We start from the raw sequence: 71,832 nt of genomic DNA, 5'->3' as shown, positions 1-71,832 counted from the left end.
TTAACCCCTTCCCGACCCATGACGCCACGTGGGCATCATGAAAACCCGTGCCAATCCGACCCATGACGCCTATGTGGCGTCATGGAATGATCGCGTCCCTGCAGATCGGGTGAAAGGGTTAACTCCTATTTTACCCAATCTGCAGAGACAGGGGGAGTGGTACTTCAGCCCAGGGGGGGTGGCTTCACCCCCCCCGTGGCTACGATCACTCTGATTGGCTGTTGAAAGTGAAACTGCCAATCAGAGCGATTTGTAATATTTCACCTAAAAAACTGGTGAAATATTACAATCCAGCCATGGCCGATGCTGCAATATCATCGGTCATGGCTGGAAAACCTGAAGTGACCCCCCCCACCCCACCGATCGCCCCCCCAGTCCTCCGTTATGGGGTCCGGTCCCCTCCGTCCTGTGCTCCGCTCCCCCGTCCTCCTGCCCGCTCCCGCCTGCTCCTATGTCACCCCCCCGTGCTCCGACGCCCCCCCGTGCCCCGATTTCCCCCCCCCCCTTATACTTACCGAGGCTCCCGGTGTCGGTTCGTCTTCTCCATGGGCGACGCCATCTTCCAAAATGGTGGGCGCATGCTCAGTGCGCCCGCCGAATCTGCCAGCCGGCAGATTCATTACAAGTACATTTTGATCGCTGTGGTAGGTTCTATCACAGCGATCAAAATAAAAAAAATAATAAATAAACCCCCCCCCTTTATCACCCCCATAGGTAGGGACAATAATAAAATAAAGAAAATATTTTTTTTTATTTTTCCACTAGGGTTAGGGTTAGAACTAGGGTTAGAACTAGGGGTAGGGTTAGGGTTACGGGTAGGGTTAGGGTTAGGGTTATGGCATGTGCAGATTTGGCTGCGGATCCGCAGCGGATTGGCCGCGGATCCGCAGCGGATTGGCCGAGGATCCGCAGCGGATTGGTCGCGGATCCGCAGCAGATTGGCCGCTGCGAATTTGTAGCAGTTTTCCATCAGGTTTACAGTACCATGTACACCTATGGAAAACCAAATCCGCTGTGCCCATGGTGCGGAAAATTCCGTGCAGAAATGCTGCGTTGTATTTTCCGCAGCATGTCAATTCTTTGTGCGGATTCCGCAGCGTTTTACACCTGTTCCTCAATAGGAATCCGCAGGTGAAATCCGCACAAAAAAACACTGTAAATCTGCTGTAAATCCGCAGGTACAACGCAGTGCCTTTTACCTGCAGATTTTTCAAAAATCGTGCAGAAAAATCTCACACGAATCCGCAACGTGGGCACATACCATTAGGGTTAGGGTTGGAATTAGAGTTAGGGTTGGAATTAGGGCTAGGGTTGGAAATGGGGTTAAGATTAGGCTTGTGGTTAGGTTTACGGATAGGGTTAGGGGTGTGTTGGGGTTACAGTTGTGGTTAGGGTTGGGATTAGGGTTAGGTTTGGGATTAGGGATAGGGTTAGGGTTGGAATTAGGGTTACGGGTGTGTTGGGGTTAGGGTTGTGGTTAGGGGTGTGTTGGGGTTAGGGTTGGGATTATGGTTATGGCTACAGTTGGGATTAGGATTAGGGGTGTGTTGGGGTTAGTGTTGAAGTTAGAATTGAGGGGTTTCCACTGTTTAGGCACATCAGGGGTCTCCAAACGCAACATGGCGCCACCATTGATTCCAGCCAATCTTGCATTCAAAAAGTCAAATGGTGCTCCCTCCCTTCCAAGCCCCGACGTGCGCCCAAACAGTGGTTTACCCCCACATTTGGGGTACCAGCGTACTCAGGACAAACTGGGCAACAACTGTTGGGGTCCAATTTCTCCTGTTACCCTTGCAGAAATAAAAAATTACTTGCTAAGACATAATTTTTGAGGAAAGAACAATTATTTTTTATTTTCACGGCTCTGCGTTATAAACTTCTGTGAAGCACTTGGGGGTTGAAAGTGCTCACCACACATCTAGATAAGTTCCCTCGGGGGTATAGTTTCCAAAATGGGGTCACTTGTGGGGTGTTTCTACTGTTTAGGCACATCAGGGGCTCTGCAAATGCAACGTGACGCCCGCAGACCATTCCATCAAAGTCTGCATTTCAAATGTCACTACTTCCCTTCCGAGCCCTGACGTGCGCCCAAACAGTGGTTTACCCCCACATATGGGGTATCACTGTACTCACAACAAACTGGGCAACAAACATTGGGGCCCAATTTCTCCTGTTACCCTTGTGAAAATAAAAAATTGCTTGCTAAAACATCTTTTTTGAGGAAAGAAAAATGATTTTTTATTTTCACGGCTCTGCGTTGTAAACTTCTGTGAAGCATTTGGGGGTTGAACGTGCTCACCACACATCTAGATACATCCAGGCGCGCTTGTGATGCATGACGCCCTCTACGGCACGGGACTCGGCGTGCGACGCGCGCATGCGCCGATACACCCGGCATTCATTGGCTGCCGTTTTACATGTTACCGGTCACATGATTATCTGCCGGCCACATTTAAAGATGGCGGACACGCTCAGGGGCATCACCCCTTGATAAAGCAATCAACATCGTGGGCGAAACGCGCGTCGGGGACCGTGCCTGATGATCTGTCCAGGTGTGCGCCACCTTGGTGCTCAGCAGTGGTAAGAGTAACCTTTATTATTGGTCTTTTTCACGCCAGTTGGGCTCATAGATTTGCATGCTAGTATAGCAGTAGGTCTCTTATCAATAATGGTATGCATGCTGGCCCCATAGGTGGTGCACATCAGGCGATCCCCACTCATCTTTTTTACCATCCTGGTTTTTTACTATATTCTGTCTTTTTTGCACGGATTTGCTATTATGTATATGTATATGTATTAATAAAGTATTTATTACCTATATACTCCTAGTTTTCTCCTATTTCTTATAAGTTCCTTGGGGGTCTAGTTTCCAAAATGGGGTCACTTGTGGGGGGTTTCTACTGTTTAGGCATATCAGGGGCTCTGCAAACGTAACATGATGCCCGCAGACCATTCCATCAAAGTCTGCATTCCAAAACGTCACTACTTCCCTTCCAAGCCCCGGCATGTGCCCAAACAGTGGTTTACCCCCACATATGGGGTATCAGCGTACTCAGGAGAAACTGGACAACAACTTTTGGGGTTCAATTTCTCCTGTTACCCTTGCAAAAATAAAAAATTCTGGGCTAAAAAAATATTTTGGAGGAAAGGAAACACATTTATTATTTTCACGGCTCTGCGTTATAAACTTCTGTGAAGCACTTGGGGGTTCAAAGTGCTCACCACACATCTAGATAAGTTCCTTCGGGGGTATAGTTTCCAAAATGGGGTCACTTGTGGGGTGTTTCTACTGTTTAGGCACATCAGGGGCTCTGCAAACGCAACCTGACGCCCGCAAAGCATTCCATCAAAGTCTGCATTTCAAAACGTCACTACTTCCCTTCCGAACCCCGACGTGTGCCAAAACAGTGGTTTACCCCCACATATGGGGTATCGGCGTACTCAGGAGAAACTGGACAACAACTTTTGGGGTCCAATTTCTCCTGTTACCCTTGGGAAAATAAAAAATTGTGGGCTAAAAAATCATTTTTGAGAAAAGAAAAATTATTTTTTATTTTCACGGCTCTGCGTTATAAACTTCTGCGAAGCACTTGGGGGTTCAAAGTGCTCACCACACATCTAGATTAGTTCCTTGGGAGGTCTAGTTTCCAAAATAGGGTCACTTGTGCAGGAGCTCCAATGTTTAGGCACACAGGGGCTCTCCAAACGCGACATGGTGTCCGCTAATGATTGGAGCTAATTTTCCATTCAAAAAGCCAAATGGCGTGCCTTCCCTTCCGAGCCCTGCCGTGCGCCCAAACAGTGATTTACCCCCACATATGGGGTATCATCGTACTCAGGACAAACCAAACTGGACAACAACATTTGGGGTCCAATTTCTCCTATTACCCTTGGGAAAATAAAAAATTCTGGGCTAAAAATCATTTTTGAGGAAAGAAAAATTATTTTTTATTTTCACGGCTCTGCGTTATAAACTTCTGTGAAGCACCTGGGGGTTATAAGTGCTCACTATGCATCTAGATAAGTTCCTTGGGGGGTCTAGTTTCCAAAATGGGGTCACTTGTAGGGGAGCTCCAATGTTTAGGCACACATGGGCTCTCCAAACGCGACATGGTGTCCGCTAACGATTGGAGCTAATTTTCCATTCAAAAAGTCAAATGGCACGCCTCCCCTTCCGAGCCTTGCCGTGCACCCAAACAGTGGTTTACCCCCACATATGAGGTATCAGCATACTCAGGAGAAATTGCCCAACAAATTTTAGGATCCATTTTATCCTGTTGCCTATGTGAAAATGAAAAAATTGAGGCTAAAAGAAATTTTGTGTGAAAAAAAAGTACTTTTTCATTTTTACGGATCAATTTGTGAAGCACCTGAGAGTTTAAAGTGCTCACTATGCTTCTAGATAAGTTCCTTGGGGGGTCTAGTTTCCAAAATGGGATCACTTGCGGGGGAGCTCCAATGTTTAGGCACACAGGGGCTCTCCAAACGTGACATGGTGTCTGCTAGCGATGGAGATAATTTTTCATTCAAAAAGTCAAATGGCGCTCCTTCTTTTCCGAGCCTTACCATGTGCCCAAACAGTGGTTTACCCCCACATGTGAGGTATCGGTGTACTCAGGAGAAATTGTCCAACAAATTTTAGGATCCATTTTATCCTGTTGCCCATGTGAAAATGAAAAAATTGAGGCTAAAATAATTTTTTTGTGAAAAAAAAGTACTGTTTCATTTTTACAGATCAATTTGTGAAGCACCTGGGGGTTTAAAGTGCTCACTATGCTTCTAGATAAGTTCCTTGGGAGGTCTAGTTTCCAAAATGGGGTCACTTGTGGGGGAGCTCCAATGTTTAGGCACACGGGGGCTCTCCAAACGCGACATGGTGTCCGCTAAAGATTGGAGCCAATTTTTCCTTGAAAAAGTCAAATGGCGCTCCTTCCCCTCCGAGCCCTGCCGTGCGCCCAAACAGTGGTTTACCCCCACATATGAGGTATCAGCGTACTCAGGACAAATTGGACAACAACGTTCGTGGTCCAGTTTCTCCTTTTACCCTTGGGAAAATAAAAAAAATTTCACTAAAAAATCATTTTTGTGACTAAAAAGTTAAATGTTCATTTTTTACTTCCATGTTGCTTCTGCTGCTGTGAAACACCCGAAGGGTTAATAAACTTCTTGAATGTGGTTTTCAGCACCTTGAGGGGTGCAGTTTTTAGAATCGTGTCACTTTTGGGTATTTTCAGCCATATAGAACCCTCAAACTGACTTCAAATGTGAGGTGGTCCCTAAAAAAAATGGTTTTGTAAATTTTGTTGTAAAAATGAGAAATCACTGGTCAAATTTTAACCCTTATAACTTCCTAGCAAAAAAAAAAATATTGTTTCGAAAATTGTGCTGATGTAAAGTAGACATGTGGGAAATGTTATTTATTAACTATTTTGTGTCACATAACTCTCTGGTTTAACAGAATAAAAATTAAAAATGTGAAAATTGCAAAATTTTCAAAATTTTTGCCAAATTTCCGTTTTTTTCACAAATAAACTCAGAAATTATCGACCTAAATTTACCACTAACATGAAGCCCAATATGTCCCGAAAAAACAATCTCAGAATCGCTAGGATCCGTTGAAGCGTTCCTGAGTTATTACCTCATAAAGGGACACTGGTCAGAATTGCAAAAAACGGCAAGGTCATTAAGGCCAAAATAGGCTGGGTCATGAAGGGGTTAAAATACTTTTTTCTTACTGTGTGTGTGTTTATTTAACACGTTAATTAACATAGGATTAGTAAAGGATGGGTGTCTTATTTACGCCTCTCCATTAGTAAGCCGGCTTAATGCCACCTTACAATAGTAAGGTGACATTAACCCCTTATTACCCCGCTTGCCACCACTACAGGGCAAGTGGGAAGAGTCGGGCAAAGCGCTAGAATTGGCGCATCTAATAGATGTGCCTTTTCTGGGCAGCTGCGGGCTGCTATTTTTAGGCTGGGAGGGCCAATATCAATGGCCCCTTACCAGTCTGAGAATATCAGCCCCCAGCTGTGAGCTTTAGCAAGGCTGGTTGTCAAAAATGGGGGGGACCCCACGCCGTTTTTTAAAATTATTTAAATATTTTTTTTAAAAAGCGTGAGGATCCCTCTATTCTTGATAACTAGCCTTGCTGAAGCTGACAGCTGAGGGTTGCAGCCCCCAGCTGTGAGTTTTGTCTGGCTGGTTATCAAAATTAGGGGAGAACCCATGCCGTTTAAAAAAAAAATATATATTTATTTATAGCGCAGGAGCGGCAGATAAAAACTCCCATTCGCCACTCCTGCTATCACTGTAATTAGCAGCAGTAGGTGTCAGGTGATGGGAGCATCATCTGACACCAGTGATCGGAGGTGAAGTTTACACCTCCGATCACAGCTGAGCGCTCCCCGCTTTCTTCTGACAGCGGGGAGCCGCGGCTCTCTGACCAGCGAGGATGATTACCCCACGGATCAGAAGCGGTGTTTGCACTAAACACTAATGTCGGGCGGGGGGGTCCACTGCTGGATGACAGGCTGTATGAACGCATTATGCAGCCTGTCATCTAGAGGTAGCAGAGCACAGTGTAATGATGTCACATCCGGCTCTCCTTGACTTTTCTGCAGCAAATACGCTGCAGGAAAAGTCAACCTAGCGTATTTTTCACCACCCATTCAAGTCAATGGGTGAAAAACGCTAAAAAAACGCTAAAAAAAGGTTGAAAGAAGTGACATGCCCTATGTAAAAAAAAAACGCTGCAAAGCACAAAATACTGACCAAACAAAAACCCAATGTGTGTGCATAAGATTTCTGAAATCTCATAGGCTTTGCTGGTACTGAAAAAGAAGCTGAAAATTAGCAGAAAAAAAAACGCAGCAAAAACGTCCTGTGTGAACTTACCCTAAGAAGTTACTGTGAGAACCCAGAGGAAGTGAGATCTGTGGCCATAGTGAGGAGTGTGTGGAGGGAAGAAGCAGAACAGATTTAGAAAGATATTTTGTAACTGGATCCAGTGGCAGAGTAATAGGACTGTAACATCCCAGACCCTGTGCCGTGGTGTGGACTAGAGACAGATTGACAGCTCACCTTCAGTGGACAAGGCCTGGAGCCCAGAGGAGGTAGAGTTGTGGGTTTCTGGATAACCCTGAGACAGTACAGGTGAAGTGGGGCTGAAGAGGCAATGTGTAGGCCAGACCTGGAGGTTATAGTGAATAAATACTCGACATGTCAGGTTGGGGCAAGGGTATGACTAAAGAGGTCTGTAGTCGGTGAAGCACAGAATAAAAGGAATTCAGGCCAGGCAAGTGGTATTGTTGAAATGTCAATCACCAGTGAAGTGCCGCCAGGTGTGACCAAAATGTCTGTGCCTCTGTCTAAGAAAGATGAAGATGTGAACACTAAGTGTTGTGCCTGCTATCTTTTGTGCATAAGTTACACCAGCTTCATCAGTAAAGACAATTTTATTTTTATAAAATAGACTTCTACTTTCCTTGTATTCATAATACATCAGTGGTTCTTGCACCATCTGAGGGTCTGCAACCTGAAAGTACTAACAACACACACTCAAAGGAACCCGTTTTACTCGTGCCTGGGGTTGTAGCGGTAGATCTTGACCAGTGCAACCCTTACAGGGTCACTATTATGTTGGCATTCTAGCTAGTAATATATGGAAACTTGGACTTACAGCATTCATAAGGGCACTATGTCCCTTTTCATGCTGGTTGGCATGATGTCTCATGTTTACCGCGACAGAGAGGGGCCACAAGACCGCAGCATCCGATTTCTCCTCCTGCACTGATTAGAAGCACTTCATCTTCATATTAAATGGTGTACATTTCTTTTAGTAGTGCAGGGGTTAATCTGCTCAGGTGAGAGTTCCTGGAAGCATTTGTTTAGGCTCAGCTGTTCACTGTTAGCCATTCCCATCTCCGATATAAACTAGGCCCTGGCTAGGTTGTTGTTGGTTGTTATTGGAGAAGGTGTTTGGTGGATTTATCTGTGACTGTTGCTAGGTTTTGAATGTGGGATAATTCCCTGTAAGGATTCTGGACTTTCCTGGTGCCTGTTGACCCTGATCCAAGATGGAGTCTTGGATCTCGCCCTGTCATGGAACTTCCTGTCTGTCCTGATTATTTAAGTCCGGGTCATGTGTTCTAAGGTGCCTGAGTATTTTGTGCTGCTGGCTCCTGAGCTTCTGCCGGTTGCTGGTGAACTCCCTGCTTCTTCTGCTCACTACTCGGTGGTCTGCCTTTCTCCATTCAGCTACCTCTCGCCTCTGGAACTTCTGCAACGGGCTGCGCACCAGTGGAAGTATCTTCCTTGTTTGCAAGACTTTTCCCAGTGTTGTGCCTCTTTGCACAACCACACCAGGTGAGCAAGATTCAAGTTGTGCTTGTCTCATCCAGAAATATTTACTCATCTGCTTCGCTTAGATAGCGCTCTCTCTCTTTCCCAGGACTGCATTCACACAACGCATCATCTGTGAATTATTGGACTCCTACTAACAAGTACTGGCACATGTGTGATCAAGTTTTGCTGGACTTCCTCATTTAAAATACTGTGTGCATTCGCACTATAAAATGGACTTCCTTGTTTAAATATCTGTTCGCCTCTAAGTTTGCTGTGATTTACTTTATTGTGCTGAGGACCTTGTTACTACTGCAGGAATATCTGTATTATGCTCTGTTTGCTATTTACTATATAGAGCTGAAGACCTCGTTGCAATTGCAGAAATATCTGGGTCTATTCTGTTTACATTTCTGTTTTGAGTAAAAACATTCTTTGCTGCAACTTTGTTCTCAGTCTGGCTTTATCCCATGCTATTAGATTCCGTAGTATCCATATAATTATTACATTCCCTTTCTACTCCTACTTTGGTTTAACCCCATTCTCCACTCCCCAGTGTTTACATTTGTTATATATGTGAGTATATTTCATAGAATCATAGAATGATAGACTGTATGCTTCTGTTAATACATCCCAGAATTGCATTTGCCTTTTTTGCTGCTGCATCACACTGTTGACTCATGTTCAGTCTGTGATCTATTAGTATACCAAAGTCTTTATCACATGTGCTGTTGCTAAAGGCCCCGTCACACTTAGCGATGCTGCAGCGATACAGACAACGATGCCGATCGCTGCAGAGTCGCTGTTTAGTCGTTGTGTGGTCGCTGGGGAGCTGTCACACAGACCGCTCTCCAGCGACCAACGATGCCGAGGTCCCCGGGTAACCAGGGTAAACATCGGGTTGCTAAGCGCAGGGCCGCACTTAGTAACCCGATGTTTACCCTGGTTACCAGTGTAAAATGTAAAAAAAACAAACAGTACATACTCACCTTCGCGTCCCTGGCGTCCGCTTCCTGCACTGACTGAGCGCCGGCCCTAACAGCAGAGCGGTGACGTCACCGCTGTGCTGTACTTTCACTTTACGGCCGGCAGTCAGTCAGTGCGGGAAGCAGACGGCAAGGGACCTGACGGACACCGGAATGTGAGTATGTAGTGTTTGGTTTTTTTACATTTACGATGGTAACCAGGGTAAACATCGGGTTACTAAGCACAGCCCTGCGCTTAGTAACCCGATGTTTACCCTGGTTACCAGTGAAGACATCGCTGAATCCGTGTCACACACACCGATTCAGCGATGTCAGCGGGACCTCAACGATCAAAAAAGGTCCAGGCCATTCCGACACGACCAGCGATCTCACAGCAGGGGCCTGGTCGCTGGTACGTGTCAAACATAGCGAGATCGCTACTGAGGTCGCTGTTGCGTCACAAAACTTGTGACTCAGCAGCGATCTCGCTAGCGATCTCGCTTAATGTGACGGGGGCTTTAGCCCTATTCCTCCCATTCTGTAAATGCTTTTTTCATTTTATTGCCCAGATGTACTTTTGCATTTTTCCCTGTTAAAAACCATTTGGTTAGTTGCTGCCCACTGCTCCAGTTTATTTATATCTTTTTGAATCCGCTCTCTCTTCTCTAGTATTAGCTATCGCTCCTAGCTTTGTGTCATCAGCAAATTTAATCTGTTTACCCTCAATTCCTTGATCTAAATCATTGATAAAGATGTTGAACAATACAGGGCCCAGGACAGAGCCCCGTGGTACCCCACTTGAGACATTCTTCCAACTGGATGTGCAGCCATTTACGACCACTCTTTGGGTCCGATCACTAAGCCAGTTATGAATCCACCTAACAGTTGCCTTGTCCATTCCATACTTAGTAGTTTTTTCAATAAGAAAATATATTTGGTATTTTTCTTTATCCCTGTTTGTATTACCTTGTTAGTCTGGTTGCTGTATTACAGTACACTACTACTCTCCTCTTCCCTGGGTGAAGGAAGGTTACAGGCTGAGGGCGGATTCAAGAGTTAAGGCAAGGTATGTGGCCCCAGCATCTTCACCATCAGAAGTAACCTGGGGAACAGGGTGAGCTAGGGTGCCCATAGTGTTAGGAACAGAAAAGTAGCCCCTGGTCCTGGGACACCTAACAACAGAGTTGTGACACAATTTATTTTAGTATTCTGGCTGGCACTTCACAGGGGTTTGCTTGCCCACAATTTTCTTGAGGACCCTTCCCCTCTTAGTTTTTATAAGGGCACTATTGCTGGCACTATTCGTGGAAGTAATCTGGCACAAATTTTTAACGGCGACACTCCACCTCTTACTTTTCACAAGGGCACTATAAATGGCTCTATATATGTGGACATTCTGTATATGTGTAAGGGGCGAACACTGACAGAAGAGGGTTCCTGTGCAAGAACAGTATATGGACTCTTTGCAGCCCAATAACTCATCATAATGCACCTTTAATGTGTCTGTGACAGAAGCTGCTTTCAGTTTTGAAGATGGAAGAGGACCCCTTACCTGTTGGGCTTCTGTGTGGAAGCACCGATATTATGTCCTCCCTTGTTATGTGGTTCTGCAGCTGGAACTACTCATAAGGGCATTATGGCTGCACTTTTCATGATAACACTATGGCTGGTACACTCATTCATGTGACAGCATTTTTAGGATGTATCAGTATAAAGGTAGGGAGGTCTTGCCTGGGTTCTATGTGTGTATTTAAAGGGAATCTGTCACCCCATTTTTGTGATAGGAGGTAAAAATATCCATCAATTCAGGGTCAGTTCTGCATTACAGCAGTACTTTTGATAACCCCTGACTCCCCACCTTTGATGAATAAATACCTTTTTTTATCTCTCCTGCGTAGCATGTAAATCTTCTCTGTCCGATCCGATGGGTGTGGCTTATTCTCCTTCTCTCCATACCTCCTGTCTTGCTCTACGCATTTATTTCTCCTCATTCCTGAGATCCCGTACAGTTGCCGCGCGTGCGCATTGAAATGACCTCTCACGCGTGCGCAGTATACTTCGCCCAACTGTGGGCAAAGCATAAAAATCAGTATTGCGCAGGCGCTGGCATTTTTCATTACGTTCTATGCCCCTGAAGTTTTGCCATGCAAGGGGGTATAGAACGCAATAAAAAATGCAGGCACATGCGCAATACTGATTTTTATACTTTGCCCACAGTTGGGCAAAGCATACTGCGCACGCGCAAGAGGCCATTTCAATGCGCACGCGCGGTAACTCTACGGGATCTGTGCTATTCACAGATCTCATTACGTACAGCAAGCCAAGGAGTGGGGGGAGAGAAGGAGAATAAGCCACGCCCATCAGACCGGGCTGAGGATATTTACATACAACGCAGGAGAGATAAAAAAAGGTATTTACTCATGAAAGGTGGGGAGTCAGGGGGTATCAAAAGTACTGCTGTAATGCAGAACTGACGCTGAATTGATGGATATTTTTACCTCATATCACAAAAATGGGGTGACAGATTCCCTTTAAGGGATATGGTGTTTGGTCTATATTATGTTTGGGGTAAGGTGTGTGTTCTGCATTCATTTTTGTGGTGTGCTGAAATATGCGCTCTTCCTTAGGTGCAGAGTGTCCTATATAAATGGGTGTGGTATAAGCAAAAAAAAAAATTTCTTCTTCCGTTTTGGAATATCAAAGATATGCCTTCTCAAAAGTTGGCGTTGTACATACATTGAGCCTTGTAGGCTTGGAGATTTGCTGTTTACGACCATCATGTCTGGATCCTCATATTTCAATTTTAGGTAGAAAGTGTCATTCATATGACGTAGTCACTGCATCTAGCATAATGAATATAGGCAAAGCAGATTTGATTATTAGCCTTTTACATCCACGCAGCCTATATAACAGATTATCACTCTGCTCTTATTTACATTGTAGTATTAATATTGCATACAATTATTTTTGGAAAAATATATGGATAATTGTTCTCTGGAAAAGTTCTCTCAACTCTATGTGGTCTGCAGGCCCACCCGTTCCTCTAGTTCATGTTCACTGAGGGGAGATGGATTCTTCCGAAATACTTGGCACACATCCCACTGAACGGGCAAAATCTTCTTCATGAATAAAACCTGCGCCAGATATGAAGTGACGATGATGGTGATCAGACTGACCAACATGGTAAATGTCTTAAAGGGAAATAACTGCACATAGGTATCATCAACCAGGATGCATCCCGGGTAGTGGAGCACCGGAGGAATTTTTAGTGAATTTTCTCCTCCGAGGAGTCGTAATAGAAAACCTAAGAAAAATCCGGCTGCTGAACCGTAGACGTTGGTGCTGGGGATGAAGAGGGCGCAGCAAAGCTGTGGGAACAGCAGAGCATATACAAGCTCCCCGCTCAGGAACCAAAGGTCATACACAGAGTTGGAGAGGAAGGCCAATCCCATGCCTGCAGAGCCCAGCAAGATCATCGAGAGACGCATGACCCATAAGACTTCTCGTTCAGAGGCCTGCAAATTAGAGAAAAAAATCCTTAGATTTCATTCAAATATAACAGGAATAATGTCCATCACGGTATTTAAGGTGACCATGCCCTGAGAGCCATTAAATTAGCAGCTTTTGTTGGTTTTTAGAAAGAGGGTTAGATCAATCATATTAACTATTAGGTGATGAGAACCTGTATTAGACTGAAGCAGGGTGTTGGAGAAGTGACTTAAATGGCGTGGATGAGGAAATAAAACACCATTGGTACAGGTCAACACCTGATCCATACCCAATCCCTGTCTCAGGGTAGTAGGGCTACCCCCAGGACAAAGAAAATCTTGGAATAGAGCAGCTTTGAGGGATGTTAGGTGGTGCTCTTGAACATGTCTCCTAACTGTCCCAGATCCAGTGGGACAATTCAAGGTTTGGAGAGTTGTCTCGCTGTCCTGGGAGATGTTTCACTTTATAGATCTGCTTCGCTGATTGTCAGAACAGTACAAAGTGAGTATTGCTTTTTATACCTGCCGTTGGAGTGAAGGGGCACCATACTGGGGGGTGAGCCGGTGGCACGGAGAGGCATGATACTGTGTATGGGGAGCATTATAATAAGTGGAGGGAGTCTTAGGGGCATCATGCACCCTGACTTGGCCTCAAGGTGTTCCACTTTGCTGCCCTTCAGAGTTGGGAGGTATGCTTATGAGACGCATGAGACTCAACTCCTCTGGAAGTCTGGAAGGTCTCCCATTTTTTCTGGATCGTTCCGGATGTATGTAACCTTAGCATATACACCAGTGCATGATAATTATTGGAAATTATGCCATATGTTTTTATCGATAACAGAGGAAACAATCACAATCTTGTTAAATAGTAGGACAAGTTGAAAGTTGGAGTAAACCCCTACTGGGTTCTACATAACTCTTTCAGTAGATACTATGATATCACAGCAAGATGGATAGCAATTTAGTGCCAACCTCCTCATATCATGGGCCCCATGTTAGTCACCTTCCCTGCCTCTGCTCCATATCTGACAGACGTCCTCATAGACTGGCAGATAATACAGAGTTTGTGTTCCAGTACAAGAGATCCTCATTTTAGGGCTATCTGACAATTATCTGACAACTTACTGTTTTCCGTAGCATCTTCTTGTAGATATTGTAGGCAAACATAGAGCTGGCTGACAGAAGTGAAGAGTCCGCAGAGGACATAACAGCAGCAGCGATGGCTCCCAGCCCGGCAACTGACACATAGGTTGGACATAGGTACTGGAGAACCAGTGGAAGAATCATATTTGCCTCATTTCGCTCATATGGCGTTGGCAAGCCGTAGCTAGTCTGGTTCCAATCTGAAAGAAATACAGCAAGTGGCAGATGGCGGCATCATAACATGGAATCTGCAGTTGTACAATTGTATCCTTCATATTTAAAATGGTATTTTCATCTTAAAATGTTATTCCATATCACCATGCCATCCTGATAGGAAGGGTCCGGCTTCTGAGATGTCCACCGATTACAAAAGCCAATGGAGAGCTCTCCTGCACAGAGGTGCTCCCTGAGGCGCCCAAGAAGAAGTCTTACCTAGGTGATCCCCACTGACTGAGGAATACAGATATCTGTCGGCTGGCCACTACGTCCGCCTGCTACTACAGGTCGCTCACAGTCACTATATACAGAAAATGACTCGATGAGCCCAGGGATGGAAGTGAGTTATTACTCACCCATATCCTGAGCCATGTTATGTATCTGCTGCATGAGCCTGAGAAGTACAGGAAACCTATAGAAATGGCCGACTGGAAAACATCTATCATTTCAAGTTAGCGGAGACCAGGTGGATAAAACTTTTGAGAGTGAGCTAAGCTTTTCCTCATGTATAACTTTAGAGTAATTATATCCAGCACAATTTTGAAGTCAGGAACTTTGGAACGTAAGGGTGTGTGCACACAACTTCTTTTTCAGACTGCTGAAAAAGCACTTAAAGCTGTAATCCCATCTCCAAGATCCAAACCCAATAAGTAGTAGGTGTAATAATAATATTAGCAAATACCTCCAATTAGAAATGCAGCATAGTTCTTCTGATTCGCTATGTCTCTTACCCCATATACAGGGCATTGCAATAGCTGAGGTATCCATGGTTACGAACACTTGCAATTAGCTAACCATGGATATTGCCTGCACATAAGAAACGAGATATAGTGAATGAGAAAAACTATACTACATTTTCAATTGGAGGCATTTGCTAATATTATTATTACATCTACTACATATTGGGAGATGGGTATACCCCATTAAGTGTTAAAAAGGATAAATGTATGCACAGCAATGAAAAGAGGACTTTGCTTTACATATTTTTAGTCTTTGGATCTTATTTGAACAGCTTCACTTCTCTAGAGACGAGCAGCGGTCCATTCTTTTATTTTACTCTCTTATATCGCGCCATTAATTCCACCACGCTTTATAGATATTATCATCACTTTCCCCATTGGGGCTCACAATCTGTACTCCCTAACAGTGTGTTTTTAGACTGTGGGAGGAAACCGGAGAGCCATCCTTGAAGATGTTGTCATTGGTGGGAGTTGGAACCTGGACCAAGGCGCTGCTACCCACTAAGGCTAGTTTCACACTAGCGTTTTGAGGAGCTGCGTGGGGCTGCGGACTTCCACTGTGAAGCCCTGCCCTCGGCCGCTAGCTCCGCCTACTTCTGCATGCGACCGGCATGCGGCCTGTGTACCTATCTTTAACATTAGGTACGCAGGTCGTGCGGCTGTATGCGGATGCTTCCGCATGCGTCGTTTTGACGATGCGGAGAAAAAAAAATTGCTACAAGCTCCGTTCTACGCTGGTCGCCACATCGTCAAAACGACGCATGCGGAAGCATCCGCATACAGCGGCATGACCTGCGTACCTAATGTTAAAGATAGGTACGCAGGCCGCATGCAGAAGTAGGCGGAGCTAGCGATGGAGGTGCGGCCGAGGGCGGGACTTCACAGAGGAAGTCTACAGCCCTCCGCAGCTCCTCAAAACGCTAGTGTGAAACTAGCCTTAGTCACCATGTTGGCCAGCTCAGTTGGCTTCCACTGGGAAGCCACTTACTAGTTTAAAAATACGAGTTTAAAAAGTATACCGTTGGCGTAAGACAATGCAAAAAAAGTCCGAAATGAGGCTTTAAAAGATGCTTTAGAAAAAAAAACGCAGACTTTTCCTAAAGTGTCTTCTGTTTCTGTTCTGCATTTAAGAGCCTGAGAGATTGTATCCACGTAGAAAGCTTAGTATTCACAGCATATTTTACCATGCGCCGTGCAAAGGGCGAAAACAAAAATCTGCGGCTTTTCTGCGCAAGATTGAACAAGCTCTGATTTCCATGTGCTTTTTTCCCATTTCTTAACATGGCCCTAAAACACTGAATGTTTTTCCAAAAAGGCCAATTATTAATACAGAGAAGTTTGCGATGTACCATGGCCGTGATGTATTAATACTTGGTTAGACCTTCATTATAGTACTATTAGGCCCCATTCACACATTTGATTTGTGCTAAACATGTTCTATTCTTATTTTTTTACCAATGGAGCACTTGTCCATTAGAGCACATCAGCCTTTTTACCTGTCTGCATTTTTATTGTTGCGCATCATCGTTCCACAAAAAAAGGAATATCTGTCTTAATTCAATTCCCCCTCCAAAAAAAAAAAATACAAATCCGTTCAAGTGAATTGGTCTGCAACACAAATTAAGACCTTCATTGTATCCAGCAAACTGATGACATTGGGTCAGTTTTACATATGAGGACGAAGACTGGCTTCTGAATTTGGCCAAAGTCTTTATTATTGATAACATTCATCATCTACTTACCGGTGGAGGCCGCCACAGCCCCAATGAGAATAGATGGAATACCCATGATGGCGCAGAGCACTCCTGAGAGATAGGATGTCACCATCGCTTGCTTGGAAGACGATGCAGCAAGGACTCTCTGAAAGTAAGTCTGCCATGCAATGCCTCCCAGACTCTGAAATAAAAGCACTAACAATCTAGAGATATTCTATTCTATGTTCTAGAGAACAGAGACTGACATCAAGTTGATCCATTATCCAGATTTTTTAAAGCGTTGTCCAACCAGGTCATTCTCCAGATGTTCACAGGAGAATCAACTGGATGATTAGAAGGGAGATGATTCCATGTAAGAGGACCCCTCTATGTCCTCCAGCTTTCTAGAAAATTGGTTCCAGAGTATGCATGATATCTGAAGTGAGCCACAATGGAGATAAGGACCAATATGACTATAGACTGGGTTTAAAAAGACTTGTTGTGTCCAATAAAATTGTCAATTAGCCCAGACAGTTTTAGAGCAGATCTGTGTGATCTTGTGAGACCTACAGTGATCTTCTTTAAAAGCTCACGGAGAGAGAATGCATTTTCAACCCTGGTTTACCCTTTACCCCTAAGATCCAGAGTTTCCACCCCAACCATCTCTTCCCAGCATGAGGAGGAACGCATGAAGCAAGAAACTACAAATGGAGCAAGGTGGGAGGGATATCAATGCTGATGAGCATGGGATATTGACTATGTTACCTATAATGTGTTCCGACATTGTCGATCAGCTCTCTGCCTCCGTTCCCTGCCTGACACATGACAGTACACATTATGCAATGTCATGGCTTGTCCAGTACTTGCCTACAACCTGTACCTGCACAGCTTCTTTGGGGCATGTCCAGGAGCATAAAAACTGGAAACTGGACCCATCACAAAGAAGCTGTGAGTTAACAGGCAGAGCACAAAGGACGTCAGGCATGGTCAGGGGGGCTGGTTTGTAAAACAAACAATGATCAAGCCACATTCTTCCCCTGATCTGTGACTTAATGGAATAAGCAGTTATAAGGAGGCTAGCTTGTATAAGAAATTAGTAGCCCGATTTGTGACATAGCATCTCATAAGAGAAGGGGATCACTCAGAAGCTGCGCCTCCTTCACAGTGCGTAGTTCCAAAGAGCAGATACTGTGACAACTGAAAACATTAATAAATATGTCTTCCTTTATAGCTACTGAAATTATGCCAATGAGAATACTTTTTTTAATCTCCTTTTTAAATTATAAAATTTTGGTTGCGTGGAGAGCCAACTGGAAGGAGCTCACTAGATAAAGATTTACTAGACACAGCTATTATAGAATTTCATTCGAGATGGGGAGGCCTGTTATCAAATTATTTGGGTGCTCTAGTGGTCGGACGGCCGCAGTCATAGTTATTTCCTACCTCATTGATAAGGGATAACTGGTGATTTTGGAGTGACCACTAGATCTAGATTTACTGTACACAGCTACCGTAGAACAAAGTACTATCTGTATAAAGTAATGGATTCCGTACATAGAGATATATTACTGTACATAATATATAAAAGCCTCGTGATGCGATTCCAGCCTCTACTCAGTAACAGAATAACTTACCAGAAACGCCAAATCATCCAACCATCTTGCAATGTACTTTGGTTGTATATTACCAATCCAGGGCCCTTGGTACACTTCATGCACTGCTGTGTAAGCAATGTTTTCAGATGCAGAATTTAGAAGAGTAAATGGTACACAAATCCACTACGTTTAAAATAAGACAAATGATTAGTATTCATTTAATATGTAATAAAAGTTAAAAACAATAAGGGTCAGAGCCTGTCTATTATTTATTTCACATCACTCAAAGACCATGAACACCCAAAATACAGAAACAGCCTTGAAACAGTGTTTTCATGGCGGCCATTTTGAAAAACAAACAGGAAGTTCAGCTATATTAGTTTTCACGAAGGCTAAACTGAGGATGGGAGGGTGGTAGGTGGCATAAGGGGGCTGTTAGGGGAAGTAGTTGTGATTTATGGATATAAAAATATTTGTATGATCAATTTGGACAATTTTACATTTTGGGAGGATATTGTCTTAGAAAGGTTCCCAAAATTGACATTTATGACAGGTAAAATACACTGGTTGCTGAGACCTGAACACATTTTTTAGGGGCCCTGGTCCCTGAAGAGGTGGCCATTCATATGTTAACATAGAGAGTAGAGATGATGAATAGATTCAAAGAGAATCAAATTCATGTTGGATTTTAGGAAAGTAACAGGTCTGGGTGAATTTGAACAATTTGCAAATCAATTCAGGTGATTTGCCAAAAGGATACATCAGCTATAGAAGGTTCACATGACCCCTGATGCAGCCACATGGGTTTCCAAATAATGCTTTGCAGCTATCACATCACATGGTATATAATGCAGCCAATTAGGAGCCTGTATAAAAGCCAAGGCAGAGAACACAGCAGTCATTCTAGGGTGATTTATGATAATGAATTTACATCAGAGCTCACAACTCAGCAACATAAATAAGAAGACAAAGCCCTAAACCATTGGACAAATATGCCAGCCTGTAATGTATTGCATAACACCTTCACAAGACACATGCCCACAGAAGATTTTTATATAGAATAAAAAGTATTATATTGCATAGTGGACCATATCATTGGATATTATGGGGTAATCGCAACTTGATGAACTAAGGAACCGCAGCAAAACACGATCAAAGAAACCCCAAAACACATAGATATATTATAAACATAAGAAATGCTTTATTAAGAAAAAATTGACAGGGTAGGAGACATAGGAAGAAACAAGGCTGATGTCGTTCAACACATGCTTGGAAACGCTGAAGTGCACGCTAGGCAGTGGGAATACAACCCCAGAGAAATGACAATAATTATAATCAAAGTGCATATACAATGTAGACCTCTGGGCTGGCTATTCACAGGCAACTGTACTCATATCATGAAAAACCATTAAGAAACCATAAGGAGACAATACGATATATGATTTACCTGAGAGGCACAGAGAGCAATCCCACCGCGGCGTGCACTTCGCCCCGACGCGCGTTTCGGCGTGATGGCCTTTTTCAAGGGCTGTAATGTATTGTAGAAGACTGAAATAGTCTGTAAATAATTCAGCTAGTCAATTGATAGGGTATGGCACTGAGTCACTTTTCATGGACAAGCCATGAGACGGGATAGTCAAGGAGTCCGAGGTCAAAAGCCAGGAGGGTATGTCATAAACAGAAGGGAGAGACAAAGGCGTAGTATCAGGATTGGAACCCAGCAGCTCTTGTGCACCAGGCGGCAGCTCTTGCCTCTGAGCTATTCAGCTCAATGGACAAGACAGTTCCTTGCTAAGCCAAATACTATTACCTGTGTGGTTACTGATTGACTATCCTGTTGTTCTTGATTATCTCTATCCCGAGTTCCTGATTGACTGAATCTCCTGATTGAACACCCTACTTAAACCTGGCACTGCACTTCCTTCCTTGCGAGATTATTAAGCTTCCGGCCCTTAGTCTAGCTTTTTCCCTCCTGCTGCTTGTCCTCAAGATCCTACTGCTGTTCAGTGTACCGAACTCTGGTGATATCCTAACTACATTACCTGCTTATCCTCCCAACTATACTGCTGCTTCATGGACCGACTTCTGGCTACATCCTGACTACGATTTCTGCTTATCCTCAACATTCTACTGCTGCTCCGTGTACCAACCGCTGGCTGTATCCTGACTACATTACCTGCTTATCCTCCCAACTATACTGCTGCTCCATGTAGCAACCTCTGGCTATATCCTGACGATGCTACCTGCCGGTGCTAGTGCAGCGCCCCAGAGTCCTGGTTGTTGCAGTACTGTTGCTCCGCCACTAAGGGGGGCTATGGTACGTCTGATGGCACTGAAGGAGTTCATCTGACCAGGTATCACATACACCAATACACTTCACAGTCTGGCCTCCAGGGGGAGCTAAGGGTTCTATGTATTAGGCCACTCCTCACAGTCTGGTAAAACTGGGGGTTAGGCAGGAAGTTAGGACAGAAAGCTGACTGGGTTGGAACCAGGCAACACCTTGTGGCAGAGGGTGTTGTAGGGGAAGATTCGGTAGGGTCCCTGTCAGGGGTGGGATCCTGACAGAGGCCTGGCAGCCAGAGAGAACGTTACGGGACCGTGCCTGCACGATATTGCGGCGGTACTCCAAAGAAAGGATAAGAAGCGAGGTTTATTGTGCTGAGTGAGAAACGAGATCAACGCAACAGAGAAATACCAGTAGGAGTCGTGCTGTAAGACCGAGGCAACATCCTATTGAGGCGCAAATAACCGGTGGCCGGAACACCGAGGAAGTATAGAGCTCTAGGCATTACTTCAAACCAACGGCAGGGCAGTGAGCTATAGGCTGGCTGTCTCACCTACATCACCTAGGAAGACATAGGGGGCAACCTTCGGAGAGGGGCGACTCTAGGGTCCCGGAAGAGCTCCGAGCCTACCCGTCATACGAGTGCGTCCTGCCATAAGATCTGGGGGGACGAGAAGAAGAACATCAGAATCGAGTTGTGAGGGAACACGAGAAACAGACACAACAGTTGTGGGGACTACCCCGGGGTGCTCAGCAGGGGAGGACCACAACACACAAGCGCTAGAAGGTAGGCACAGATTTCCACCTGCAAAGGGAACTCTGGAGGTGCCATCGGACCGGCCGGACCTGCGCAGCCCGGTTAACCGTACTTCGGACTGAGGATCTAGAAGCCTTCAGTAAAGAGGTAAAGAGACTGCAACCTGGTGTCCTCGTTATTTACTGCGACCGGCACTTCACCGCACCATAACATCGTCATCATACCTACACCTTTATTGTACGTCCCTCAGCAGGGTCACGGACCGGGTCTAGCCACCGTGACAACCCCAGAACAGAGACTCAGAGGCCCGGTACCGGGTACCCCTCGGCCCTGCGGCAGTGGGGGCGCTACACTGCCCCTAGTGGTTGCAATATTACTACTTCAACTCAGGTCAGTCCATAACATGTAGTTAGGTAATGGTCCAAGGTGAGAATACCAGGAGGATAGCGGATCAATGCAGAAGGCGTTAAAGAGATGGATGGTCAGAACGCGGTCCAAGGTCAGGCAACGAAATGTCAGCAAACAGAACACGAGGCACAAAGAGACAAAACACACAATAGTGGAATGTACATCTGGCAGAGGTCTGGGACTAACAGCCCAGTTCAGTAGCCTGGCAACTTGGACAATGAACACCTGAAGACAGCCAACACCTTCCAGTCTGAGATTGGACAGCCGAGCTGTCAATCAACACACCGACAGCTCAGCACGCCCCTGCACCAGACTGGATGACTGAGCTGTCAATTAAAGTATTGACAGCTTCAGCATGCCCCTGTACAAGATTGGACTGCTGAGCTATCAGTAACTGCATCTCAGATACATTGAGGGGTTGAATTGTGATATAGGGAATGAGAGATAGGAAATATGCCAGCAGTAGTGCCAGATTCAGTGTAACAAATCAGTGATATGGTGTATTTGGGATCTGAACTGCTGCCTCTCATTTCTTTTACTTATTTGTATTGCACTAGAAAGCAGCAGTAAGGCAACACAATATTTTTTACAGAAAAGAGAGATAAAATCTGTGCCAGTGAGAAACTTTCTCGTCACAAAGGTCTATGCTGAGTTTTTGCATATGTTGTGCAATTCTTTTTGTAAATGGGGGAGTATTAGTAATTTCTTTTTATAAATACTAAAGAAAATTCCCCAAAATCCAGACATGTAGCTATGACTGTCTATGTCACAAAATGTGTGCCACAAACTTTTTTTTTTTTTTTTAAACAACTGTTTTAATAGTCACATTTTACATCCGTACACGCTTCACAGATATTGTGGTCTTCTGTCATGTTTTTCTTTCTATATGAATTACAACCTAGCGTTTCTTGTTTATGTCATTTTTGGGAAGGATGAGTTGAATTTTATTAATAAAAATAGACATAAGACAATTTAAAAACAAATTTACATTTAACTGTGCATTTCTTTTTTTTACACTTCTGTCTTTACTAGTCCAATTTGACAACTGTACATGCTGCACCTATACTGCCACCTGATGCTATGTTCTTTTCGGCATGGGTTACATAATTAGGGTATGTGTCCACATTCCGGATTGACGGCGCTTTGGATGGAGCGGAAAACCCGTTCCGCCCAAAGCGCCGCCACCTTCTGTACGTGCGGTGATTCTTCATCCGGAATCGCCGCACCCTATACATAGGACCTGGTCATTTACCTAAACAGATATGCTGCGTTCTAAAAACAGGCGCCGCATGTCCGTAAACGCAGGGCCGCCGGATGCGTGTTCGCACGCATAGTGGAGACGGAATTTCATAAAATCCTCTCCACTATGCTGTAACATCTGGACGCTGCGGGTTGAACTCTGTGGCTGTACGCAGCGTTCAATCCGCAGCTAATCCGGATGTAATCCGGCCCGTGGAAACATACCCTTAGGGTTCAAAAGATTGTCAAAGGTTATTTATAGTGTTGTACAAAGTATATGGTAAAAGAAAAAGTGCAATATAAAAGAAAAGAAAATCCATATCACTAATACGAGTGAAGAAGCTGCGAACAGCGGCAGCATTAGCACCACTACTTCTACTGGCACTAGCAATCATGGCTATAAAGCTATAGAGATCACAACTGGTCTCCTGTTGTGAATTTACCTTTTGGCTCCCTCTAGTGGCTACTAGTGATTTTACTCTGGGTATGTCATTCATCCCTTGTATGCTCACCTGGGTCGTTAGGTCAGGGGTGTTGCTATATAAGCTCCCTGGACCTTCAGTTCAATGCCTGGCAACGTTGATATCAGAGCTAATCTGTAGTGCTCTGGTCTTCTGATCCTGGTTCCTGCTTGATTAAGCTAAGTCTGCTTTCTTGCTTTTTGCTATTTGTTTTTGTTTGCATTTTTGTCCAGCTTGTATATAATCTGTTTCCTGACCTTGCTGGAAGCTCTAGGGTGGCTGGTGTTCTCCCCCCGGGCCGTTAGACGGTTCGGGGGTTCTTGAATCTCCAGCGTGGATTTTGATAGGGTTTTTGTTGACCATATAAGTTATCTTACTACATTCTGCTATTAGTAAAGTGGGCCTCTCTTTGCTAAAATCTAGTTCATCTCTGTGTTTGTCATTTCCTCTTACCTCACCGTTATTATTTGTGGGGGGCTACTATCCTACTTTTGGGGTCTATTCTCTGGAGGCAAGAGAGGTCTTTGTTTTCCTCTTCTAGGGGTAGTTAGTCCTCCGGCTGGCGCGAGACATCTAGCGACCAACGTAGGCATGTTCCCCGGCTACTGCTAGTGTTGGCGTTAGGAGTAGATATATGGTCAACCCAGTTACCACTGCCCTATGAGCTGGATTTTTGTACGTCGCAGACTTACTTGTTTCTCTGAGACCCTCGCCATTGGGGTCATAACAGTTTGCCAGGCCAGAATTAAATGTTAAATGCATTGCAGAAGCGGGATTATAAGAAAGAAAGTTCTGAGTTTTTTTTTCTCTCTCTCATTTTTTTTTCTTTTCCCCTTTACCTCTGAGTGGCTTGTGTTTGCTGCAGACATGAATGTCCAGACCTTGATTACAAGTGTGGACCAGCTTGCTGCTCGTGTGCAGGGCATACAAGATTATGTTATCAGAAGTCCTATGTCAGAACCTAAGATACCGATTCCTGAACCGTTTTCCGGAGACCGATTTAAATTTAGAAATTTCAGGAATAATTGTAAATTGTTTTTGTCCCTGAAACCCTGTTCATCTGGAGACTCCGCTCAGCAAGTAAAAATTGTTATTTCTTTTTTACGGGGCGACCCTCAGGATTGGGCCTTCTCGCTGGCGCCAGGAGATCCGGCATTGGCTGACATTGATGCGTTTTTTCTGGTGCTCGGTTTGCTTTATGAGGAACCCAATCTTGAGATTCAGGCAGAAAAGGCCTTGCTGGCTATGTCTCAGGGCCAGGACGAGGCTGAAGTGTATTGCCAAAAATTTCGGAAATGGTCCGTGCTGACCCAGTGGAACGAGTGTGCATTGGCTGCTAATTTTAGAAATGGCCTTTCTGAAGCCATTAAGAATGTGATGGTGGGTTTTCCCATTCCCACAGGTCTGAATGATTCTATGGCCCTGGCTATTCAAATCGACCGGCGGTTGCGGGAGCGCAAAACCGCTAATTCCCTCATGGTGTTGTCTGAACAGACACCTGATTTAATGCAATGTGATAGAATCCTGACTAGAAATGAGCGGAAAATTCATAGACGCCAGAATGGCTTGTGTTACTACTGTGGTGATTCTACACATGTTATCTCAGCATGCTCTAAACGTCTTACTAAGGTTGTTAGTCCGGTCGCCATTGGTAATTTGCAACCTAAATTTATTCTATCTGTAACTTTGATTTGCTCACTGTCATCGTATCCTGTCATGGCGTTTGTGGACTCGGGTGCTGCTCTGAGCCTTATGGATCTGTCATTTGCCAAGCGCTGCGGATTTGTTCTTGAGCCATTGGAAAATCCTATCCCTCTTAGGGGTATTGATTCTACGCCATTGGCAAAAAATAAACCGCAGTTTTGGACACAGGTTACCATGTGCATGACTCCCGAACATCGGGAGGTGATACGTTTTCTTGTTCTGCATAAAATGCATGATTTGGTTGTTTTGGGTTTGCCATGGTTACAGACCCATAATCCAGTCTTGGACTGGAAGGCTATGTCAGTGTCAAGTTGGGGTTGCCATGGAATTCATGGAGATTCCCTGCCCTTGTCTATTGCTTCTTCTACGCCTTCGGAAGTTCCGGCGTATTTGTCTGATTATCAGGATGTCTTCAGCGAGTCTAAGTCCAGTGCACTGCCTCCTCATAGGGAATGTGACTGTGCAATAGATTTGATTCCTGGCAGTAAGTTTCCTAAGGGGAGACTGTTTAATCTGTCGGTACCTGAACATACCGCGATGCGTTCATATATCAAGGAGTCTCTTGAGAAGGGGCATATCCGTCCTTCTTCTTCCCCTCTTGGTGCGGGATTCTTTTTTGTGGCCAAAAAGGACGGATCTTTGAGGCCTTGTATTGACTATCGGCTTTTAAATAAGATCACTGTTAAATTTCAGTATCCTTTGCCGCTGTTGTCAGATTTGTTTGCCCGGATTAAAGGTGCCAAGTGGTTCACCAAGATAGACCTTCGTGGTGCGTACAACCTTGTGCGCATTAGGCAGGGCGATGAATGGAAAACCGCATTCAATACGCCCGAAGGTCATTTTGAGTACTTGGTGATGCCATTCGGTCTCTCTAATGCACCTTCAGTTTTTCAGTCCTTCATGCATGACATTTTCCGGAAGTATCTGGATAAATTTTTGATTGTTTATCTGGATGATATTCTGTTTTTTTCTGATGATTGGGACTCGCATGTGGAGCAGGTCAGGATGGTTTTTGAGATTCTGCGTGAAAATTCTTTGTTTGTAAAAGGCTCAAAGTGTCTCTTTGGTGTACAGAAGGTTCCCTTTTTGGGGTTCATTTTTTCCCCTTCTGCTGTGGAGATGGATCCAGTCAAGGTCCGAGCTATTCATGATTGGACTCAACCCTCGTCAGTTAAGAGTCTTCAGAAGTTCTTGGGTTTTGCTAACTTCTACCGTCGTTTTATCGCAAATTTCTCTAGCGTTGTTAAACCGCTGACGGATATGACCAAGAAAGGCTCTGATGTAGCTAACTGGGCTCCTGCTGCCGTGGAGGCTTTCCAGGAGTTAAAACGCCGGTTTACTTCGGCGCCTGTTTTGTGCCAGCCTGACATCTCACTTCCTTTTCAGGTTGAGGTGGATGCTTCGGAGATTGGGGCAGGGGCCGTTTTGTCACAGAGAGGCCCTGGTTGCTCTACTATGAGACCTTGTGCCTTTTTCTCTAGGAAGTTTTCGCCGGCAGAGCGAAATTATGATGTGGGCAATCGGGAGTTGTTGGCCATGAAGTGGGCATTTGAGGAGTGGCGTCATTGGCTCGAGGGTGCTAAGCATCGTGTGGTGGTCTTGACTGATCACAAAAATCTGATGTACCTCGAGTCTGCTAAACGCCTGAATCCTAGACAGGCCCGCTGGTCATTGTTTTTCTCCCGTTTTGACTTTGTGGTCTCGTATTTACCAGGGTCTAAGAATGTGAAGGCCGACGCTCTGTCTAGGAGCTTTGTGCCTGATGCTCCTGGAGTCGCTGAACCTGTGGGTATTCTTAAGGAAGGAGTTATCGTGTCTGCTATTTCTCCAGATCTGCGACGTGTGTTGCAGAGATTTCAGGCTGGTAGGCCTGACTCTTGTCCACCTGACAGATTGTTTGTGCCTGCTAGATGGACCAGCAGAGTCATTTCCGAGGTTCATTCCTCGGTGTTGGCAGGGCACCCGGGAATTTTTGGCACCAGAGATCTGGTGGCCAGGTCCTTTTGGTGGCCTTCCTTGTCAAGGGATGTGCGGTCATTTGTACAGTCCTGTGGTACTTGTGCTCGAGCTAAGCCTTGCTGCTCTCGTGCCAGCGGGTTGCTCTTGCCCTTGCCTGTCCCGAAGAGACCTTGGACACACATCTCTATGGATTTCATTTCTGATCTTCCGGTGTCTCAGGGCATGTCTGTCATCTGGGTGATATGTGATCGTTTCTCCAAGATGGTCCATTTGGTTCCTTTGCCTAAGCTGCCCTCTTCTGATCTGGTTCCTGTGTTCTTCCAGAACGTGGTTCGTTTGCACGGCATTCCTGAGAATATTGTGTCGGACAGAGGATCCCAGTTTGTTTCCAGGTTCTGGCGATCCTTTTGTGGTAGGATGGGCATTGAGTTGTCGTTTTCATCCGCTTTCCATCCCCAGACTAACGGACAAACGGAGCGAACTAATCAGACTCTGGAGGCTTATTTGAGGTGTTTTGTCTCTTCTGATCAGGATGATTGGGTGACCTTCTTGCCATTGGCTGAATTTGCCCTTAATAATCGGGCTAGTTCCGCCACCTTGGTTTCCCCATTTTTCTGCAACTCTGGTTTCCATCCTCGTTTTTCCTCGGGACATGTGGAGCCTTCTGACTGTCCTGGGGTGGATTCCGTGGTGGATAGGTTGCAGCGGATCTGGGGGCATGTGGTGGACAACTTGAAGTTGTCACAGGAGAAGGCTCAGCGTTTTGCCAACCGCCGCCGCGGTGTGGGTCCCCGACTTCGCGTTGGGGATTTGGTATGGCTGTCTTCTCGATTTGTTCCTATGAAGGTCTCCTCTCCCAAATTTAAGCCTCGCTTCATTGGTCCTTACAAGATATTGGAAATCATTAATCCTGTATCCTTTCGCCTGGATCTTCCGGTGTCGTTTGCCATCCACAAAGTATTTCATAGGTCCTTGTTGCGGCGGTACGTTGTGCCTGTGGTTCCTTCTGCTGAGCCTCCTGCTCCGGTGTTGGTTGAGGGCGAGTTGGAGTACGTGGTGGAGAAGATCTTAGATTCTCGTCTCTCCAGGCGGAGGCTTCAGTACCTGGTCAAGTGGAAGGGCTATGGTCAGGAGGATAATTCCTGGGTGGTCGCCTCTGATGTGCATGCGGCCGATTTAGTTCATGCCTTTCACGCCGCTCATCCTGATCGCCCTGGTGGTCTTGGTGAGGGTTCGGTGACCCCTCACTAAGGGGGGGGGGGTACTGTTGTGAATTTACCTTTTGGCTCCCTCTAGTGGCTACTAGTGATTTTACTCTGGGTATGTCATTCATCCCTTGTATGCTCACCTGGGTCGTTAGGTCAGGGGTGTTGCTATATAAGCTCCCTGGACCTTCAGTTCACTGCCTGGCAACGTTGATATCAAAGCTAATCTGTAGTGCTCTGGTCTTCTGATCCTGGTTCCTGCTTGATTAAGCTAAGTCTGCTTTCTTGCTTTTTGCTATTTGTTTTTGTTTGCATTTTTGTCCAGCTTGTATATAATCTGTTTCCTGACCTTGCTGGAAGCTCTAGGGTGGCTGGTGTTCTCCCCCCGGGCCGTTAGACGGTTCGGGGGTTCTTGAATCTCCAGCGTGGATTTTGATAGGGTTTTTGTTGACCATATAAGTTATCTTACTACATTCTGCTATTAGTAAAGTGGGCCTCTCTTTGCTAAAATCTAGTTCATCTCTGTGTTTGTCATTTCCTCTTACCTCACCGTTATTATTTGTGGGGGGCTACTATCCTACTTTTGGGGTCTATTCTCTGGAGGCAAGAGAGGTCTTTGTTTTCCTCTTCTAGGGGTAGTTAGTCCTCCGGCTGGCGCGAGACATCTAGCGACCAACGTAGGCATGTTCCCCGGCTACTGCTAGTGTTGGCGTTAGGAGTAGATATATGGTCAACCCAGTTACCACTGCCCTATGAGCTGGATTTTTGTACGTCGCAGACTTACTTGTTTCTCTGAGACCCTCGCCATTGGGGTCATAACAGTCTCCTTTGCCTCTGGCAAACATATTGGTGGGGAGAATATGGAATATATAGCTCATCACTCATCTCAGTCAATGCAGGATGTTACCTCTGACAGCGACCCTGACAGTTTGTGTCAGTGTTCTGCACAAAATTGTCTGACTGTTCATAACAGACCAAGAGGGATCTTTTTTGGACCTTTTTTTTAATTCAAATTTTGGGGAAAAAGTCATTGACCCTGTTGTTATCAATTTCAAAAGGTTGAATTATCTCAGAAACAATTTAGGGGTACCACGGAACAGGTACCCACTGATTTCATATGTTAATATCTAAAGTAATATACGTTTCATAAAATCTACCGTAATTCCAGGAAAATATCTGTAAATAGAATCATGTTTGTGGCAAATCTGACAGCCAGCACTCACTCCTATGTTATCTCAATAAGTAATGTACAAAAGTTTAAGGCAGGTGGGGAAAGATGCTGCACAGTAAGAATGCTTTCAAAAATAGAATGTTTTTGTCACCCCAGGGGTCCGGGTGCTACAGTGGTATGGCCTGCATCTCGGGAAGGGTGATGCCATGCCTGATAGCAAGAAGGGATCCCCTTAACAGGTAACACTAGCATATATCACTTTCCTGACTCCAGGCCAGAAGGGGGAGCTCTAAACCCGGTTACAGGGTAGCTTCCCTTTAAGTTCAGGTCTGAAGGAGGAGTTAGGGGCAGTCTGTGTGAGACAGTGTAGGGAGAGGAAGCACAGGAGGAGAGAGAAACTGGAGTGGAGCTGCGACTGGGCTCACCCCAGGTTTGAGGGCAAGAAACCAGACACCAGAGTCTGAGGTTGTGTGGGAACTGTAAGCCCCACAGCAGAAACCGGAGGGCAGGAGATTGCAGGTCTCCTGGACACCACTGACACCCAAAGGCACAGCAGCAGATTAGAGCCCGAAGTCACCACGAGGGAGGGACACCTGTAAAAAGACTCGAGCTGCCTGACATGAGGATAGTGTTCCATCTGAGGGACAGATTGAGAGAGGGACTTGAGGAAAGCTAATGCATCAAGAACCCAGAATTCAGCGCAGAAAGGAAGACTTCCAACCCCACCTGGCTAGGGGGATTCCGAACTACTTCCAGGCTGCCTGGAACTCAAAGATCACCTATAACCTGTGCCACGGACTGCACTGGCAATTAAAAGGTAAAGAGACTGCAAACCCTGTGTCCTCCAATTATTTCCTGCACCCCAACATCTACAATCTCTCATAGACTGTCCAGGTAGCCCTGGGGCCTCTGCTCCACCTGTGGGGAGCAAAACCACCTAAGCTGCATCACCATCGGCCCCAGCCGCGTTGGCCATCACTGGCCGAGTACCACAGGTGGCATCACGAACATTTATCCATAGACTTTATTTGTCACTACACTTCATCCCATTTAATTGGATGCCCAGTGCCACGGACCAGGTCCCAGCTTCCGTGACCACCCCTTTAAGTACTGCCGGACCTGGCCCGAGTACCCCGTGGTCCTGGTGGGCGCTCCAATGTTCATACTTTATTTTTATCAAATAATAAAATGCAAAGTGAAAGAACAAAACAGACCTCTAATCAACATTTGGTGACTGCCCTTTACCTTCAGAACAGCATCAGTTCTTCTAAGGATACTTGCATGCAGTTATGGAGGAACTCAGCAGAAAGGCTGTTCCAAACATCTTGGAGCACTGACCACAGATCTTCTGTTGATGTCGCTTGTACAAATTCTTCTGTGTCTTCATGTAATCCCAGACAGCCTGGATGATGTTGAGTTCAGTGGCCTGTGTGGCCATATCATTCCAGGACTCCTTGACCTTCTTTATGGTGCGGATAGTTCATAAAGGGAACCTGTCACCAGGTTTGGCCGATATTAGTTACAGCCATCACCTTTCAGGGCTGATATACAGCATTCTATAATGCTGTAAATCTGCCCCCAACCAGTAAGAGAAGAAAAATAACTTTTATTATATGCATCTGCGGGGCAGTCCGGTCTGAGGGGCGTCATTCTTCTTGGTCTGGCGCCTCCCATCTTCTTGCAATGCCGCCCTCCTGCTTGCTTCCCGTGGATAACGCGTCCCTGCATCATCCATACAGTCTCCTCAGCACAGCGCTCCTGCACAGGCGTACTTCTCTGTCCTGTTGAGGGCAGAGCAAAGTACTGCAGTGAGCAGGTGCCAGGGCTCTTTGACCTTTCCCTTCACCTGCACACTGCAGTACTTTGCTCTGCCCTCAACAGGACAGAGAAGTACGCCTGCGCCGGAGCGCGATGCCGAGGAGACTGTGCGCATGACGCAGGGATGTGTCATCCACACGAAGCAAGCAGGAGGGCGGCATCGCAAGAAGAAGGAAGGCCCGAAACAAGAAGAGTGACACGCCTTAGACCGGACCGCCCTACAGGTGAGTATAATAAAAGTTATTTTTCTTGTCCTGCAGGTCTGGTTGGGGGCTTATATACAGCATTATAGAATGCTGTATATCAGCCCTGAAAGGTGATGGCCGTATCTCATATTGGCCAAACCTGGTGACAGGTTCCCTTTAATAACATTGGTTGTATGGATGGGGTTGTTGTTGTGCTGCAGAATAAATTTGGATCTAATCAGACGCCTCTCTGATGGTATTACATGATGGATACGTTTCTGCCTGTATTTCTCAGCATTCAGGAAACCATTAATCTTGAACAAATCCCCATCTCCATTTGCTGAAATGCAGCCCCAGACTTGCAGGACCCTTTACCTGCATCTTTACTGGCTGCAGACATTCATTATTAAGCCGTTCTCCATCCCTCCGTTCTCCAGCCCTTCGGCAAGCAAACTGCACCTGCTGGCATTTTTCTGAACCCCAGTTGCAATGTTGAAGGTATGACTTTTGGCCGTAATTCTTCCTTGCAGACCAATTCTGGACAGACTTCTCTGAATAGTAGATCTGTGTAGCTAGGCTCCACAGGTTAATGCCAGTTCTGAGCGGATTACACTCCTGGATATTTTCTGATTTCAAAGGGAATTTAGTATGATGCATCTTTATTCTGCTTCATGATTCTATGGTCCTCAACATTGCAATTTCTTGGTGTCCTGAAAGCTGAGTGTTCAATACCGGCCCGTGCTTTGTTTCCCTCACCCCAGGCCGCTAGACTCTGTTGTGCTCCACATCAGGCTTTGCAGATGGAACAGCATGATCTCTCTATCAGACTCACCATGACACACGCATGTGTTTTGGTATTAAGACTTCAGTGTTGCTAGATTCTGGCTTACTCTATACACCTTGACCTGCTCATCTGCTATCTGCAGTCTTCTTGACATCTCCCGCCTGCTTGCCTGTGGTCTCCTGAATGTCTCCTGCCTGCTTGCCTGTGGTCTCCTGGATGTCTCTCACCAGCATCTTGCCTGCTAGCCTGTAGTCTCCTGGACATCGCCCATCTGCCTGCAGTCTCCGTCATCCTGCTTGTCTGCGGTTTCCTACATCCCATCTACCTGCCTGAGGTCTCCTGTCCCTCAGCTGTCCATGTCCCGCCTATCTGCTGCACCAACAACTGTAGGGTTTAGTGGATCCACTTCAAGAGGTGAGTCTAATATTGAAAAATACAGCAAGGTATTTATCCATCATGCAATACTATCAAGAAGGCTTCTGACTGACCCCAAATTTATTCAGTAACAGGACAATAGACCCCAAACATACAACCAATGTCATTGAGAACTATCTTCAGCATAAAGAACAGTCCTGGAAGTTATGATCCGTCCCTCCCAAAACCCTGATCTCACCATCATTGAATCTGTCTGCGATTACATGAAGAGACAGAATATTTTACACAAATGATGTCCACAGATCTATGATTAGTTTTCCAAGATGTTTGGAACAAACTTGCTGACGAATTCCTTCAAAAGCTGCATGGAAGTATACCAAGAAGAACTGATGCTGCTTTCAAGGTAAAGGACGACCAAACCAAATATTGATATGATTTACATTTCTCTTTTGTTCATTCACTTTACATTTTGTTAATTGATAAAAAATAAACTATTAACACTTCTATTTTTTAATGCATTTCTACTTTTCAGCATTTTTTCCACTCCTGCCTAAAACTTTTGCAAAGTGGTGTATGTAATACTTCAATTCCCCCAGCATAATTTTTAATTCTCGTTTTATTTTTTTACATTGTGGTATACTGTCTTCTATGATCCTTCACATGTAAAGCTATATAAACATTTAAAAAAAAGACACTATCCCAAATGGGAGGGACATTAAATAATATAGACGGGAAGATTTACTAAGGCCATTGCACAAAGGAAAACACTACAAACCTAACATACGTGCACTACTCCAGATTTACTTTGTATTTTAGATATTTTTTGCACCTCTTTAGACAGTGGAGAGATGAAAAGAAAAAGTGAAAAGGCCTAAAACATCCTGCAAAATTTTGGCTCAAAATATAGTTGTAAAGTAAGATAATATTGTCTAACTATGCAGCAAAGCTGATACACAGACCGCACTGCTGCGCTACTCTAGATCAAACTATTTATAACTTTTGGTCATATCTACCATTTACTCCATTGTTAACAATGCTTTGCTTCTAGATAATTACTATTAAATTATATCATGTTAAATACTATTGCAGTAGGGCCTTGGACCAAGGGCGTAACGATCACAGTCACAGATTGTGCCCGAAAGAGGAGGGGATCCCGCCAATGCCATCGCATATTTCAGCTTGATGTGCATCCGAGGAAGCAACCCAGGATGGGAGACATATATACCAGGATGGGCCAAGGATTGGAGAGATATACAGTATATCAAGATGAGCCCAGGATGGGAGAGATATATACCAGGATGGGCCCAGGATTGGAGAGATATACAGTATATCAAGATGAGCCCAGGATGGGAGAGATATATACCAGGATGGGCCCAGGATTGGAGAGATATACAGTATATCAAGATGAGTCCAGGATTGGAGAGATATACAGTATATCAGGATGAGCCCAGGATGGGAGAGATATTCAATATATCAAGATGAGTCCAGGATTGGAGAGATATACAGTATATCAAGATGAGTCCAGGATTGGAGAGATATACAGTATATCAGGATGAGCCCAGGATGGGAGAGATATTCAATATATCAAGATGAGCCCAGGATGGGAGACATATATACCAGGATGAGCCCAGGATTGGGGAGATATACAGTATATCAAGATGAGCCCAGGAGTGGAGACATACTGTATATTCCAGAATGGCAGAAAAATATTTAGAACTAGATGGCAGCCCGATTCTAAAGAATCGGGAGTCTAGAATCCATATATACTTTAATTATTCAAATGTAAGAATAATTTGGTGGGCGGGGACCCTCGGCCTCCGATTTGGTTGGCGGGGCCCCACGGCCTCCGATTTGGTGGGCGGGGTCCCTCTGCCTCCGCTTTGGTGGGCGGGGCTCCTCGGCCTCCGCTTTGGTTGGGGGGGCCCCTCGGCCTCCGATTTGGTAGGCAGGGCCCCTTATCCTCCGATTTGGTGGGCGGGGACCCTCGGCCTTCGATTTGGTGGGCGGGGCCCCTCGGCCTCCGATTTGGTGGGCGGGGCCCCTCGGCCTCCGATTTGGTTGGAGGGGCCCCTCGGCCTCCGATTTGGTGGGCACGGACCCTCGGCCTCCGATTTGGTGGGCGGGGCCCCTCAGCCTCCGATTTGGTTGGTGGGGCCCCTCGGCCTCCGATTTGGTTGGTGGGGCCCCTCGGCCTCCGATTTGGTGGGCGGGGACCCTCGGCCTTCGATTTGGTGGGCGGGGCCCCTCGGCCTCCGATTTGGTTGGTGTGGACCCTCGGCCTTCGATTTAGTGGGCGGGGACCCTCGGCCTCCGATTTGGTGGGCGGGGACCCTCGGCCTCCGATTTGGTGGGCGGGGACCCTCGACCTCCGATTTGGTGGGCGGGGACCCTCGGCCTCCGATTTGGTGGGCGGGGACCCCCGGCCTCCGATTTGGTGGGCGGGGCCCCTCGGCCTCCGATTTGGTGGGCGGGGACCCTCGGCCTCCGCTTTGGTGGGTGGGGCCCGTCGGCCTCCGATTTGGTGGGCGGGGCCCCTCGGCCTCCGATTTGGATGGTGTGGACCCTCGGCCTCCGATTTGGTGGGCGGGGACCCAGGGCCTCCGATTTGGTGGGCGGGGACCCTCGGCCTCCGATTTGGAGGGCGGGGACCCCCGGCCTCCGATTTGGTAGGCGGGGCCCCTCGGCCTCCGATTTGGTGGGCGGGGACCCTCGGCCTCCAATTTGGTGGGCGGGGACCCTCGGCCTCCGATTTGGTGGGCGGGGACCCTCGGCCTCCGATTTGGTGGGCGGGGACCCTCGGCCTCCGATGTGGTGGTCGGGGCCCCTCGGCCTCCGCTTTGGTGGGCGGGGCCGGGCCCCTCGGCCTCCGCTTTGGTGGGCGGGGCCGCTCGGCCTTCGATTTGGTGGGCAGGGCTCCTCGGCCTCCGATTTGGTTGGCGGGGCCCCTCGGCCTCCGATTTGGTTGGCGGGGCCCCTCAGCCTCCGATTTGGTGTGTGCTCTGCCTGGGGCCACTGTGCTCTGCCTGGGGCCCCATATGCTGCCTGGGGCCCCTGTGCTCTGCCTGGGGCCCCATATGCTGCCTGGGGCCCCTGTGCTCTGCCTGGGGCCCCATATGCTGCCTGGGGCCCCTGTGCTCTGCCTGGGGCCCCTGTGCTCTGCCTGGGGCCCCATGTTCTGCCTGGGGCCCCTGTGCTCTGCCTGGGGCCACTGTGCTCTGCCTGGGGCCCCATGTTCTGCCTGGGGCCACTGTGCTCTGCCTGGGGCCCCATAAGCTGCCTGGGGCCCCTGTGCTCTGCCTGGGACCACTGTGCTCTGCCTGGGGCCCCATATGCTGCCTGGGGCCCCTGTGCTCTGCCTGGGGCCACTGTGCTCTGCCTGGGGCCCCATATGCTGCCTGGGGCCACTGTGCTCTGCCTGGGGCCCCATATGCTGCCTGGGGCCCCTGTGCTCTGCCTGGGGCCCCATATGCTGCCTGGGGCCCCTGTGCTCTGCCTGGGGCCCCATATGCTGCCTGGGGCCCCTGTGCTCTGCCTGGGGCCCCTGTGCTCTGCCTGGGGCCCCATGTTCTGCCTGGGGCCCCTGTGCTCTGCCTGGGGCCACTGTGCTCTGCCTGGGGCCCCATGTTCTGCCTGGGGCCACTGTGCTCTGCCTGGGGCCCCATAAGCTGCCTGGGGCCCCTGTGCTCTGCCTGGGACCACTGTGCTCTGCCTGGGGCCCCATATGCTGCCTGGGGCCCCTGTGCTCTGCCTGGGGCCACTGTGCTCTGCCTGGGGCCCCATATGCTGCCTGGGGCCCCTGTGCTCTGCCTGGGTGTAGGACACTGGTGACGTCACTTATCTCCGGACATTAGCTCCGGACATTAGCTCCGGACATTAGCTCCGGACAAAGCCACGGAAGTTGGCACAAATTGCAGGAAGTAGTATTCTAGGCAATTATATATTAGATTGAGAGTTCTCAGTGGTTGATACCTTTTAATGGCTAACTGAAAAGATGGTAACAAATTGCAAGCTTTCGAGACTACTCAGGTCTCTTCATCAGGCATAGACCAGGACTTAGAACGTTAGAAAGGCCCATACATCTAACTAACATGCAGGTGGGGGCCCAGGTCTAAATTTTGCATCAGGGCCCATCGGACTCTAGTTACACCACTGCCTAGGACTCCAAATCCCCATGTTAAATAAATAGAATGCTTCTCACGTATCACTCACCAGACTGACGATCATAAAGAGTAGCTGGATGACATCTGTGTAGGCGACGGAATAGAGGCCACCGAGCAAAGTATACAGAATAACTGTACAAGCCGAGATTATAATAGATAAGTATCCCTTGACATCCAGGATAACTCTGACGGTGGCTCCTATGAAAAAGTACAGGACTGATGAGATTATTCTTACCTATACCACTGTATTATACATAGAGGGCCCGATTTATTTTTGCATCTGTGCCTTTTTTTTCTGCATTTTGGTATTTTTCACCTGCTTTTGAATTACGCCAAATTATTCTTTTAGTATGCGTCATTTTTAAAGGAAACTGGTTAGCTCGGAAAAACACTATTTTCCTGCAGATATAGGGTTAATCTGCAGGTTAAAGTGGTTGTCCGGTCTTAGAGGGCAAGTCTGCAGTTGCTCTATATGATTGCATACTTGTGCATCCTCCGCTGCTGGCGCCTGAAGTGGCAGGCACGGTGCTGTCACGTGCCGACTGGATGGGCGCAGCTTAGCTCAATGCAAATATATTGAGCAAGGCTGGACCCATCTAGTCAGAATGTCGAAATCGCATACTTTCAGTCACTTGATCGCCCGGCACCGGAAAATTCTCACAACGCGCAGTGCCTGTGATGCAAGGATATACTAGTCTGCAGCTACACAGCTTGACTGCAGACTTGTACCCTAATTCCAGACAACCCCTTTATTAGTGATACAAAGCTGCCTGGATAACTTCCTGAACCTGCGGCTACCTGGAGAAAACAAACTTATATTCTCCCGGGAGCCAATCGCTTTCAGTCATGAAGGCGTACAAGGAGTGGCTCAGTCATTGCTCACTATACTGTGAGTGAAGGCTGTAAGCATACCACAGCACTTTGATTGACAGGCGGCTCTACAGAACAAGCTGTCAATCAAAGTTCCGGGATGTGCTTACAGCCGCCTCCGCTCACAATATAGTGAGTGGTTTTGTGTGCGGGTGACTAGACGCTCCGTTCACGCCCCCATAACTGAAAGCCGGCAGCTCCTGGAAGGAGATAAGGTCATTTTCTGCCAGTAGCCACTCTCTCCGTAATCCGTTCAGGCAGCATTATAATGATATTTACCTTCAGACTAAATCTATATCTGCAGGTAAATAGTGTTTTGAGAGGTGACAGGTTTCCTTTTAGTCTTTTTTGTATGTTCTCGACTTTTCAAGTTTTTTTATGTTTGTCATTGTGGGCGTATTTTTTGTTTTCCAGATTTTTGCCGTCAATTTATCAATTGCAACTTTTTTAAAAGGTCTCACATTGTTTCATGAAAATGTACTCCTGAAGTGTTTTTATGCTCTCCTGAAATTTTGATGGAAATTGTGCAACAGATCTATGGCACAAAAATGTTTATTTATTCATGAACCACATGCCCAATTTTGAAGAATTTGGCGCAAGAAATATTGACTTTAAAATAAACCCATAAAAGATTAATTGGACCAGGTGGGTCTGATATAACGGTACTCTATAATTTATTTCATGTAGGGTCTTGATGCCTCTTCTTGATCTTTTTTCTTGGTAGACAGTTAAGGTCACACAGTAGGTGGTTTCAGAATTTCAACTTGCTTTATGCCTCATTATGGAAGAGTTTGGTGTTAAATCAAAATCCACTAAACTCTTTTAGAAATCTTGGATATGTGACACCACTCTTTTCCTAGAGTGATCCTCAGTTTCATGAGTGGTAATGAGTTAGGTATCTTCAAGATTCTGCTCTAGATGATTTTAATTTGACTACTAATGGTTTCACCAGGACAGGTTTGGATGACATCCTCCATATAAGACCTGGCGTTTAGTAGAAATTAGGAATTATGACTCACCCAGTGAGGCCAGAATTGATGCAAACCAAAAAATGTCTCCCAGCAGTGGTGGGATAAACAGAATACTCCCCATCGTATCTCCAAACGTTTCTTGAAGAGGATCCATCATCGTCACATAATTTTTAGACCTCATTGGCTTAACAAAGAAAAGTGCACCTGAAAATACACGAGATTATCAAAGAACAGATCCATATAAGATAGAAGTGGTTGTAGAACATCAAAGTGGTGGGACCATGACACAAAGCTTTAGGATTAGTGGGAATTCGATGAAAAGAACTAGGCAGTGAACATGACCACAATCTTTACGAGAACGTCAGACGATTGGGGGGCTGAGAAGATGGAACACCTGGCTCATGGGGTTGTCCACTTTTAGAGACTTTTTTTCTTCTTACTTAAATGCAATCTGGCTTGCGGCCACATCACTCCACTCAAACTGCCCTAACTAAATTCACCAATGACCTATTAACTGCCAAAGCCAAGCGGCACTACTCTGTCCTCCTCCTCCTAGACCTGTCCTCTGCCTTTGACATAGTGGACCATTCCCTACTATTACAGACCCTCTCATCTCTTGGCATCACTGACTTGGCCCTATCTTCGATTTTGTTGTAGCTAACAGACCGGACATTCAGCGTCTCCCATTCGCCCTCCACCAACTCACCTCGTCCCCTATCTGTCGGAGTCCCGCAAGGTTCAGTCCTAGGACTTTCGTTCTTCTCCATCTATACCTTTGGTCTTGGACAGCTCATAGAGTCCCATGGTTTTCAGTATTATCTCTATGCTGATGACACAAAGATCTACATCTCTGGACCAGATATCACCACCTTACTAACCAGAATTCCACAATGTCTGTCTGCTATTTAATCCTTCTTCTCCGCTAGATTTCTAAAACTTAATATGGATAAAGCAGAATTCATCATATTTCCCCCATCTCACTTGACTCCCCCAATAGACCTATCCATTAAAGTAAATGGCTGCCCACTCTCCCCAGTCCCAAATGCTCGCTGCCTCAGGGTAATCCTTGACACTGATCTGTCCTTCAAACTACATATCCAAGCCCTTTCCACTTCCTGCTGACTCCAACTCAAAAATATTTCCCAGATCCGTTCATTCCTCAACCAAGAATCTACAAAAACCCTAGTCCATGCCCTCATCATCTCCGGCCTTGACGACTGCAACCTCCTGCTCTGTGGCCTCCCCTCTAACATTCTTGCACCCCTCCAATCTATTCTAAACTCTGCTGCCCGACTAATCCACCTGTCCCCCCGCTATTCCCCAGCCTCTCCCCACTGTCAATCCCTGCACTGGCTCCCCCTTACCCAACGACTCCAGTTCAAAACCCTAACCATGACATACAAAGCTATCCACAACCTGTCTCCTCCATACATCTGTGACCTCATCTCCCGGTACTTACCTGCACGCCACCTCCAATCCTCACAAGATCTCCTTCTCTACTTCCCACAATCACATACAAGATTTCTCCCATGCATTCCCCATACTCTGGAACTCTCTACCCCAACACATCAGACTCTTGCCTACCGTGGAAACCGTCAAAAAGAACCTGAAGACCTACCTTTTCCGACAAGCCTACAACCTGCAGTAACCACTGATAGACCAAACCGCTGCATGACCAGCTCTATCCTCGCCTACTGTATTCTCACCCATCCCTTGTAGATTGTGAGCCCTCGCGGGCAGGGTCCTCTCTCCTTATGTACCATTCATGACTTGTATTGATTAAGATTATTGGACTTGTCTTTTATTATGTATACCCCTCCTCACATGTAAAGCGCTATGGACTAAATGGCGCTATAATAAATAATAATAATAATAATGTATTTTGAGCTTAAAATATTTTTTCCAATTGTCTTTCAATTAAAATGTTACATTGTTTGTCTTTTACAGGTTATTTCCCTACGCATTCAACTTTAGTGTAGTCTGTAGTCGTAATTCAGCTGAAAGGCGCTCAGAAAAGACTGATAAAAGACTTACAAGCTCTCCTGTTAGACCATCAGAATGAGCTTACTGATGGATTATTAGTTAACTCATTCTACAGCAACACAGTGGCTATAGAGGGCAAACCGGGCAAACATTTTAATGATGTCACATTGCAAAAATGATTTTAGGCTTAATTACATGCATTTAAATTAAAAAAAAAAAAAGAGAAACTTGCCAGTCTTAGCAAAATAACTGATGCCATATACCAGGACTCTCTTCTTATACAAGTAATTTGTTTGGCATAGTTGAATATCTACATGATTGTGAAGATCTATCAGTATCAGAAGTGGGTCAAGAAAATGGAGTACCAGGCCAAGAGAATGGAGTTCCAGGTCAAGAGCATGGAGTATCAGGTCAAGAGCATGGAGTACCAGGTCAAGAGTATGGAGTACCAGATCAAGAGCATGGAGTATCAGGTCAAGAGCATGGAGTATCATATCAAGTGCATGGAGCATCAGATCAAGAGCATGGAGTACCAGGTCAAGAGTATGGAGTACCAGATCAAGAGCATGGAGTATCAGGTCAAGAGCATGGAGTATCATATCAAGTGCATGGAGCATCAGATCAAGAGCATGGAGTACCAGGTCAAGAGTATGGAGTACCAGATCAAGAGCATGGAGTATCAAGTCAAGCGCATGGAGTATCAGGTCAAGAGCATGGAGTATCATATCAAGTGCATGGAGTATCAGATCAAGAGCATGGAGTACCAGGTCAAGAGCAAATAGTACCAGGTCAAGAGCAAGAAGTACCAGGTCAAGAGCATGTAGTATCAGGACAAGTGCATGGGAGTACCAGGTCAAGAGCAAGGAGTACCAGGTCAAGAGTAAGGAGTACAACATCAAGAGCATGGAGTGCCAGGTCAATAGCATGCAGTATCAGAACAAGAGCATGGAGTACCAGGTCAAGAGCATGCAGTACCAGGTCAAGAGCAAAGAGTACCAGGTCAAGAGAATGGAGTACCAGGTCAAGAGCATGGACTATAAGGTCAAGAGCATGGAGTACCAGATCAAGAGAATGGAGTACCAGATCAAGAGCATGGAATACCAGGTCAAGAGCATGGAATACCAGGTCAAGAGCATGGAGTACCAGGTCAAGAGCATGGAGTACCAGGTTAAGAGCATGCAGTATCAGGACAAGAGCATGGAGTACCAGGTCAAGAGCAAGGAGTACCAGGTCAAAAGCAAGGAGTACCAGGTCAATAGCATGCAGTATCAGAACAAGAGCATGGAGTACAAGGTCAAGAGCATGTAGTACCAGGTCAAGAGCATGCAGTACCAGGTCAAGAGCATGTAGTAACAGGTCAAGAGCATGGAGTACCAGGTCAAAAGCAAGGAGTACAAGGTCAAGAGCATGGAGTACCAGGTCAAGAGCACGCAGTATCAGGACAAGATCATGGAGTACCAGGTCAAGAGCATGGAGTACCAGGTCAAGAGCATGCAGTACCAGGTCAAGAGCATGGAGTACCAGGTCAAGAGCATGGAGTACCAGGCTTATATACAGACCACAGACCAGCTACACAAATACATATTAACACATGAGCACCGGGACAGGAGCCGAGTAGTACTCATCAGCCCCACAACCTGATGTGCAGCAATTAGTGATGAGCGAACATGCTTGAATAAGGTGTTATCCCAGCATGCTTAGGTGCTAACCGAGTGACTTCAGCGTGCTCAAAGAATGCGTTAGACTCCTCATGGCTGCATGTCTCATGGCTGTTGGACAGCTGCAACACATCCGGGGATTGTCTGTTTATTAGGAAATCATGTGTTGCGGCTGTCTAACAGCCGTGAGACATGCAGCCGCGGGGACTCAAATGCATTTTTCGAGCACGCTGAAGTCACTCAGCACCAGAGCATGCCGGGATAACACCTTATCCGAGCACATTCACTCATCACTAGCATCAATGTAATGAGGTCATCACGCTACTGACCCCATCTCACTGCTGTTACTACCACAGTGTCATAGAGGCGTTGAAAACGCAACAGAAACAGCGGGGAATAGTAAGCGCTCTACGGAGGAGCCAAAGATTGAATGGGCGGACTATTATTGTAGATAGGGGTGTGGTGGTGTTACTCTGAGGGCTTATTATGGGGCACTGGGGGATAATTGTGAGAGGGAGCACAGTATAGAGAGGGCCAATGTGGGGACATTATGGTTAGGGGCAGTGTGGAGGGACATTATGGAGCTGTATGGGGGATAGTATGGATAGTTGAAAGTGTAGCGTGGGGGAACAGTATGCAGAGGTGAAAGCATCAGGGGACAGTGGAGAGGAGCAGCATGGGATACCAGTATGGAGAGGTAGCAGCATGGAGAGACACTAAAGATGGGGACAGCATGAGGGTGATCAGTTTGGAGGACATAGTTCACGAGGAAGAACAATGTGGCAGTTATAGTTCATAAGAGAAGACTGTGTGGTGGTTATAGTTCATAAGGGAGGACAGTGTAGTGATTAGAATTTATAATAATTGACAGTGTGGTGGTTTCAATTAATATGGGGGGACAGTGTGTAGGCAATGATTGAAGTACTAAGTTTGGTGCTGAATTCATATACGGATGATGGTTCTGGCGCTGAATTCATGTACTGATGGTAGTTTTGGTAATGGATTAATTTACGTTATAAGGTTCCATTTAAAAAAATTGTTTGCAGCCTTTCGGATTGATTCAGTATGACAAGGTGGTGTTTGGACCCAAAAATATTTTGTACCCCTCTAGTAGAAGGTGCCTGCACATTTCCCCAAGAGCACCACTGTGTCCATACAAGCAAATTTTGCAACAATCAATCTTGCCTATTTTTACAATTGGGTTTCGTTAAAAATGTTGCACTGCTTGGCTTTTAAGGTTTCTTTGTTTTCATGCTCATTCAACTTTGATGTGGTCTATGGTCATCAATCAGCTGAGAGAAGCTCAAAAAAATAATTAAAAAAAAGATTTACAAACTCTCCCATTGGAGCATAAGAATGCGCTCACTGACAGATCCTTAGTTAACTCATTCTGCAGCAAACACTAGACAGTGTAAAGCCAAATATAATTTTCTCTATATTCAGGCTGTTGTCTGGAGCAGGAAATGCATGAGAAGTAATGAATAAAACAAGAACGAAAACTGGACACTTAACTTGCTGAAAAATCCTCTTTAAAGTACCAGATAAAAGCCTCTTTAAAAATAGGTAGTGTTAAAGGGATTATCTATAGTGATGATCGAACGTGCTCGGATAACGTACATGTGTTGTGACTGTCTTCCACCGCAAAACATACAGCCGCAGTGTTTCAAAAATATTATCCAAGCACTCCCAAAATATTCAGATAACATGTTATCCGAGCACGTTCGCTCATCACTAGTTATCTACCTTTGTGAACATTTTTTTATTTTTGTTTAAATATATGGATTTGGGGCTATAAATCATTTTTGAAATTGGGTTTTTATTAAACATTTTGCACCATTTGGCTTTTACAGGTTCCTTATTTTTCCAACACATTCAACTTTGATATGATCTATGGTCATCTATCAACTGGGAGAAGCTCATGAAAAAAAATTACAAAGTCACCCACTGTACAGTCAAAATGAGATCACTGATAGATTCTTAGTTAACTCATTCAGCAGCTAACAATAGACAGTGCAACACAGAGGCTATAGAAAACAAACTTTTTAGTGAAACCAAATAGTAATACTAAGTTGTTGCAATGCTGCTGCAGTGCAGTATAGCGCAACCTCCACCAGGGGATGCTGGTGAGGGAAGAGAGGTTGCACACACAGCTTAACACAACAGCACAGCAGCACAAGCGCCACCTGGTGCCGAAAGAATGGTCATATGAGCCGAGTCAGAAAGAGTCAGGACAAGAAGTACCAGAGGTCACAGCAATACACGTGGTCAAATACAAGCCAGAAGTCAGAGCCAGATGGGAGCAGAGATAACAGAGACAAGAGAAAGTCATTAAAGTCAGAAGACAAGCCGGGTCACATACCGAGAGGTCCAAGAAAGAGGAGAGAACACTAAGACAAGTGGGGAGGCAGGAAAGGGAAGTCACGGGAACATAGTAAATGGGCAGAGGACAAGACACGGTATCAAGGGGTCAGCTGCTCTAGCCTGGGAGTATGAGCTATTACTGACATTGGTCTGCAGGCCACAGCAGACTGAAATAGCCACACAGAAACCAAAACAAGGCAGAGAAGGTTAACCCCCACATGACCAGACTGGGGAGAGAATAACATGAAACAAACCCCGGCCTGGATCATGACAGTTTTATTCACAAATTCATGCATTTAATAAAAAAAATACATTGAGATTCATTGAGATTATACTTGTGAAAAGGTTTCTACAGCCATTCTGATGCAGATGATTAAAGTAAATACACCAGCCACATCAGGTATACAAGATCTATTTAATAATGTATGTCCTATTATAAAATGTTATGACAGATTCACTTTAAACCAAATATTGAACATGGAGCCTTAATAAAGCTAGGCCAAACAGATATCAATGCTGGTTCTTATTTGGTGAATTATAGTTCAAATGTTATAGTCAGGGCACAAACAACAGAAGGAGGTCACGAGGCACCAAACTCACCAATAATGAATGTTGCTGCAAATCCTAGTGGGGCGTGAACCCACGCAAGTCCTTTTGTAGGAAGGTAAACTATTTCTGCTGTGCCATTTATATAGGCGCCTCCGACCCATGTGGCTGTGCAAACAGAACAGAGAAAAGGCATTCGTGCCATTGAGATCTTTCTGAAACCGTAAAGAGGTTACATCACATTCTGTTCACTATGGGCAAAATCTGCTATTAAAGGTTCTGCTGGTCACCCTTGGAAACAGACAACAGTTTAAGTCCACCCGCCGACAGACATGTGACCTAAGTGACATCATACACATCGGAGTAATGTCGGATGAACCATCCAATCTGCACAAGAACAGCAGTGTGTATATGGCGGCCTCTTATACTGGAGCCCTGTTACATCTCCTGCGACTCCAGCGCTGAAGTTCCGATGGTTCACAATGGTTATGTTTGCTTTGCTAAAGCAATGAGGCACCAGATATCCAGAAGTGTAAAAATCATGTAGATGTACATAATTTACTTACTGTTACATACTTAGGCTGATAACTGGTTTATGCAGCTTTACATGATCACCCAATTCTTACACTATGGCTGGTCCGAACATCGAAAGCAATTGTTACCATCCACCTCTCGTGTCTCCCCTTTTCCTCATAGATTGTAAGCTTGCGAGCAGGGCCCTCACTCCTCCTGGTATCTGTTTTGAACTGTGATTTCTGTTATGCTGTAATGTCTATTGTCTGTACAAGTCCCCTCTATAAGTTGTAAAGCGCTGCGGAATATGTTGGCGCTATATAAATAAAAATTATTATTATTTATTATTATTATTACTTATATATTGTATACAGTGGGGAAAAAAAGTATTGAGTCAGCCACCAAATGTGCATGTTCTCCCACTTAAAAAGATGAGAGAGGCCTGTAATTTACATCATAGGTAGACCACAACTATGAGAGTCAAAATGAGAAAACAAATCCAGAAAATCACCTTGTCTGATTTGGCAAGATTTATTTTGCAAATTACGGTGGAAAATAAGTATTTGGTCACCTAAAAACATGCAAGATTTCTGGCTCTCACAGGCCTGTAACTTCATCTTTAACCCCTTACTGACCTCGGACGGGATAGTACGTCCAGGGTCAGCTCCCCTGCTTTGATGCAGGGCTCCGCGGTGAGCCCGCATCAAAGCCGGGACATGTCAGCTGTTTTGAACAGCTGACATGTCCCCGCAATAGCGGCGGGTGAAATCGCTATTCACCCGCCGCTATTAACCTGTTAAATGCCGCTGTCAAACACAGACAGCGGCATTTAACTACCGCATCCGGCCGTGCGGCCGGATATGACGTCATCGCCGACCCCCGTCACATGATCGGAGGTCGGCGATGCATTAGGAAGGTAACTATAGAGGTCCTTGAGACCTCTATGGTTACTGATCGCAGGTAGCTGTGAGCGCCACCCTGTGGTCGGCGCTCACAGCACACCTGCAATTCTGCTGTGTAGCAGCGATCTTATGATCGCTGCTACATAGCAGAGCCGATCGAGTTCTGCCTGCTTCTAGCCTCCCAAGGAGGCTACTGAAGCATGGCAAAAGTGAAAAAAAAAAGTTAAAAAAATGTGAAAAAAATAAAAAAAACATAAAAGTTTAAATCACCCTTTTCGCCCTAATCAAAATAAATCAATAAAAAAATAATCAAACCTACACATATTTGGTATCGCCGCGTTCAGAATCGCCCAATCTATCAATAAAAAAAAGCATTAAGCTGATCGCTAAATGGCGTAATGAGAAAAAAAATCGAAAAGCCAGAATTAAGTTTTTTGGTCGCCGCGACATTGCATTAAAATGCAATAACAGGCGATCAAAAGAATGTATCTGCACCAAAATGGTGTCATTAAAAATGCCAGCTCGGCACGCAAAAAATAAGCCCTCACCTGACCCCAGATCATGAAAAATGGAGACGCTACGAGTATCGGAAAATGGCACAATTTTTTTTTTTTTTTAGCAAAGTTTGGAATTTTTTTTCACCACTTAGGTAAAAAATAACCTAGTCATGTTAGGTGTCTATGAACTCGTAATGACCTGGAGAATCATAATGGCAGGTAAGTTTTAGCATTTAGTGAACCTAGCAAAATAGCCAAGCAAAAAACAAGTGAGGGATTGCACTTTTTTTGCAATTTCACCGCACTTGGAATTTTTTTCCCGTTTTCTAGTACACGACATGGTAAAACCAATGATGCCGTTCAAAAGTACAACTTGTCCCGCAAAAAATAAGCCCTCACATGGCCAAATTGACGGAAAAATAAAAAAGTTATGGCTCTGGGAAGGAGGGGAGTGAAAAACGAAAACAGAAAAACGAAAAATCCCAAGGTCATGAAGGGGTTAAGAGTCTCCTCTGTCCTCCACTCATTACCTGTAGTAATTGCACCTGTTTGAACTTGTTATCAGTATAAAAGACACCTGTCCACGACCTCAGACAGTCTCACTTCAAACTCCACTATGGTGAAAGCCAAAGAGCTGTCGAAGGACACCAGAAACAACATTGTAGCCCTGCACCAGGCTGGGAAGACTGAATCTGCAATAGGCAAGCAGTTTGGTGTGATGAAATCAACTCTGGGAGCAATAATAAGAAAATGGAAGTCATACATGATGAGAGCATTATACTGCCTCTGTACAAATCCCTAGTTAGACCGCACATGGAGTACTGTGTCCAGTTTTGGGCACCGGTGCTCAGGAATGATATAATGGAATTAGAGAGAGTACAAAGGAGGGTAACAAAATTAATAAAGGGGATGGGAGAACTACAATACCCAGATAGATTAGCGAAATTAGGATTATTTAGTCTAGAAAAAAGACGACTGAGGGGCGATCTAATAACCATGTATAAGTATATAAGGGGACAATACAAATATCTTGCTGAGGATCTGTTTATACCAAGGAAGGTGACAGGCACCAGGGGGCATTCTTTGCGTCTGGAGGAGAGAAGGTTTTTCCACCAATATAGAAGAGCATTCTTTACTGTTAGGGCAGTGAGAATCTGGAATTGCTTGCCTGAGGAGGTGGTGATGGTGAACTCAGTCGAGGGGTTCAAGAGAGGCCTGGATGTCTTCCTGGAGCGTAACAATATTGTATCATACAATTATTAGGTTCTGTAAAAGGACGTAGATCTGGGGATTTATGTGATGGAATATAGGCTGAACTGGATGGACAAATGTCTTTTTCCGGCCTTACTAACTATGTTACTATGTTACAAGACCACTGGTAATCTCCCTCAATCTGGGATTCCACACAAGATCTCACCTCGTGGGGTCAAAATGATCAAAAGAATGGTGAGCAAAAATCCTAGAATCACATGGGGGGACCTAGTGAATGACCTGCATAGAGCTGGGACCAAAGTAACAAAGGCTACCATTAGTAACACACTACGCCACCAGGGACTCAGATCCTGCAGTGCCTGACGTGTCCCCATGCTTAAACCAGTACATGTCCGGGCCTGTGTGAAGTTTCCTAGAGAGCATTTGGATTATCCAGAAGAGTATTGGCAGAATGTCATATGGTCTGATGAAACTAAAGTAGAACTGTTTGGTAGAAACAAAACTCATCATGTTTGGAGGAGACAGAATGCTGAGTTTCATCCAAAGAACACCATAACTACTGTGAAGCATGGGGGTGGCGACATCATGCTTTGGGGCTGTTTCTCTGCAAAGTGAACAAGACAACTGATCCATGTACATGACAAAATTAATGGGGTCATGTATTGTGGAGATTTTGAGTGCAAACCTCCTTCCATCGGCAAGGGCAATGAAGATGCAACGTGGATGGATCTCTCAGCATGATAATGATCCCAAGCACACCACCAGAGCAATGAAGGAGTGGCTTCGTAAGAAGCATATGAAGGTCCTGGAGTGGCCTAGCCAGTCTCCAGATCTCAACCCCATAGAAAACCTTTGGAGGGAGTTGAAAGTCCGTGTTGCCAAGTGACAGGCCCAAAACATCACTGCTCTGGAGGAGATCTGCATGGAGGAATGGGCCAACATACCAACAACAGTGTGTGGCAACCTTGTGAAGACTTACAGAAAACTGTCATTTCCAACAAAGGATATGTAAAAAAATATTGAGATTAACATTTGTTAATGACTAAATACTTATTTTCCACAGTAATTCGCAAAATAAATCTTACCAAATCAGACAAGGTGATTCTCTGGATTTGTTTTCTCATTTTGACTCTCATAGTTGTGGTCTACCTATGGTGTCAATTACAGGCCTGTAAGTGGGAGAACTTGCACAATTGGTGGCTGACTAAATACTACACCCCCCCCCCCCCACTGTATATATCTTTTATAGCAATCTATCTATCCCATGTCTAGCTATTTATGGATTATAACCAGCTGGTGTGCTCCAGATAGTTGCTGCTTTTTGTCTAGATAGATTTATACACGTGAGATAGAGAGAAAGAAAGAAAGAAAGAAAGAAAGAAAGAAAGAAAGAAAGAAAGAAAGAAAGAAAGAAAATTGAAAGCAGCACAAGCAAACAATGCAGTTATATGGGTGCCAAAAACTTTCCAACCATTGACCGCTCCTCAAAAAAAATGAGGACAGCACATAATTTAGGGAAAAAGTAGAAATTGTGGTTTAATAGCTTATTGGGGCTCAGCAATGTTCCGGTTCAACTGGAACCTTTTTCAAATAGATAGATAATAGATACATAGATGATAGATAGATAGATAGATAGATAGATAGATAGATAGATAGATAGATAGATAGATAGATAGATAGATAGATATGGGATAAATAGATAATTATCTATCTCATATTTATCTATGCAGTATCTATCTATCTATCTATCTATCTATCTATCTATTTATCTATCTATTTAATTAAAGGAAATTGGGCAGCATACCAAAAAATAGGCTTGAGAAAGGCAGAGAAATCTGCCGCAACGTTGCTTCTAAGGGATCAGTAAAGCCATGTTTTTTCACTTTAATTTTTGGAGTGCTGCCTGTTTTTTTCTGATTATCTATCTATCTATCTATCTATCTATCTATCTATCTATCTATCTATCTATCTATGGTATGTATCCCATCCACCTACCTGTTTTTCTTTCCGATTAATTAATGTACCTTTGACTATTTGTACTAATTATCTCCTGTTCGGAGATCCACAGACATAATCCCTTCCACTTCACTTAGAGGATCCTGAACTTCCTAATCAGTTTACTATTTCAAGTCACAGAATACATAATTGATAACAATTTAAAACTTAATGAATATAAAACAGGAAACTACAATAACGATTTTAAAAACTGAAGAATGGACTAAATGACTCAGCTCCATAGATGACTTTAGGGTAGATGGAGGTTCTATTTGTGGCTCCCAACAAGCTTTCTAGTGTTTCCGATGGAATGAAAAGTGTATACAAAATACCACAATCTGACAGACCCCCAAAAAGTGAATGATGAAGCAGTGTCCACTTGTACCTATTTTGACTATTTGGGAAACAGACAAATGGATCTGACACATTGGTGATCCTTCTGGTTTGGGTTATCTCATTAAAGTCCTAGGTCTGTTAACCCATTATCTTAGCCTAATCTTTAGCTTCTAGCAACTAAGATTTTATAATTTTTATAATTAGGTCCAATTTTTTGTGTTGTGTTTATAAAATGAATGTTTACAAAATAGGAAATCATGTCATTGTCATTTTTAATTGAATATTGGGACGCCTTTTTCTGAAAAATCCGTACTTGAAAAAAATTTTGCAAATTATGTTTCTGATTCATTAGGACCCAAATCATTAAAAATCTGTCATTAAAAAAAATAATAATAATGAAAATTGCTATGGGTTAATATTTATTTGGATTTATTGGAACATGTCTCCAACATCAATGGTAATCATGATGGAAATTTACTACTATCACTTGATAAATTAAAGGCACCTTCAGGTGCCGCCCTCTCCGAGGATGAAGGTAACCTACTAGATCTTCCTGTACAAGAATGTTAGTTTATATACCCCAAATTGCAGACAAAAGAAAAACAAACAAAAATGAGGGAATTATTTGTAGAAAATGTAAAAAAGTTTAAGTGAAAAATGTCAGAATTTTTCAAATTCTCTTCTTAATCCCATAGACATTAGCCATTTCGTATACTTACCTGTAGTTGTGAATAACCCTACGAATATATTCAAGTTCCTTCCTCCGACAATGGCCACTTCGGTTTGCTTCATATTTTTCTCACTTCTTTTAGCTTTCCAGGCAGCCCAGAGACCGGTCAATAAAGTCATAGCGTAGAAAATGATGACCGCTATCAAGCCGGGAACATTCAGAGCCATCTTCTTAAAAACTTTCTAAAGTAGATAGACAGAGGCAAGCATAGTAGATTCACCGATGGCTCCTGATGTAGAAAATCCTTTGAAATTTACCCACTTGTGGTTGACTGATCTATTTACTGGGTCACCATGTGCCGCAGTACTGCTGGGTCAGCTCATCTCCTAGACCTCTTGTACTTGTGCGAAAAAAAAAAACTTTTCTAGTCCCTCCAACAATAACTGGCAGGGGGGGACGTTTTTGGCTGAAGGCCCAGGAGCTTCATTCAGATGTGGATGAAGTAGAAGGAAGCTTGTGTTTATGTTCTTTATGTTTGTCTCTTTTTTTGTCTTTTCTTTGTTTCTTTCACTTTGCCCTTGCTCAAATTTCAGGACCAATTCAAGATCAAGACACTACTGCAGAAATGTATTCGGGGGCAGCTGGCAATTGACAAAAACATCACAATGGTTCCTGCCCCCTGTACCTGGGACAGCAAGGAGACCCGACTTCTATACCCAAAGGGGTTGTCTTCATAGGACCTCTTTGAATGGTAAAATAATTTTGAGATATTGTAAATGTTGGCAGATATGCAACAGATACAGACTTATTTGTGTGCAGGAGGAGTTTACACTTTTCTGACAGTAGATGGCGATGTTGTTACTGTTACATGCTTAGTTGAATGTAATGCATATACTTGTTATACTTTATGCCCATAGAAAATAAACTTTTACCACCAAAAAAATGTCCTTATAAGATTGTTTATGGCACTTCCAAAACAGTATATTATCCAAAGCGGACTTAAATCTAATTAGCCACAAGAAGAGAACCATATGATAAACAAGTACATTTAGATCTTTATTTACCTTTAAATGTATAAAAACAGCAAGACAAAACAATATCTCCAAAACAGAGTATCCAAAGGAGAGAATGATCGGCTCACACTACAGCAGATTATATCATAATGTTTCAATAAACCTATATGGTGATCTACTGTGTGCTTTGAAAAAATCCAAATGCAATGCTACCTTCTGCTGCAGGTATGTAAGGGCAATGGTAATCCATACAAAGTTTGCCCTACCCACAAAAAGGAGATCCGGCCCTTAATAGCCGGCACATGTATCCACTATACCTAATTATTAGTTATTTACTTACGGTATTTATTTAGGGGCGCACGAGGGAGGATCGATCGGCTCCTGCTCTGCCCGACGGGAATTTATTTGGGGATTCTCTTCCCAAGGTAAATAACTAATAATTAGGTATATGTCATGGCTGATTCAGACAGTGAGAGAGAAGGAGGCTGGCTTAGTTATATATATGAGCCAGCCAGCCAGGTCCATTCGTACACCGACAAGGGGAAGAGGAGGTGAAATATATTGCGGCAAGAGACCTGCAATACACACTGCTGGCCAATCAGAGTCTGGCAGCTGATGTTGGCATGCCCGTCACAGGCAGCGCCACCAGTGGCTAGCATGATGAACTCAGCTGCCAGCCGGCAGACAACAGGACGCCATACACGGAGGATGGTAAGATTAATAGGGTTATTTTAATGATTGCAGGAACGGGCCCAGCATGGGTGACAATTTACCAAGAAATAGCCCAGAGTGGGGGTTATTTTACCAGGAAGGAGCCCAGGATTGGGGACATTATTCCTGGAAGGGGCTCTAGATGGAGGACATTATTCCTGGAAGGGGCCCAGGATGGAAGACACTATTACTGAAAGGGGCCCAGGATGGAGAACATTATATCAAGAAGAGGCCTCAGGATGGAGGAAATTAGTAATGGAAGAGGCCCAGTATCGGGGACACTATACCAAGATAGGGGACATTAATACAGAAAGGGGTCCATAATGAGGGACTTTATGATAGAATAGGGGACATTATACCAGAAAGGAGCACCAAACAGGGAACATTATATTAGGAGACATTATTACATGATGAGGGGGGTGAACATGTATGTCTTTATAGGATCTAGAAGCTACAAGGACATATACAGTTGTGCTCAAAAGTTTACATACCCCGGCAGAATTTTTGCTTTCTTGGCCTTTTTTCAGAGAATCGGAATGATAACACTAAAACTTTTTTCCACTCATAGTTAGTGGTTGGGTGAGGCCATTTATTGTCAAACTACTGTGTTTTCACTTTTTAGATCATAATGACAACCCAAAACATCTAAATGACCCTGGTGAAAAGTTTACATACCCCATTTCTTAATGCCGTGTATTGCCCCCTCTAATATCAATGACAGCTTGAAGTCTTTTGGGGTAGTTGTGGATTCTTTATTTTCTCAGATGGTAAAGCTGCCCACTCTTCTTGGCAAAAAAGCCTCCAGTTCCTGTAAATTCCTGAGCTGTCTAGCATGAACTGTGCGCTTGAGATCTCCCCAGAGTGGCTCAATGATATTGAGGTCAGGAGACTAAGATGGCCACTCCAGAACCTTCACTTTTTTCTGCTGTAGCCAATGACAGGTTGACTTGGCATTGTGTTTTGGATCATTGTCATGTTGGAACGTCCAAGCACGTCCCATATGCAGCTTCTGGGCTGATAAGTGCAAATTTGCCTCCAGTATTTGCTGCATTCATCTTTCCTTCAACTTTGACCAAGTTTCCTGTGCCTTTGCAGCTCACACATCCCCAAAACATCAGTGATCCACCTCCATGCTTTACAGTAGGAATGGTGATCCTTTCATCATAGGCCTTGTTGACTTCTCTCCAAATGTAACGTTTATGGTTGTTGCCAAAAAGTTCAAGTTTGGTATCATCAATCCATATTACCTTGCTCCTGAAGTTTTTAGGCTTGTCTCTGTGCTGTTTTGCGTATTATAGGCTAGATATGTTTAGCGTTTGCACAGTAATGGCTTTCTTCTGGGACTCGACCATGCAGCCCATTTTTCTTCAAGTGCCTCCTTATTGTGCATCTTGAAACAGCCACACCGCTAGTTTTCAGATAGTCCTGTATTTCAGCTGATGTTATCTGTGGGTTTTTCTTTGCATCCCGAACAATTTTCCTGGCAGTTGTGGATGACACTTTTGTTAGTCTACCTGACCGCGGTTTTGTTTTTACAGAGCCCCTGATTTTCCATTTGTTAATCACAGTTTGAACGCTGCTGACTGGCATTATCAATTCCTTGGATATCTTTTCGTATCACTTTCCTGCTTTATACAGTTGAACTACCTTTTCCCGTAGATCCATTGACAATTCTTTTGCTTTCCTCATGACTCACAATCCAGAAATGTCAGTGGCTGGATGAAAGATGCAAGAGTCTGTCTGGATCCCAGAAACTCACTCAGCTTTTATGCACACACACTGATTACAAGCAAACAGGTCACAGGTGAGGATTAGTGATGAGCGAGTGTACTCGTTGCTCGGGTGACCTCCGAGTATTTGTTAGTGTTTGGAGATTTTGTTTTCATCGCGGCAGCTGAATGATTTACAGCTATTAGCCAGGCTGAGTACATGTGGGGGTTGCCTGGTTGCTAGGTACCCACATGTAATCAAGCTGGCTAATAGCTGTAAATCATGCTGCTGAGGCAATGAAAACTTAATCTCCGAGCAGTCATAAATACTCGGAGACCACCCGAGCAACGAGTACACTTGCTCATCACCAGTGAGGATGTTATCTTTAGTAGCCATTCAAACCCATTTCTATCAACTTCTGTGCATGTTATCAGGCCAAAATCACCAGGGCATGTAAACGTTTGATCAAGGTCATTTGGATGTTTTGGGTTGTCATTATCATTTAAAACCAGAAAACACAGTAGTTTGTCAATAAATGGCTTCACCCAACCACTAACCATGACTGGAGAAAAAGTTTTGGTGTTATCATTCATATTCTCTGAAAAAAGGAAAAGAAAGCAAAAATTCAGCAGAGGTATGTAAACTTTTGAGCACAACTGTATATCTGACCAACATGCAGGTGGGAGGCTCAGGTCCAAATTTTGCCCATTGGACTCCAATTATGCCACTGATTGTCCCAATTAAATCTCAGAAATATTGGAAGTGTTTTGATTGGCCAGGCCTTGTAAATTCACTATGCTACCCATAATATACTCAAAGGTGTGCACCAACATCATGGATCAAAATCATCTGTTTTTTTCACTGTTTTTAACACTGTTCAATTTCAAAGCTTGATTTTATTAAAAACGTCTTTATTATTCATGATCGCAATGAGGTTCTTCATGACGCTAAACCTCTCACTCTTAAAGGGGCTGTCCTGAACAAGAAAAACATGGCCGCTTTCTTCCATGGCCGCACCACGATTGTTCATATATTGTCTCATCTACTGCAGCTTTGATTCATCAAAATGAATACCGGTAGATTTGCTTGCTATAGCACATGCAACCTGTATTTTTGGAACAATGTATCCATGTTTTTAAATTTAGGAAAAACCTTTTAAATCAAATACCCTGTCAAAATGTAAAGGAACATTCTACATAAAAAACTGATACCTTGTACTATACACAGTGTGAAGAAAAGTCTATTTATGACATTTCTTCCCTATTTTTTTTTGGGCATCTCCTAAACGGACCTTCTATTCTTAGATCACAAAATTCCGTCTTGCTTTACAACACAAATAAAGGATGAAACTGCATTCATTTACCACAATTTACTGTGACAAGTGATTTGGCCTCACTGCTACACGACGCGCGTCCAGAATTGCAATTATCCCCGAGAATAGTAACAAAGAAAAAAGTTACAAAACTTCCCAAAAAGTCACAAAACATGATGGCAACTTCAGAGCCTTTCCATCCCCCGGTGGTAGATACCAGGGTTAGAGGATTATCCTCTTCATCAGCATAATACATGCAGGATTTAGAAGCGTAGGATTCTGCCAGCAATTAACAGTTGCTTTTCAACTTTTTGTACAAGAGCTCGAGGCACAAGATTTCTTTGTCGCATCTTATTGTACAAATTTAGATCAACATCTCATTTCGGCAATCATTAAACTGTGCACACATTGCCGGCCTGGCCTCCTGCCATACTGAATAAAAACTTGGCCCATTAATAAGAGCAGATCAGAGTTACCCATAGCAGCCAAAAAGTTGACGATGGATGAGTCTATTTTTGCAGTAGTTACACCAGGGAGGCAAATCCATTGGATACAGTACTGGTGATGGGGTAGGATTGAACAAAGAAAAGAGGTTTTGTGCTATGTTCCATAAGCATTAAAGAGTTACCTCCGTATTCACTGATGGATATTGTTGGATAGAGCTTTTAAAAACAAACACTTTTACAATTTACTGCTTAATAAAATATGCAGCTGTTCTTGAGATATTAACACTTTACTTCTGTGTAGAGTTCATTGCTTAGGAGACCGACCACCCGTGTAGCTTGTAAGCATTGTGCTGAAGCCCACCGGGATTAGGAGGTCACAGCGTGCTCCAGCGATGCTTCAAAATAGTGCTTACAAGCTCGATATAAAAGAGATTGTAAGCACTTAGCATGTTTTGCTGTCTACTGTAAAGTGCACAAATAATGTACAGTCAAAATAATACCATCATATAGTGCTCAAAATAAAGACTTTACAATATCCAACTAACCGAGCAAAATAGTGCCTAAATAATAACTGTATAGAGGGCATTAATAATACTGCCATACAGTACTTAAATATTATTTATTAACAGAATCATGAAGCACTACAGTAGATGATGAAAGAGAGCAGACTACGCTAGCTCTCCCCAAGCACCAAACAGGTGCCAACACAGCAGGACAGCTCCAAACATAAGGCAACACGAAAAAGTGGAGCAAGAACATCCATAACATCATAGTTTTAAAAAAGGTATATAAAGTTTATTAGATAATTATATCAATACAAATATCCACACCATAAATAGGTGCTATGTGCACTATGCACACAAAGGAGGGCAATAAAGAGAGGACACGATCAAGCACCAGGCCAGTTGGGGACGCTCTTTTTTGAATAAACAGCAATGGGTAAGCTTGATCGTTGCTATGGCATATTTAGTGCACGTTGCTGATGCTAATTAATGTTTGGGTACCGGTTGGACCATGTATTCAACAGGAAGCGATCACTCGAAATGCGCGTCCAGCAGCACCAGGCCAGTTGGGGACGCTCTTTTTTGAATAAACAGCAATGGGTAAGCTTGATCGTTGCTATGGCATATTTAGTGCACGTTGCTGATGCTAATTAATGTTTGGATACCAGTTGGACCATGTATTACAGTGACCATCTGCTTGCAAACCTATGTAACTGACGCAATATATCCTGTGTTTCCCTGCTGTTAGCCTGGTAATTGTCATGTCCTCTCTTTATTGCCCTCCTATGTGTGCATAGTGCACATAGCACCTATTTATGGTGTGGATATTTGTATTGATATAATTATCTAATAAACTTTATATACTTTTTTTAAAACTATGATGTTATGGATGTTCTTGCTCCACTTTTTCGTAGTACTTAAATATTAGCATCATAATGCTCAACTAACAGAGCTAAATAGTACCTAAATAATAATTCTATAGAGGGCATTAATAATACCACCATACCGCTTAGAAAATAATGGCACAACTAACTTTGCTTCATAGTGCCTAAACAAATAATTCTTTAGAGGGCATAATTAATTAATACAGTGTGACAGGGTCACTGGCGCCGTATGTGAGGGGAGATATGTGTTGCAAAAGTTATTATCCTGTGTTATATGAAAGCCATAAGTTTTCCTCCAGCATGATAGGTGCTGAGAGTAAACCAGTCATTACCAGGGTCTGGCTTTCATAGTGAGTAGGTCAGAGATGGGCGGGACGCTGTTGTGAACTATATTTCTGGGCTCCCTCTTGTGGTCACTAGCGGTATGGCACTAGTATTGTTTTCTCCCCAGGCTGGCACTCACCTGGTTCGTTAGGCTATGGGTGTTCCTATTTAGTCTTCCTGGAATCTCAGTCTAGTGCCTGGTCTCGTTGTAATCAGTCCATGTCTGTTTTCTTCTGACTCCTGGCCATCTGACAAGATAAGCTAAGTTCTGCTGTCTTATTTTTTGTTTATTTACATTGTTCATATTTTTGTCCAGCTTGTTCAATATGTGATTCCTGATTTTGCTGGTAGCTCTAGGGGGCTGATATTCTCCCCCCACCGTTAGTCGGTGCGGGGGTTCTTGGATATTCAGCGTGGATGTTTTTGCAGGGTTTTTGCTGACCGCATAAGTATACTTTCTATTTTCTGCTATTATTATTATTGGGCCTATCTTTGCTGAATCTAGTTCATTTCTATGTTTGTCTTTTCTTCTTACCTCACCGTTATTATCTGTTGGGGGCTTGTATTTACTTTGGGGTACTTTTCTCTGGAGGCAAGTGAGGTCTGATTTTCTCTGAAAGGGTTAGTTAGTTCTCCGGCTGGCGCGAGACGTCTAGAATCAACGTAGGTACGTTCCCCGGCTACTTCTAGTTGTGTGCTAGGATCAGGTATGCGGTCAGCCAAGTTACCACCTCCCTATGAGCTGGTTTTTGTGTTTGCAGACTTAGCTGGAACTCCTGAGATCCTCTACCACTAGGATCATAACAGGACGCCTACTCACCATATGTCCACCTCCAGGGTATGATTGGGGGGAGTTAAATGTCCAGCCAGTGTTTTTTTCCTGTCTGTGCTGTCTTGGAGGAATGAAGCCTCCAGACTGAAGCTCCAGTGAGAGCTGCCCTGTGTGTTTGTCCCAGAAGGCAGGAGCCATACTGGGGAAGGACTTTGCATGGACCTTTTATTTTAATTTGTACCAGAAAGGCTGTGTTTTTGTTACTATTTTGGCTTTATGTTTTATGAAGCAATAAACCACCCAGAGACTTTAACCTAAAAGTGTTCCTGTGTCTACCTCGGGGGAGCAGCTAAGAGAACCGACCTTCCACAACAGCCATATAGTACAGAAAATAATGGCACCACAGTGATTATTATTATTTATTAATATAGCACCATTAATTCCATGGTGCTGTAAATGAGAAAGGTGTTACGTACAGAGTTATAGATATCGTTTACAGTAAACAACTTTACAATGACAGACTGGTACAGAGGGGAGAGGACCCTGTTCTTGCGGACTTACATTCTATGTCTCACATTCTTCTGTCTCATCCTCATTGAGGATGAGACAGAAGGTCGGGGGTGCAACAGCTCGGGTGATGGTGAGGCGGCAGCTCGAGTGGTGGTGAGGCGGAATGGTTATTGCAGGCTGTAAGCTTTCTTGAAGAGATGGGTTTTAAGGTTCCATCTGAGGGATCCGAGGGTGGTGGATAATCGGACGTGTTGAGGCGTGGAATTCCAGAGGATGGGGGATATTCGGGAGAAATCTTGGAGGCGGTTGTGTTGAGGAACGAATAAGTGTGGAGGAGAGTAGGAGGTCTTGGGAGGATCGAAGATTACGTGAGGGAAGATATTGGGAGATTAGTTCAGAGATATAGGGAGGGGACAGGTTGTGGATGGCTTTGTAGATCAGTGTTAGTAGTTTGAACTGGATTAGTTAGGGAATTGGGAGCCAGTGGAGGGATTTGCAGAGGGGAGAAGCAGGAGAGTAGCGAGGAGAGAGGTGGATTAGCCGGGCAGCAGAGTTGAGGACAGACTGGAGCGGTGCAAGACAGTTAGCAGGGAGGCCACAGAGGAGGGCGTTGCAGTAATCGAGGCGGGAGATGATGAGGGCATGCACAAGAGTTTTGGTAGATTGTGGGCTGAGGAAGGGACGGATTCTGGAAATATTTTTGAGTTGGAGGCGACAGGAGGTGGCAAGAGCTTGGACGTGAGGTTTGAAGGACAGGGTAGAGTCAAGAATTACCCCGAGGCAGCGGATCTCAAGTGCGGGAGAGAGAGTGATGCCATTTACCATAATAGATAGATCAGGTAGGGGGGATACGCGAGATGGAGGAAAGATGATGAGTTCGGTTTTGTCTACATTGAGTTTAAGGAAGCTAGAAGTGAAGAAGGAGGATATGACTGACAGACACTCCGGGGTTCTGGACAGCAGAGAGGTGACATCTGGGCCAGAGAGGTAGATCTGAGTGTTGTCTGCATACAGGTGGTACTGGAAACCATGGGACTTTATGAGTTGTCCTAGGCCAAGGGTATAGATGGAAAATACTAGGGGCCCTAGGACAGAGCCTTGAGGGACTCCAACAGAGAGAGGGCGGGGTGAGGAGGTAGTGTGGGAGTGGGAAATGCTAAATGTGCGGTCGGAAAGGTATGAGGCAATCCAGGACAGGGCAAAGTCTTTCATGCCAAGGGAAGAAAGAATCTGTAGCAGTAGGTAGTGGTCGACTGTGTCTAAGGCAGAGGACAGGTCGAGAAGGAGGAGGATGGAGAACTGTCTGTTAGCTTTGGCTGTGAGTAAGTCATTAGTAATTTTTGTCAGGGCAGTTTCAGTAGAGTGGTGGGGGCGGAAGCCATATTGGAGGTTGTCAAGGAGAGAGTTAGATGAGAGGTGGGAGGAAAGTTGAGCATGGACATGCTGCTCAAGGAGTTTCGAAGCAAACGGGAGCAGTGATATGGGGCGATAGCTAGGCATAGCAGTTGGGTCAAGGTTAGTTCTTTTGAAGATGGGTATGATGGTGGCATGTTTGAAGGCAGAGGGGAAGGTACCAGAAGATAGAAATAGGTTGAAGAGATAGGTTAGGGCTGGAATGAGTGTGTTAGTGAGGTTGGGGAGCAGGTGGGAAGGGATGGGGTCAAGTGTACAGGTGGTGAGGTATAATTTGGAAAGGAGGTGAGTAAGTTCTCCTTCAGTGATGTTGGAGAGGGAGGTTATTAGGGAAAGGCAGAGGTCTGGTATATGGAGTGGTTGGGGTGGTGGAACAGTAAAGGTTTGCCTTGTTTGGTCAATCTTGTTTTTGAAGTAGGTGGTAAAGTTCTCGGAAGAGATGACGGGAGTTGGAGGTGGCAGTGGTGGGTGGAGGAGAGAGTTAAATGTGCTGAACAGTTGTTTTGGGTTGTAGGATAATGAAGATACAAGGTTTGTGAAATAGGTCTGTTTGGCAGAGGTGAGGGCTAATTTGAAGGCAAGTGTAGCTTGTTTGAAAGCAGCAAAGTCGTCTGGCAGGCGTATTTTCTTCCAGCGCCACTCCTCGACCCTGGATGCTTGTCGAAGTTTTTTGGTGAGGTTGTTATGCCAGGGTTGCCTATTGATTTGTCACACTTTGCCACGCATGAGAGGGGCGACTGAGTCTATGGCTGATGTGAGGGTGGTGTTATAGAGAGCGGTGGCGCTGTCTGTGTCATGGATTGAAGATATGGAGGACAGGGGTAGAAGAGAGTCTGAGAGTCTGTGAATGTCTAGGTGTACGAGGTTTCTGCGAGAATGTGGTAATGGCTGGACATGGAGGGAGGGTGAGGAGGACAAGGATGAGAAGGTGAGTAGAGTGTGATCAGATAGGGGAAGGTAGAGGTTGTGAGATTAGATAAGGAACAGAGGCAGGTTAAAATGAGGTCTAGTGTATGTCAGTCTGTGTGGATGGCTGTGGAGGACCACTGGGTGAGTCCAAAAGATGAAGTAAGGGCCAGGAGCTTGGAGGCTGCTGGCTGGCGGGTGTCAGTAGGGATATTAAAGTCACTAAGGCTAGGTTCACATTGCGTTAGGGCAATCCGTTTAGTGCTAGCGCTAGCGGATTGCGCTAACGCAATGTTTTTGTAGGGGCCGCGTTTAGGGGTTGCGCTAACGTCCCCGCTCTCGCAGATCCCTGATCTGCGAGAGCGGGGAACGGACCTCAGGCGCGCCGCGGACGCTGCAAGCAGCGTCCGAGGCGCGCTACAAAAGAACGGCACATCGCTAGCGCGAGCCGAAAGAGGCACGCGCTAGTGATGCGCTACAGGCGAAATTTACATTGCTGTCAATGGGTGCGCTAACGGACCCGTTGCACGGCGTTAATTGCGACATTTTCGCCGTGCAACGCTGTCCGTTAGCGATCACCCACTAACGCAATGTGAACCTAGCCTAAGAGAGATACATAATGCCTAAATAATAAGTCAGTAAATGATATTAATAATACTGCCGTACAGTACATAAAATAATGGCACCATAATGACCAACTAAGAACTAATGATGCCATGCTGGTCGTTATTAAAACACAATGCCTAAATTTCAGTGGTGCAAATCAATGCCCAGTTTGACCTGAGAAGGCAGTCGGGAGCCCTGGGGCATTTGCCCCTTTGTAATCCAGCACCTGCATACACAGTATTGGACCCTCACTGTCACAATTGGATTGGCACAAGGCCAAGCTAAACCGCAAAGAAGAATTGTACAAATACCCCTGTAGGCTATTGTCAGGGTACCAGCACGAAACAACAAAACATTTCCTGAAAAGACTAGACCTGCAGTGGGTAACAGCCAGGAGCAGTATTTTTGGGCAGACAATCTCGCTGTAGGAAAACAAAGCAGCCCATGGGACTTGAGCTATCCTGAGATCAGTGGCACAAGACACCCAGTTTTGCAAAGGTTTAGCAGTTTAAAAAAAATCAGAAATTTGTAAAACAAAATTTAGGCTTTTGTCGCCATTTTCTGAGACTTGTAACGTTTTTATTTTCCATGGATGGTGTTATCTAAGGGCTTCTTATTTGTGCCATGAGCTGATGTTATAATTGTTTCAATCTTGGGGTTCATACGATGTTTTGATTACATTTATTGATTTTATTTTTAATTTATTTTTTTTCCACGTTATCCCCTTTCCCCTAGGGGAACAGAAACCTACTATCAGGGAATATGTTAGCAGCAGGCCAAGCTATAACTCAGCCTGCATCCTCTGAATATGGAGTGAGAAGGGGGTAAAGTGAATACGGTTGCTCTGCAGTTCCACACACAGCCTGTGCTCAGATGTGGCGCTATTTCGGAAGAAATCAGCAATGATTTTCTTATCCTTCACGACCCCTGCATGAAGAAATGTCTCACATCCCACCGTCCCCTTGTGATGTCATCTGCAACTTTTTAGAACCCGACTTAAAACCAATAAGTGCATTTTTTTCATTCCCTAAAAAATAAAAAAAAGTAATTTGAACTTAAAAGCAAATTATATTTTTTTCTATTGAGCTTTTTTTTTTTATAAGCAATTACATTTAATGATTATGATGGATGTGTAATGCATCTCTGCTCAGCCTCCTGCTGAACACCCAGCCATCTACTTCAATCTGTTAATTCCTGGAACATAAAAGGTAGCGGCTCCTGGGGGATCACGCTGAGTCCTAATTGCCTTCTTGGCTCTCCTTCATTAGTGCTTGGGTTAGAGTTGGGGATTGCCTTTGTCATCGATTAACCACAAGATCATACCAGGCTTTTACATATGGCCAAAAATAAACGTAAAAACAGCTTCTACCGCAGTAGTACAAGCACTTTACTCCGGTCTGTAGTGCAGCGGGGTTGGTGCATTGTGTCAGACAGGCAGGAAAGTTCAAAACAAAGTCTCTTTTAATCGCATACTCACAAACAGAAAGCAAATAGTATCCTCCGGATCACAGCCGGGAAACAACCGGGACCACTTGCCATGGGCGACTGCACCGCCATGTACACTGAGGTGTGCCAGGCCTTTTGGCATGTTGCTTCACACAGGTTGAGCTCTGCAGAGCCTCCTGCTCTGCACGCTTGCAAAATAAAAACTGATCCACCCAACCCTCTTCTGCAGAGTTTTTACAAGGACTGCCCCCACATTACCATCCTGTAGTCCGTTTCAAAAATAAAAGCCATTGGTGGGTTTTCTTAAATCTGTCTTGGAGAAATAGCTTGCCCAAGACCAACACTTACTTTTATTTTGCATTGCAATCACAGCTATGCCTGTGACTGCAATGCACTCCCGCAGCCTCAATTTCCTTCTATGCGCATCATGGGGGACACATAGCGACCTTCGCATATAACACCGATCACTGGAAAATATAATACGGAAATATAAAATTGTCATGATTCTCAATGGCGAGAGAACATAGCCCAGCATATATGAGAACTAGCTCTTGGAAGATGGAAACTATACTGACCATGAACTAAACCTGCCGCACAACTAGAAGTGGCCGGGTAGCATGCCTACGTTTTTTTATCCCTAGATGCCCAGCGCCAGCCGGAGAACTACCTAATCCTAGCAGAGGAAAAGACAGTCCTGGCTCACCTCTAGAGAAATTTTCCCAAAAGGCAGACAGAGGCCCCCACATATATTGGCGGTGATTTTAGATGAAATGACAAACGTAGTATGAAAATAGGTTTAGCAAAAATCGAGGTCCGCTTACTAGATAGAAAGAAGACAGAAAGGGCACTTTCATGGTCAGCAGAAAACCCTATCAAAACACCATCCAGAAATTACTTTAAGACTCTAGCATTAACTCATAACACCAGAGTGGCAATTTCCGCTCACAAGAGCTTTCCAGACACAGTAACGAAACAGCAGCTGTGAACAGGAACAAAATGCAAAAACACACAAGGACAAAAGTCCAACTTAGCTGGGAGTTGTCTAGTAGCAGGAACATGCACAGAAAGGCTTCTGATTACATTGTTGACCGGCATGAAACTGACAGAGGAGCAAGGTTATATAGCGACTCCCACATCCTGATAGGAGCAGGTGAACAGAGGGGATGATGCACACAAGTACAATTCCACAAGTGGCCACCGGGGGAGCCCAGAATCCAATTTCACAACAGTACCCCCCCCTCAAGGAGGGGGCACCGAACCCTCACCAGAACCACCAGGGCGATCAGGATGAGCCCTATGGAAGGCACGGACAAGATCGGAGGCATGAACATCAGAGGCAGTGACCCAAGAATTATCCTCCTGACCGTATCCCTTCCATTTGACCAGATACTGGAGTTTCCGTCTGGAAACACGAGAGTCCAAGATCTTTTCCACAACGTACTCCAACTCACCCTCAACCAACACCGGAGCAGGAGGCTCAACGGAAGGCACAGCCGGTACCTCATACCTGCGCAACAATGACCGATGAAAAACATTATGAATCGAAAAGGATGCAGGGAGGTCTAAACGGAAGGACACAGGGTTAAGAATCTCCAATATCTTGTACGGGCCGATGAACCGAGGCTTAAACTTAGGAGAAGAAACCCTCATAGGGACAAAACGAGAAGACAACCACACCAAGTCCCCAACACAAAGCCGAGGACCAACACGACGACGGCGGTTGGCAAAAAGCTGAGTCTTCTCCTGGGACAACTTCAAATTGTCCACCACCTGCCCCCAAATCTGATGCAACCTCTCCACCACAGCATCCACTCCAGGACAATCCGAAGATTCCACTTGACCGGAGGAAAATCGAGGATGAAACCCCGAATTACAGAAAAACGGGGACACCAAGGTGGCAGAGCTGGCCCGATTATTGAGGGCGAACTCCGCCAAAGGCAAAAAAGCAACCCAATCATCCTGATCCGCAGACACAAAACACCTCAAATATGTCTCCAAGGTCTGATTAGTCCGCTCGGTCTGGCCATTAGTCTGAGGATGGAAAGCAGACGAAAAAGACAAATCTATGCCCATCCTAGCACAGAATGCCCGCCAAAATCTAGACACGAATTGGGTCCCTCTGTCAGAAACGATATTCTCCGGAATACCATGCAAACGAACAACATTTTGAAAAAACAGAGGAACCAACTCGGAAGAAGAAGGCAACTTAGGCAAGGGAACCAGATGGACCATCTTAGAGAAACGGTCACACACCACCCAGATGACAGACATCTTATGAGAAACAGGCAGATCCGAAATAAAATCCATCGAGATGTGCGTCCAAGGCCTCTTCGGGATAGGCAAGGGTAACAACAATCCACTAGCCCGAGAACAACAAGGCTTGGCCCGAGCACAAACGTCACAAGACTGCACAAAGCCTCGCACATCTCGTGACAGGGAAGGCCACCAGAAGGACCTTGCCACCAAATCCCTGGTACCAAAGATTCCAGGATGACCTGCCAACGCAGAAGAATGAACCTCAGAGATGACTCTACTGGTCCAATCATCAGGAACAAACAGTCTACCAGGTGGGCAACGATCAGGTCTATCCGCCTGAAACTCCTGCAAGGCCCGCCGCAGGTCTGGAGAAACGGCAGACAATATCACTCCATCTTTAAGGATACCTGTGGGCTCAGAATTACCAGGGGAGTCAGGCTCAAAACTCCTAGAAAGGGCATCCGCCTTAACATTCTTAGAACCCGGTAGGTAAGACACCACAAAATTAAACCGAGAGAAAAACAACGACCAGCGCGCCTGTCTAGGATTCAGGCGCCTGGCAGACTCAAGGTAAATTAAATTTTTGTGGTCAGTCAATACCACCACCTGATGTCTGGCCCCCTCAAGCCAGTGACGCCACTCCTCAAAAGCCCACTTCATGGCCAAAAGCTCCCGATTCCCAATATCATAATTCCGCTCGGCGGGCGAAAATTTACGGGAAAAAAAGGCACAAGGTCTCATCACGGAGCAGTCGGAACTTCTCTGCGACAACACCGCCCCAGCTCCGATTTCAGAAGCGTCGACCTCAACCTGAAAAGGAAGAGCAACATCAGGCTGACGCAACACTGGGGCGGAAGAAAAGCGGCGCTTGAGCTCCCGAAAGGCCTCCACAGCATCAGGGGACCAATCAGCAACATCAGCACCCTTCTTAGTCAAATCAGTCAATGGTTTTACAACATCAGAAAAACCAGCAATAAATCGACGATAAAAGTTAGCAAAGCCCAAAAATTTCTGAAGACTCTTAAGAGAAGAGGGTTGCGTCCAATCACCAATAGCCTGAACCTTGACAGGATCCATCTCGATGGAAGAGGGGGAAAAAATGTATCCCAAGAAGGAAATCTTTTGAACCCCAAAAACACACTTAGAACCCTTCACACACAAGGAATTAGACCGCAAAACCTGAAAAACCCTCCTGACCTGCTGGACATGAGAGTCCCAGTCATCCGAAAAAATCAGAATATCATCCAGATACACAATCATAAATTTGTCCAAATAATCGCGGAAAATGTCATGCATAAAGGACTGGAAGACTGAAGGGGCATTTGAAAGACCAAAAGGCATCACCAAATACTCAAAATGGCCCTCGGGCGTATTAAATGCGGTTTTCCACTCATCCCCCTGCTTGATTCGCACCAAATTATACGCCCCACGGAGATCAATCTTAGAGAACCACTTGGCCCCCTTTATACGAGCAAACAAATCAGTAAGCAGTGGTAACGGATATTGATATTTAACCGTGATTTTATTCAAAAGTCGATAATCAATACACGGCCTCAAAGAGCCGTCTTTCTTAGACACAAAGAAAAAACCGGCTCCTAAGGGAGATGACGAAGGACGAATATGTCCCTTTTCCAAGGACTCCTTTATATATTCTCGCATAGCCGCGTGTTCAGGCACAGACAGATTAAATAAACGACCCTTAGGGTATTTACTACCCGGGATCAAGTCTATGGCACAATCGCACTCCCGGTGCGGAGGTAGTGAACCAACCTTGGGTTCTTCAAAAACGTCACGAAAGTCAGACAAGAATTCAGGAATCTCAGAGGGAATAGATGATGAAATGGAAACCAAAGGTACGTCCCCATGAGTTCCTTTACATCCCCAGCTTAACACAGACATAGCTCTCCAGTCGAGGACTGGGTTATGAGATTGCAGCCATGGCAATCCCAGCACCAAAACATCATGTAGATTATACAGCACCAGAAAGCGAATAACCTCCTGGTGATCCGGATTAACACGCATAGTCACTTGTGTCCAGTATTGTGGTTTATTACTAGCCAATGGGGTGGAATCAATCCCTTTCAGAGGTATCGGAGCCTCCAATGGCTCCAAATCATACCCACAGCGTTTGGCAAAGGACCAATCCATAAGACTCAAAGCAGCGCCAGAGTCGACATAGGCGTCCGCGGTAATAGATGACAAAGAACAAATCAGGGTCACAGATAGAATAAACTTAGACTGTAAAGTGCTAATTGAAACAGACTTGTCAGGCTTCTTAGTACGCTTAAAGCATGCTGATATAACATGAGTTGAATCACCACAATAGAAGCACAACCCATTTTTTCGTCTAAAATTCTGCCGCTCGCTTCTGGACAGAATTCTCACATTGCATATTTTCTGGCGTTTTCTCAGTAGACACCGCCAAATGGTGCACAGGTTTGCGCTCCCGCAGACGCCTATCGATCTGAATAGCCATCGTCATGGACTCATTCAGACTCGCAGGCACAGGGAACCCCACCATAACATCCTTAATGGCATCAGAGAGACCTTCTCTGAAAATCGCCGCCAGGGCGCACTCATTCCACTGAGTAAGCACAGACCATTTGCGGAATTTTTGGCAGTATATTTCAGCTTCATCTTGCCCCTGAGACAAGGACATCAAGGCCTTTTCCGCCTGAAGCTCTAAATGAGGTTCCTCATAAAGCAACCCCAAGGCCAGAAAAAACGCATCCACATTGAGCAACGCAGGATCCCCTGGTGCCAATGCAAAAGCCCAGTCTTGAGGGTCGCCCCGGAGCAAGGAAATTACAATCCTGACCTGCTGTGCAGGGTCTCCGGCAGAGCGAGACTTCAGGGACAAAAACAATTTGCAATTATTTTTAAAATTTTGAAAGTGAGATCTATTCCCCGAGAAGAATTCAGGCAAAGGAATTCTAGGCTCAGACATAGGTGCATGAACAACGAAATCTTGCAAATTTTGTACCTTTGTGGCGAGATTATTCAAACCTGTAGCTACACTCTGAAGATCCATTTGAAACAGGTGAACACAGAGCCATTCAAGGATAAGAAGGAGAGAAAGAGAGGAAGGCTGCAGTATAGGCAGACTAGCAAGTGATTCAATTAAGAGCACACTCAGAACTAGAGGAAAAAAAAAAAAAAAAAAAAAAATTGTAGCAGACTTCTTTTTTCTCTCCTTTCTCAGCCAGTAATTTAACCCTTTTTTTTGGGCCGGTCAAACTGTCATGATTCTCAATGGCGAGAGAACATAGCCCAGCATATATGAGAACTAGCTCTTGGAAGATGGAAACTATACTGACCATGAACTAAACCTGCCGCACAACTAGAAGTGGCCGGGTAGCATGCCTACGTTTTTTTATCCCTAGATGCCCAGCGCCAGCCGGAGAACTACCTAATCCTAGCAGAGGAAAAGACAGTCCTGGCTCACCTCTAGAGAAATTTTCCCAAAAGGCAGACAGAGGCCCCCACATATATTGGCGGTGATTTTAGATGAAATGACAAACGTAGTATGAAAATAGGTTTAGCAAAATCAAGGTCCGCTTACTAGATAGCATGAAGACAGAAAGGGCACTTTCATGGTCAGCAGAAAACCCTATCAAAACACCATCCAGAAATTACTTTAAGACTCTAGCATTAACTCATAACACCAGAGTGGCAATTTCCACTCACAAGAGCTTTCCAGACACAGTAACGAAACAGCAGCTGTGAACAGGAACAAAATGCAAAAACACACAAGGACAAAAGTCCAACTTAGCTGGGAGTTGTCTAGTAGCAGGAACATGCACAGAAAGGCTTCTGATTACATTGTTGACCAGCATGAAACTGACAGAGGAGCAAGGTTATATAGCGACTCCCACATCCTGATAGGAGCAGGTGAACAGAGGGGATGATGCACACAAGTACAATTCCACAAGTGGCCACCGGGGGAGCCCAGAATCCAATTTCACAACATAAAATATTATATAAAAATGGATTTGGATGTTTTGAAGGATATTAAAGATGTTTGCTATGGTTTGGGTTGAAAAAAAAAATGTTTTCTACAAAATGTCCTGAACATTACCTTTCATTGTATCACAAAGAAAAGACCTCTAGGTGTGAAAGAGACCCAATCCAGAGTATCTTATGGAAAAAAGTAATTTTATTAAACAGATTAGATTACAATTATCAATAATCAGAGTATAGCTAACCAAGCAGGATAGGAGAGGGACACGTTCACCTCGTGAATCTCAGTAGTTTATGCACACTATAAGACATTTCTGTGTAGTAACAATCCAGTATTTAAAATATAGGCTCACTAATAAAAGCCATATCAAAGGTACTACAACAATTCAACAATTAGGAAATCTATAAATAGTCTAGAATATAATAAGGCTTATTGCATAGTTTAACCCAATACAAGTATATAAAGTGCATCTGCATAGAGGTATTTTACAACACAGCAATTAGCAACCATCAAGTATCCTAGTATAGCCACTATAATAGACAATTACTGCATAGGATGTCCTCAAAGTTAAATGCAAAGTGCAGGGAGAACCAAATGCAGGGCAAAGGAAAGTGAAGGGTGCAGAGCTGCGTCGTTTGGCTAAAGTGTATCGGTAATGCAGAGCTACATAATTAAGATAGGGTGCATGTATAAATATATACCTTACATGTGGTGAGAGACCTGGACCCCAGCCTGCCGCCTCAACGCGCGTTTCGCCGATATTCATCAGGAGGCGTGGCTTAGGTCGCGCTTGTGTCATTATTTAAAGTAGAGCCTGACCAATGGGATGGATCTATTACAGAATGACGTTGGCTAATAGTAGGCGCATGCGCGGGCGTCGCCGCATCACTGAGGGCACTTCCTCCTGCACCCGTGGAACACAAGCGATCCACTGTCGCTTAGCAACGGTGATCACGTGCGAACTCAGTGGGCATATCGGGAAGATCCGGATGCCGCGGTGATGCAGCTTACTCCAGCATCCTCATCAGCGGAGTGGACCGACATCGATGGAACCACATCAGACGCAGGTATAGAAAACGACCCTGCCCCGGTGACCGATCCCGCTTCGGTGACAGTCCCTCTCCCAGACTATGACCAGACCCCAGCCTTCGCTCCTGCTCCAGTGACTCCCAACACCACCGACGAGACACTAATCCCGCTCCCAGCACCCGAGGGCATAGCGCTGGATGTGAGCCCTGAGGGGGTGATTTTCCGATGGGACGCTCCGAGAGCTGGGTCGAGCGGGTCCACTGGGGAGGCCCAATCGGGAGGGTTCTATATCGGAGTCCTCACCTGGGAGGAATATAGACAATGCTTGATATTACAATGGAAAGAGAGAAAGGAGCATAAAGCCCAACGTAAAACACAGGACAATCTTCCAGTGAGATGGGGTGTAGTAGTGACCTTTCACCTCCAAAAAGGGAAGGGTTTCATTCAGCAATCTGGACTACCGGTAAAGGTCTATGTCACAAGGGGTGAAGTGGAATCTCACCTTAGAGAGGGGCATCCAGACCGGAACCTGCACCCAGGGGATCCTGTAACTTACACTCGTCACTGGAATGAAAAGGGATGGTGTGCTCGAAACGATAAGAGATGCACATCATTAACAGCACCACAAAGTGTCAAAGAAACTGTCCCTGCTACTACCACAGTCACTACATCAGCTATATCGCCAGCAACCCCTCAGACCAACATTACAACTAGAGTGTGTATAATCACCCCCAGAGACAACAGCCGCTGTATCTGCCGTAGCCAACGTGCACACTAAAGCCACGCAAACTCTCATTGCGGCCAATGACTTGACTATAC

The 71,832-nt window shown here is 45.0% G+C and overlaps 1 protein-coding gene across 1 annotated transcript; it reads right to left on the bottom strand.

The window, feature by feature from the left end:
• Positions 1-12,179: 12,179 nt before the first annotated feature.
• On the bottom strand, positions 12,180-51,579 carry LOC143817219 (high-affinity choline transporter 1-like). The gene is made up of 8 exons (XM_077298433.1): positions 51,261-51,579; positions 45,141-45,254; positions 38,587-38,742; positions 36,747-36,895; positions 18,224-18,367; positions 16,638-16,791; positions 13,922-14,139; positions 12,180-12,823 (listed from the first exon to the last, which is right to left on the bottom strand). Exons 1-8 carry the CDS (start codon positions 51,436-51,438, stop codon positions 12,323-12,325), a joined length of 1,614 nt encoding a protein of 537 aa, XP_077154548.1. The 5' UTR covers positions 51,439-51,579; the 3' UTR covers positions 12,180-12,322.
• Positions 51,580-71,832: the final 20,253 nt, after the last annotated feature.

This window comes from Ranitomeya variabilis, chromosome 3 (assembly GCF_051348905.1).
Source record: "Ranitomeya variabilis isolate aRanVar5 chromosome 3, aRanVar5.hap1, whole genome shotgun sequence".
In the NCBI taxonomy this organism is placed as follows: domain Eukaryota; kingdom Metazoa; phylum Chordata; class Amphibia; order Anura; family Dendrobatidae; genus Ranitomeya; species Ranitomeya variabilis.
Note: the sequence above shows the minus strand (reverse complement) of the source record. Positions and strands in the feature narration are given on the sequence as shown.

Bases quoted from the DNA above. Each gene is read 5' to 3' on its own strand.
- LOC143817219 (XM_077298433.1), bottom strand. From the start codon at position 51,438: ATGGCTCTGAATGTTCCCGGCTTGATAGCGGTCATCATTTTCTACGCT. The intron at 45,255-51,260 runs GTAAGTATACGA...CTGTTTGCACAG, and splicing joins AGGGTTATTCACAACTACAG to CCACATGGGTCGGAGGCGCC. The intron at 12,824-13,921 runs GTAAGTTGTCAG...TCTAATTTGCAG, and splicing joins AGAAGATGCTACGGAAAACA to GCCTCTGAACGAGAAGTCTT.